We start from the raw sequence: 72,089 nt of genomic DNA on the forward strand, positions 1-72,089 counted from the left end.
CCTTTACAGGGGACTCTGTGCCTCTACTAGACCTCATTTAACTCTGTATCCTTGCGTCGAATCCAAAGGGGTTGCAGGGGAGCTCCATTTGACTCCCTGTACCCCAAACTTGCCACTAGACCTCAATTAAACCTAATTTCATTTAGTTACCCCAATTCTAAACCTCATCATTAACACTGAGAAGAGGGTGTCTCTTCACAGAGGGCAGGGGTCCTGGTAGGCAGCTGTGCTACTTGGGAGCTCTGCAAAGAAATGAGTTTAAAATTGCCCTTTTAATAGGAAATCTGAGACTGAAGTTTCAACTCCCAGGTTCCATTTCATATGCTTTAGATTGCCAAAACTGACAAAAAGGAAAAAAAACAAATATTAGAAAGGCTTTGAGAAAACAGGCACATTGTTATGTTTGTTGGTGGAATAGTCATTTGTAAAGTCATTCTGAAAAGGAATTTGGGAGTCTGTCCCCAAAACTACTGAAGTGTGAATATCCTTGTATCCAGAAATACTACTACTAATCCCATACATCAAGTAGCTGAAAGAAAGAGAAAAAAAATGCTGTCACTGCCCCCAGGCCTAGATGAGACCACTTGTTGGGAGTGGTTTTGAGCCAACAATAGGGGTTAATAGAAATCTAAATGTCCAGCTAAATGACATTATTTCAACTAGTCCCATCAAGAAAAACCACTGTATCTTGATTCCCTGCTGGGGTCTCTCACAGGGGCAGGGTTCAAAGGAGAATCTCCTTTAAGGGGCTTCTTAAGTGCTTTACCTCATGGCTCATCCCCAAAGTCAGAGAGAGAAAAAGAGAGTTTCTGGGCTCCCGTCATCAGATAGGCTGCTGGCCATAGAGTTAGGAAGACCTGGTGTCAACTGGCCTAAGACAAGGCAAATCACTTACTTTACTTTCTCACTTTCTTCAACTATAAAATGATATTATAATCACACCTACCTATATTTGTAAAGTGTTTACCAATGCCTGGCATAGTCAATGCTTAATAATTGATTGTTCCTTTCGGGCCTCCCCCTTAATTGGAAAATGGGAAGGGATTGAATCTCCCAAATATGTTGAGGTTATGGGCAGTACTGGAAGGAGTCTCAAAAAAACTTGTAGGCTTAGACCATCTCCAAATCAAGAGACATTTTATTATGCTTCTAGTAATTTCTAAAAAGGAGTTAGTGATTAATAATGGAAAGACTTGGGCTAATTAAGAAGTTGGGGGGGAATTGACAGATGGGCTAAATCTCCACTATTGTGACACTTAGTAAGGGGGCTATCCTTAAAAGGGGTTGGTGAAGAAGTGGGGTGCTACTTGGTTCTTTTACAGGAGAAAAATAACCCGGGGATTAACATCATAAATTTGGCCTTCTGATGGAATACAGCAACACTGGGGTCATGATAATTTTGTCAATGCAGAGAATTCAACAAAGGCCCATTACAGCAAAGGGTTCCATTTAATCCTGTTAATACCTCTCCCTGCTTGCATCAGGGAGTAGCTTGGCACTCAATTGTATATAGCAATTCAGGCCCTCTCCAGTTAATGCCCCTCTTTATGATCTACATAGCTATCAAAGACCAAGGACCCCATTATGACCCACTAGTCTAGGGCATACTCTCATTGAAATCACAGAAGACCTAGGATATACTATATATTTAATATGTATGGGAATGCCTACCATCTAGGGGAGGGGGTGGAGGGAAGGAGGGGAAAAACTTGGAACAGAAGGGAGTACAAAGGATAATGTTGTAAAAAAAAAATTACCTATGCATATGTACTGTCAAAGAAAATGTTATAATTATAAAAATTAATTTAAAAAATGACAATTAAAAAAAAAAAAGATCACAGAAGTAATCAAAGGAAGTAATGGCATTTGCAGCATTTTTTTTTTGACTGTTAAACTTCATATTGTTTGTCCATGACCAATTAATTCCATTTTTTAGAATATGATGGTGATGAATTTTGAGGTCTTAGTTTTCTTTCCACATAAGTCAATTGGTTTTAGAGGGGAAAAAAAAATTATTTCAGAGCCATGTACTGCACCCAAAATCTTGGCTTACCATTTTACAAATGCATGGTTTTGTTTATAACCTAATCAGTGCAAATTCACTGGCATCACAACAAAATAACTCAAAACATATGTCCCCCGATAATGTATTAGAGACATTATCTTGTAAATAATGAATAACATTTTTATATCCATTGATTTTGGTACCTATATAATCAGGTTCTTTGTTCTAAGATTGTTATTGTTAAATTTCTTTATGTTATTTTAGTGAAGAGGGTTTATTTATTTTTCTTTTGCTCTGTCTCTGTCCTAATGTGCTTGCTTCACCATTGGAAACTGGAATAGACTTTCCTCTTCACTTTGGTTTATGGCATGAAAAAACTTTGTGGGTACTCGCTAATCTCATTTTAAGTACTCTGAATTCAAACAGCTTCTCATTATACTTCTCTGAGTGCTCAAATATAGTTCTTACCCTTACTTTGGCAACTTCTGGTCCTCACTGTCTTAGAAACCTTATCTACTAAACTTCAAGTTCTTTTGTAAGGCTGTTTTTCTGGTTTTGATTTTTTTCTTCATTTTGCCCTAAATTCCTTTACTTTTCTTCCTTCTTTTTTATGGTTTGTGGTTTCTTTTCTTTTCTTTTTCTTTTAGCTCTTGGATTAAATATGCTTGGATTGGCCTGTGCTAATTATATTTTGTACGTTTGCCCAGAGGCCTTCAGCTAATAGATACCTTCTTTACAAGCCAATAAACAGATGAATAAAATCACTGTGGAGAATAAAACTCTCCCCTTTCATTTCTTCCTTCTCCCCCTATTCTTTTCACCCCAGTCTCCCTCTCAGGGTTTGAAAGTCCCTTTGAAAAAAAGCATCAGCACTTCTCTGGGTGAGCCAAAGGTCCTTCATTTGTAAAAAGTTATTTTGACCACACAATGCAAATTAGTTCTATGAGGAATTGCCACCCCCATAGTACTTGGCAACCTTTACCTATATCTGTAAGAAAATCGAAGCTATTTGGAATGGAGATATGAATGGATAATTGCACTTCAGGTCTCTCCCTAATGCCAGAGAAAAGCCTTTTAACTCCAGGAATTTTGGAAACAGTGTTTCTTCATCACAATATTCACTTGGTTTGTCATTTAAATAGCATTTATTATGGGTCTACTATGTGCCAGCCACTGAAGAAAGGTGAATATCTTCCTGTTCTGAAGGAGCTCCCAGACTAATTGGGTAGACATATGTAAATATTACAAACAAGATATATCCAGAATAAATTGAAGATAACCAATAGAGGAAAGGCACTACTAGAATTATGGGGAGGATTGTGTCTGATTATTTTAAAGCTTTTGTGTTGAGTAGGACTTGGTAAAATTGTGAAGGTCATAGATTGGGGATGAAGGTGGACCAAAAAAATACAGGAATATCCAAAAAGGAATGAGCCTGAGTACTCCTAGGTATTTCTGAGAGCAAACAGAGAAATCTCCAAGGAGAATGGGTCCCTGTAGGGTTTTCATGAGGAAAAGATCAGATGAGAACGTGATAGGGGTTGAGGTCCCTTTTAAGATTCCTTTCTAATTGCCCAACCCATGGCTGACCTTGATTCACAAATCCTGGTCAAAGGCTCCCTTTGAATATCCAGGCCCAGCCCCACTATTAGCTCAGCTTCCCCCAGTCCTCACCTGATCTGGGCTAACTGAAAAGCCCGCCAAGAACTTGGGGGGTACCGCCCATCATCTTCTAGGTATAAAAGAAACGAGCTGGAGCGCTCTCTTGGCAGGAGCACTCCCAGCCAACACATGGTATCCTTCCAGCCATGTAAGGGTTCCTGCCCTCCCAGCGGCCACCTCTGGCTCTGGCGTCTTTCTAACAGCTTTACTTCCAAATTTCTACAATAAACGTTTTATTTATCAATCTAGGTTTTCGGGCCTGTAAATTCATTTACAGGGGACACTGCGCCTCATGGGATCTTAGCACCGAGAAATAGTGTTCCCCCTTTCCTTTCCCTCATTAAAAGGATCTTTGAAACACATTATTCTTTTTTTTTTTTTAAATAGTATTTTATTTTTCCAAATACATGCAAAGACAGTCTAAACACATTATTCTTTTTTTTTTTTTTAAATAGTATTTTATTTTTCCAAATACATGCAAAGGCAATCTTTAATAATCACCTTTGTAAAACCTTGTGTTCCAAAATTTTCTCCCTCTCTCCCCTCTCCCCACCAAGACAGTAAGCAATCCTATATAGGTTAAACATGGAAACCCACTATTCTTATAAGTGTGACAAAAATCCCACTGCCCAGCATTATTGTGGATTATATCCTTATGCCAGCCAGATTTCCTACTTCTTCCTTGCTTCTGAGGCGTTGCTTCCTTTCCTCCCTTTCTGCTTCCCCTGAACATTCTGTTCCTATTCTCTCTCTCCACCCTCTCCCCACCCCCACATTCTCTTCCCCAGAGAGAGTCCCACTCCCTCTGCCTGGGGAGGCCCTAAATTTCTGTAGCCTCTGGCTAGGGCATCATGGTTGAGGTCACTGTTCTCACAGCCAGCTGATTGGTAGGTAGCCAGTCTTTCCATCTGTCTGAGCTTCATGGAAAATACAAGTGCTCACTGGAGTCTCCCCACACTTTCTCTTATCTAAAGTTTCTTTCTTTCTTTCACATTTTCTCTTGCCCGCCCCGTCACTACTTCCTCATTTCCCCAGACCTATTCCTAGAATCACATCTGTTTTCCAGGCTCTAAGCTCTCACTGTGGAATGGATAGAAAATGAGAGAGGTCTGGGAAGAAGTGACCAGGTACTAATAAGATATATATTCAGATTTGCCTTGAGGGCTGACCAAAATCTGCAAATCAGTCAGTGAAATGGGAAAAAGAAAGTGTACATATTTAATTTTCAGGTTTTTTTCTATCTTTTTTTCTCTTTCCTAATTTACTGTTACCCTTTTCTACATCATTTTTTCTAATCCATATTTTATTAGTCACCAGTTTGCTATTTCTCTGTTAAAAAAAAAAAAAGGGAGGGGGACTAAAAGAAATGGTTTCTCCTCAGAATTTTACAATATGAATCTATGATTCCATTTAGCAACTTGGACTTTCTCCCTTTAGAAAGGAATGACTGCAAATTCCATTGCAACTTGGTTATTAAACTCATTGTCTTTCTGTTTAGTGTCTATACTTTTTCCAAAATAAGAATATGCAGCCATCAGACTCCTAAGTACAGAGTACAGAACATCCAGGGTAATGATTTGTAGCTCCTTTTACCAATAAACTACCAAATCCTTAGCACATAAAATCACTTGACATTTATCCATGGCATCTATGATACTTTCCTCTTGTACCTGATATATACTCAAAATGGTAACTTATGAACCTGCAGATGTGTTGACTTTTTCTCTAGTCAGCCAGAGGACACAGTTAATAGAAAGCAATAAAATTGATGAAATTACAAGGAAGATTTGTAATATAACATTCCCTTCATAAATATAGGGTACATGCTCCCACAAATAGGGATCATCTATCAGGAGGACATTTGATGAATACAATATATATGGTGGGACAACTCTCCTTGCTAGGTGCAGCATCATTGCTGGACATCTATTATTCTACTGGTCGTGGTGGGCCTGCTCCTTAGTGGGCACAGAATCTTTACTGGGCTCATTGCTTTGCTGGTCTTATTGGATGTGGTTCTGGTTAGGGTACTCATTTCTTTAAGGAAGATCAACAGTCTTAGCTTCAGTCTGCTAAAGAAAAGTGGCTAAAACCTATCCCTGACAAGGTCCAACTGGCAGTTCTTTAGTTATTGCACAGCCTTTCCTCACTTAAATCCAACTTCCTTGCATGTCATGGTACCACCTCCCCATGGGATTCCTCTTGGAGAACCAAGGACAAACAATTACAACAGCCACATCTAGGTAACAAAAGTCACGCAGAGTGCTTTTAGGCTATTACTTCTACTTATCCCAGGATGCTAATCAAAGCCTTGTTTTACAGGTAATAGTTTAACCTGGAGTTCAACTAAGGTGATACATGACAAAAACCTCTCTGGCTTAATAGATTTAATGTAATGTGATTTTGGGGCCCCCTGACCTTGATCTTCTGGCTTTGGCATCTGCCTCAGGAAATTGAACACATCCAATCTATCTGAAGACCACCCTTAATACATCTGCTTCCTATCTAGTAAGCCTTACCCTTGATTTATAGAATTAGCATAGCTGTATAAATATCTCCTTGGTTCTCTCTCTTTACTGGATTCTCTTAGAATTCAGTCCACTCAGTAATGACATCACATTGCTTTTAATCAACTATATCCTTAACTAGGAGATGGGTTCAAGCCTGCAAATTATTTTGAGACACCTTGGGATACCAGTCTGGGACTTTTGGGGTCCCCCTTCTCAACCTCAACAGATTCAAATAAATTTAAGTCCAAACAAAAGGTAAAACCAAGAGAGAAAGTCAAGGTTTTCCCTCTTTCTTGTGCATGCTAAATTTCAGGCTTTGTGACGGATGCCTTTCTATTAGTAGCAAAGCCTGAATGCACTTGTGTTGAATTTTGGCCATTGAAAACCTCAGAATTCCTATATATGGACCACTAATTTTTTATATATCTGGCCATTCAACTCTATGAAAGAGATATTTTGGATATTTTCATTACCACCATTTTACAGATGTGGAAATTAAGGTTTAGAGAAATCATGGCTTACTTAAATGGCAGAGCTCAGAAATGCCAGGCCAATATTGGAACCTGGGCTTTCTTGACTTCAAGTCCAACACGCATTTGAAAAAGTTTTTGATAAAAAACATGAGAATGCCCATGATCTCCAGATTGTCTCTGACAATGTCCCTGCAGGGTTCCACAATCCAAGATGCTCAATGTAAGGTGGGACAGAGATCAGATCGGTGTGTCGTGTCCTCCCACAGAGCCCTATCATGGTGCTGGGCTGTAATTTTGCAACTGCCTGTCTATCAACTTTTAGTCTAATCCTGAGTCAGACAATCGTTTCCCAGAAAAGTAAGGTAAAATTAGGAACAGTCTAGAAACTTGAAAGCTTGAAATAAGGAAGCAAGAGACTGAGGAAAATAGAAATAAAAGGGATGAGGGAAGTGGGGTGGGGGTGGCACGTTGGAGGTATAACAGAAAGGACAAAGAGAACAGAAAGATGTAGGATTTTTTTTTTTTTTTTAGCAACACAGAGATACAGATTTTATTAAGTGAATGTGAGCAAATAATTAAAAGAGTGAGGGAGAACTAACTAGATAAGAAGGACCTGTGAACAAAAGGAGGAATTGGGCCCAGAGTTGTGAATGACACACATGTGCTCTGGATTCATTTACTAGGTTGGGCCCATACATACCCCAGAGAGAAGGATCATTAGGGTCCTAACCTTTGCATTGAGAGTGTATTCTTCCCTCTTCCCTCCCTCCCCTTTTCTCATTCCATACTCATTATGACACTCCATCCTGCTTCTTCTCTCTCTCTTTTTTTTCTCTCCTTCCTCTCTCCTCCCTCTCTTTACTTCATTCTTTCAGACACAGCCAAACTTGGAATGCTTCCTGGGGAGTGGCCCTGCTCGTCTTATTCCCCAGCCAAAGGGGGGACTGACTGAAAAAGTGTAAAGACACATACTCAACTGCTAAAGGAGACGGTAGGAAAAGACAGATCACTGAGCTTAGTGAGTTGTCCCGCTGTCTGGGGCCCTGAAAAGGGAGAGAGAATAGGAGGGTGGTGATCACTAAGTTTTAAGTGGTGTGGGATGGCAAATTTCGTTCCATTATCCAAGGTTCAGGAGACAAAGATTCACTAAAGGAAGCAAAGGAAGGGAGAAAGGCACAAGAAATCAAGGAGAACTGGGAGTCAAGGAGTGGAGGAAACAGAGCAAGAGCAAGTGACTATAGGTGGGATGGAACAAGGATGGACTGATGGGTGTAGGGAAAAAGAAAAAGGAAAAAGAGGAGAGAGTGAAAAGAACAAAGACTAGAGAAACAAGAATAAAAAATCAGAAGAGGGAGATACAATATGGTGCCAATGAAAGAGTGGGAGTTTAAGGACAGAGTGGGAAACGGTATATGAGAAGAGATCAGCCAGTGAAAGAGACAGGGATCCCTGAATATCCTGTTGCAGAATTAGATGCTGTTATCTCTTTCCCTTCTCAACCTTTTTTCCTCCTCTATTACCTTTTTCTACATCACCACTTTCTCTCCTTCCTCCCACAGACATGCTGCCCTTGGGATCCAAGCTTCTGCTGTGTCTCATTGCACTCTTCATTTCTTCTGGTAAGTCATTCTCCTTTTCATATTCTCTGTAAGGTGTCTCCTTCCAAAGCATATATGTGTGGTGTGTGTGTGTGTGTGTGTGTGTGTGTGTGTGTGTGTGTGAATATTATCAGGGCCTAGTACAAAAATCTGTATCTCTCCTAGCTAGGGGAACAATGAAAGTCTGGAAGGGAAAGTCAGTAATGTGAATATGGCCCTAGCCAGGCAAAAAGGTCCACTGAAGTCTGTACATAGCGTTATTAGAACAAGTAAACAAATATATATGCATAAACCAAGGAAAAACACCCACTCAGATTTATGTATCCCGAAGGAAATAAAGCTAGAAGATTGACATAAATAGATACACAGAGATACATATACACAGACACGCAAACATTTAAGAGCAAGGACCACACACATGAAACATATCTATCTATCTATATACACCAGACACATATTATAAAATCCATCTCTTTCTGAATGAAACATGCATACTCATAAGTTCATACACATATAATATGCATGAACATATATGCACATTATGTATGCAGAAGGAAAAAACTTTTCATAGGAGATTATTAGTATAGATATTAATAACTGGGAGTGGACTTCAGATTTATAAACAAGGGTTAGTCCTTGCTTCTCTGCCAGATAAAGTTTATTAAAGAAGAATTTCTTTGTCTGTAAATTCTTCAGAATAGTAAGTTGGGAAACAATCTTGATTGGTTATCACTTGCTTTATCAATAAGAGAGAAGGAATTTAATTGTTGGTTGCAATTATCCAAATCCTTTCTTTCTCTTATAGATTGGATTCTGCTAGGAATTAATGGTCAGCGAGGAGGTAAGTGTCTCATATTGTTCTGGTTCCTATTTGGAAATGATAGAGTGGGTTGGTAAGGTTTCAGCAGATGTACCACTGGTGATCAGAGATATTGGTCAATAGTGGGAGAGAGAATTGTGTAGACACTAAAATATTCCTTAGCTCTTGTAATCTCATGTCTGCAACATGACTTTTTTTGCTCTTTCACATATTTGAAGACCCCTTTCTCAGAAACATTTCTGACTCTTCCTTTGTCTTTATCCATTTCTCTTCCATCTTCAATGCATGCAAACTTCTTTTAAGTAAGCATTATGTCATTCTTTGGTCTTGTATCCCCAGTGCCTAGCACAGTGCTTGACATATAAAAATGCTTTATAAAAGCTTTTTGATTCATTGATTTTCCAAGGAAAACTGACCAACTATTTCACACAAAAACCATTGGATTATTACATGAATTTAGCAAATGGAGAAACTGAACCACAGAGGTAGAGTAGAAAGTTTTTTCAGAGGCATCTTCTCTTTTTGAGAGAAGTGAGGGATTGTAAATGTGGAACACTGCAGAGAATGTCTACTTTTTCAATGTGTTGATTACTTTTGTTGAACTTTTTTCTTTTTAAAAAAATCTTTATTATAAGAGATAACTTTCTGAGAGGGAAAAATACATTTAGAATACTCTAGGATATGTTGAGAAATGTAGGCTACATAAAATAAACTATATCAGTAGAACTTTATTTTTTCAAAAAGAAAAATTTTCTTGTACAACAGTGACATAAGTGGTGGCGCATCTGGAAACAACACCAAGAGGTATAGTTCTCTTCTTTAAAGTTGGTAAAACATATACTGTTCAACTTTTCTTCCTTTTCCTCTCTTCCCTTCTCACCTCCTTAGGACACTCAATATAATTATGAAGTAAGATCATTGATTTATTGCTGGAAGAACTTAGAAATCATTTAGTTCAATAGGTGAGGAAACCAAAGAACACAAAGGTCAGGTGATTTTTGTCCAGTGTCCCAAAGTACTTAGGGAATTTTACAATTTATTAAACTTTCCTCATTTTTGGTTTAGCCAGTAGGCCAGAGATTCAGAGAAAAAAAGGAGAAAGAATCCTTTTATTACTGTTAATGAAGATATTTGACTCCCTTGATTTACTAAATACAAATCAGTCAATCAGTAACAATCAGGGCTCAGTAAAAAGAAAAAAAAAATAGAAAGAAAATGAGAAGTTTTCATTTGTGGTACCCAAGTGTCAGTTCTTCATAGAAGAAGAAAAATGCTTATTTCCAGTGTGACAAAATTTTAAAAGTGAGAAAACGATTGGACAGTGAAAATGGATCTTTGGTAGAGAAGATTTGAAAATTTATATTGAGAACCAATAAAAAAAAATAGATTAATTCAAGTATTGAGATATGGAGACATGTCAAAGAACATACTGTGTCTGTTGCTAAGTTTGAATTAGGACTTTCACAATTTCTCTGAGCTCCAACTGATCCATGCCTCTGTTTTTGTGACAGAACTGTGTCTTTGTGGAAAAAGTTTACATCTCAGTGGTCTAGAACTTTGATTATATCCTAAACAGCCTTAGGATTCATTGAACCATTAATGAATCTCATAGAATGATCTTTAGTCATTTTGCCTTGCATTTATGTCCCCAATACCTTGGTGCTACTTCTAAAATTTGTATTTTCTTTTTTTGTATTAAGCATTTAATTTCTTTGGTGTAGTGAACTTCTTGTGTGGAAATACTCTCTGCTCAGTTCAGATAAACAACTCAATCATAATTTATAGTCTTTAAAAGTTTCCAGTTGGTTTTTTGTCTAAGGCAAGGTTTGAATCACTAACTCTTTGACCAATCTTTTATCTGTGCTACTTTATCTCTTGACTTCTACATAGTAAAGGTTTAATAAATTAAAAAAATAAAAATAAAAAATTTGTTGGATTGAATTGTATATTTCCTTCTGCAGTATTAGCAATAATAAGAGAAAAAGAAATGATTCCCTTTATTTTATTTTTGTTTCCCACTTTTTTCCCACAACTGTAGTTTATCTTATTTAGCTATGATGAATTGAACTGGGAGCAAACACATGAAGTTGAAGGGCTTGCAAAAGGCAATTAAATGGTATGAATTTGCTGACACCTAGTGGGCAGCATTGGTTATGTTATGAACTCGAGTTAAATTAGTTCTATCAGTTTTAAACACTTATTATGTTAGGTACTAGTGCTTCAAAGATAAAACATAACCGTTGCTCACCTCAAAGTACTTACAGGCAAGTGAGAAGGGTGAAACATGTATACAAATAACTGTAGTACAACTTAAAATATGTGGTGGGAATAGATCACTTCTAGATAGCGATATCTAGATAGAAATATATTGATGGAAAAATTCTTTTGATTTTAGCAAGTTTATCAGAATGCCAAAATTGCTTCAGTTTTAAATTAGGAGAAATTTTTAATGGGAACAAACATTGTTTACAATTTCAGTTAGGTTTTTGTTTGTTTGCTCCTTCTAATAGAAACTATCTTAGGACTTTATTTTTATATTCATTTTTAAAATATTTTTTTACTTTATATTTCCTTTTTTAATTATGACTCCATAATCTGTGACAGAGAAGTGCTTTTGAGTAATACCAGGATTTCTCCAGCATTACCACCACTAACACTCTTACAACAGTTGCCAAGAAATAGTTAAAGGAACCTTTAGCAACTTTAAAGTCAAACTTTAAACCTATAGGAAACTTTAAAGGTTTAGGTGATGATATAGTTGTACTCCCTTAGTTTATAAGTGACTAAACTGAGGCTCAGAGATCATGTAAGTGACTCATCCAATATTATATAATAGTCATTAATAGAGCCTGCATTTGAACACATATCTTTATATAACATTCAAATTCACATTCAATCCAATGTTAAACATCAAAAGAACAAAGATCTTAGCATAAAAATTCTTCATTTAATAGAATCTGATGTCAGATATGCAAAACATTTTTATTAGCAGCTTTCTACTATATATATTTTGTACATGGAATTCTCAAAATTTGTCTAGTTCACGCTTTTGTCTTTAGGAATGGTTGTATTTTATCTTTCTCAGACAAGTGGAATCTTGCCTATTTTAAAAAGATTTAAAGCAAATGACAATCTTTTTAATCATTTAGCATCAGCAAAGTCAAAACTTCTCTTCATCTTTTTTGCTGATCTCTATCTTTCTCAAGGATTTTTGTAGTTCATAATATCAAAGAATTGTAGCTCTAGAAACTAAAAGGATTATGGAGGGAAGCTGTCTAGTCAATTCCTTTCATATTAACAGGTGAGGGAACTGAGGCCCAGGGAGGTTATAAATGTAGTATGTGTCAGAAGTGGGATTTAAAAATCCAGGTTTGTCAATGCAAATCAAGTATGTTTTCCATTTGCCATTATCCTTGGGGACTTATCGACTTTTAAAAATTATAGCTTTTTATATACAAAACATATGCACAGGTGATTTTTCAACACTGACCCTAGCAAAAACTTCTGTTTCAACTTTTCCCCTCCTTCCCTCTATTCCCTCCCCTAGATGGCAGGTAGGGGGGACGTATCTATTCTTAATAACAGCCTTTATGACAATCTGATCACACAACTGGTCACCTCCACTTCAGTCACCTATTATGGAACCAGACAACCATAATAGGCAAGCCTTTCACATCATTATACTTAACTACACCATTTCCAAGAACTGATTTTAAATTCTGCTCTCTTGCCATATCACTTATCTTTCTACATCTCTCATTTTCTAACTTGAATTAAAACTACTGTTCATTTATCTCCTGACTTAGCCTTATTTTGTTATCCATTCCCCATGTGCTCTGTACTACTTTGCCTGCATAGCTAATCTTGACTCTATAGTTTGTCACTTTAATATTTTATAGCTGTTCTCTTGGAAGCTTAGAGTTCCTATCCTTGGTTAACTCCCAACATCTTATTTTTGTTCCTATTCTGAGGCTACTGAATATCACTGATTTGATTTTTTTTTAAAACTACTTTCTCTCTCTCTCTCTCTCTCTCTCTCTCTCTCTCTCTCTCTCTCTCTCTCTCTCTCTCTCTCTCTCTCTCTCTCTCCCAATTGCTGAGGCTGGGGTTAAGTGACTTGCCCAGGGTCACACAGCTAGGAAGTGTTAAGTGTCTGAGACCACATTTGAACTCAGGTCCTCCTGACTTCAGGGCAGGTGCTCTATCCACTGCACTAATTACCTGCCCCCCTTAGTGTCTTTAAAACTCAAGTACTTCTTCCTACAGGAAACTTTCCCAGATCCCCTCAGCTGCTAGTTCTTATCCCTCTAGATTATCTTGTATTCATGTTGTTTCATGTTTACATGTTTCCCCAAATAAAATGTATGTTTCTCAAAGATAGTGATTGTTGAGGCAAATGAGGCTTAATGACTTGCTCAGATTCACATAGCTAATAAGTATCTGAGGTTGGATTTGAATTCACATCCTCCTTACTCCAGGGCTGCTCTATCTACTATGTTACCTATTCCAAGGACAGTGACTTTTATTTCTACCTCTGCAAATCTGGTGCCTGAGTAAACAGTAGATACTTAATAAATAAATGAATGGTAAATAAATTTATTGGTTTCTTTTCTCTCATTTCTCCTGTTACCCTCAATCCACACTTAGAACAAAGGAAGTAGACTTCTACCTCACTGAGAAGACTGAAGTTATTTAACAAGCTATTTTAATGCCTTTCTCTAGCCTTCAAAACTTCTCAGCATTATTATTGTCTATTCTTTTGATCACAGAAGACAAAGTTGTCCTATTCTTGAGAAAAGCTAGATCCTTCTACTTGTGTGCTTGTTCTATTCCATTCAGCCTCCACCAGGACTCTTCTTTAGCTGTCATCCTATCTCCTAAACATTAGCGTAAAACCATTCTTTGGTCTTCTTAAGCCTCCCTTCTCTCCCTTTTCTACTTCACTGCCAAACTTCTCAAAGGAGTCATCTAAATCTTCTTCATTTATCCTTCCCTCTAAGCTTTTTGGATATCGCTCTCTCCTGTTCTGCTTTTACCTATCTGCTCCTTCTCAATCTCTTTTGCTGGATCTTGATTCTGTTTTGTGCCCTTTTATTGTAGGTGTCTCACAGGCCTCTGTCCTGGGTCCTCTTCTCTTCTCCCTCTATACTACTTCACTTTAGTCTCATTAGCTCTCATGGATTTATGGCGACAATTCTCAAATCTACCTATCCTTCCTGAAACTTTGCCTACCTCCAATCTCATTTCTATATCTGTCTTTTATTCATCTCTAATTGGTGGTCCAGGAGACATCTTTAATTCAATATGTCCAAAACAGAATTCATTCTCTTTTCCCAAAGTCCTTCCCTCCTTCTATTTTCCTTATTACTGTGGAGGGAACATCATCTTTTTAGACCTGCAACTTAGTTATTGTATTCATTCCTCACTATCTCTCACTCCCCATATCTGAGCTGTTGCCAAATCCTCTCAATTTTACCTTTACAGCATCTCTGGAATAATGCCCTTCTCTCCTTAGACACTGCCACCACTTTGGTGCAAGCCCTCATCAGTTCTCAGGGGACTATTGTAATAGCCTGCTGGTGGGTCTGCCATGTCACCATCTACTCACCCCAACTCAATAAACTCCATTGGCTTCCCATCACCTCATGTATCAAATACAAAATCCTGTCATTCAAAGAGCTTCATAACCTACCCCCCTTCATTTTTTGCAATCTTCATACACCTTACTGTCCACCAGGTACTCTTTGATCCAGTGATACTGGTCTCCTTGATGTTCCATGAACAAGACATCCCATTCCTTAGCTTCAGGCATTTTTTGTGACTGTTACTTATTCTTGGAAAGCTCTCCTTCCTCTTTTCTACTTACTGACTTTCCTAGTTTCCTTTAAGTCTCAACTAAAATCCTTCTTTTACATGCAGCCTTTCCCAATTCTTCTTAATTCCAATTTCTTCCATGTCTTAATTGTTGCCTATTTATCCTTTATATTTTTATATCTCTTTACTAGTCTCCTCCATTAAATAGTAAGCTTCTTGAAGGCACAGACTGTCTTTTGCCTTTTTTTTTTTTTTTTTTTTTTGGGTCTCTAGTGCTTGGCACATAAGTAGTTTAATAAATATTTATTGACTGTTAATTGATCAGATGTTTCTTTTTTTTCCTTTCAACCTACTTTTTTCTACTCTAAGACCTCCTTATCATCAAGTCCAATGATTATTTTTCAGCCTTATTCTACTTGACTCTTTTGTAGCTTTTTTTGCCCTGTTTACCATGGTAGTGTTTTTTATTTTGGTGAAGCTTACCTCCTTCTACATTCTATTAAATTTATTTGAATTCTCTTTTTCTCCCTCATGAACTTCCTTCCAGTTGGCAAACAATTTGTTGAATGTCTTGTTGAAGTGAGAACAACTCCATTTGGACTTTTCCTAAGCTTATTTTCCCCCATGAATGCTCTGAACATTATCTTGGTGATTCTCACCATTCCATAAGGGAAATGAGATGAGTTCTCATGATCTCCTGTCTTCTGAAGTCCCGAGAGAGGAAATGGTAATAACAACATGTAGGGTTCAAAGTTTAGGTCATTGGGAAAAGGACACAGGGTGGGATCAGGGGCAGAGGTGGGGAATGGAGAATATTGGAACTATTTGAAAAAAATTCATCCTTTTATTTATTTATTTTTTAAATTCCAGATGAGACAACTCAAGAGACATTTACAGATGATCCTAGTAAGTTTCCTTCTTTTAATGTTCTATTAAAGGTAGAATTGGAACTGACTTTTGCAAAAGGAAAAGTGAAAGTGAAGAGTATTAGACGTTTTAAATACATGTAAAGCCTCTTTGTCAGATGATGAAGTTAAGTTTTATTCTGATTATTCTTCCTATCCTATTCAGGTCCTTTCATGATTTTAAAAATCATTGTCCTTAAGATCTTATTACTTTCTCCCTAGTCCTTTAAGCTTCCTTTTAGACATTTTTTATTTCTCTTGCTTATTTTCTTTCTCAGAATTTTCCCTCTCCTGTCTCTGTATATTAATCTGAGTTGGAATATTTCAGATTTGGTGGTGAATGATCCCCCAACAGATGATACTGGTGAGTTCTAATCTGGTCCTTTAGCAATCTGTATCCTGAGAATAATCATATATTCTTATTACTTACTACCTGGACTTCTTGGGACCTTGGGATTTCTAGTTTTTCATCTGGAAAATTAAAGGGCTCAGATATATAATTTCTAACATCCTTTCTAGTCATAAACTATGATCTTTCTGCATGAGAGAAGGAAGGGTAATGAAGTACCATAAATTCAAAATGAGAGATAAGGAGAGAATGGCTTTACCTTTAGCTCATGAGGAAGAGAAAACTTAAAAGAAGTTTTGATAATTAATTTGGAAAACAAATATTACTTGGAACCGTATCAGTCAGTGAGATTTCACTTTAGTGAGTATTCATAGCCAGTTTAACATCTATTTGAATTACCTAACCCCTAGATCTAGTTTTATTTTCTCAGAAAGCTTCCTTAACCCTTAGATCTCTATTTTTCCTCTGCTATTACTACAAATCACTCCATGCTATTCTTTCCCTCTACTCATCTCTCACACATACTCTTGTTTTTTTTAGTTCTTGTTGATGTTGTACCTTCCATGGACGATCAGGGTAAGTTTGGCTTTGGAAACCCAGGTACTTCCCCAGAAGTGTGAGAGGAGAGGGACTGAAATAGATAATGTTTATTATTCAAGTAGATACTCTCTTTAACTACACCTACTCTGGATTCAATCTATCAGAAAAGAATTTGCCCCCTTGACCAGCATCTCATTCTAGATTGCTTGATGAAAACATTAAATACAGAAAACCAAGGCCCAAATGGAGAATTAGAGATCTCTGCTTCCCTTTCTTATATTCTGGTTTACTCTCAGAACTAGGATGCTCCTGGAAATTCTTCACTCCTAAGCATACTACCTGGAAATCCTTCCAATGATGCCCTTTAGAGATATCTCCTGTTGGTACTCTGATCTCTAATCAATCATGGACCTTTTTGTTCTATCCTTCCTGTGACGCCAAACTCATAACTTTTCTTTTCTCTAGTCTAATTCAAATGGTGGCAGGAAAATGGCCATATCTTTTCTTAAGCCATATCCCACAAAGCCTAGCTCTATAAGTTCAATAGGAAAAAAAAAATTGTATTCCTATGAATTCCTGTGAAGACACATAGTTCCACTCAGGATTCCATCTTTTTCTTTGCATACTCAAATCCCTAGATAAAAGATTTCCAGTTTCAGGACAGGAAGAAGGATAGATTTAGATTTTTTTCCACCTCATCTTGCTGGGATTCATTCTGTCCCATAGCTCATGAACAGTTTTTCTTTGTTTGTTTTTGTTTTTTCCTGAAGTGATTGGGGCTATAAGGTCACATAGCCAAGAAGTGTTAAATGTCTGAGGTCAGAACTGAACTCAGGTCCTCCTGACTCAGGGCTGGGGTCTGTCCACTGAGCCAACTAGCTGCCCCTAGCAATCTTTAAAGTAGTTTTTTTTATAAGCTATGTAAAGAAAACTAAAAAACAGAATGACATCAAATCTCCCACCTTTCGAATCACTCCCACCCACATAGCTGTAGCAGAGTGGAAGATAGCAGAAACTAATAGTAACCAACTAAAACTTTCTGTTTTTTAGCCACCGCCAGTGACAAAAATGCCAGTGCAGGTATGAGTGCATCCTTCCTACCTCTTTCTGTTACTCTTCTTCTCTCCCTTTGCTGCTCTTGTTTCATGTCTCCTTACTCTTGGGTATACATTCTAGCTCATTGTTTTCAGTTCTTTCCTTGACTTCCTCTAGGATATGTGAAATAAAACCAAGTCCTCTGGCATCTATATACAAATGCATTGAGTATGGGATAAGGAGCTAGAGAGCCCATAGCTGTCAAGGAGGCAACTATGATTTTAGAAGTATGGCTGAGACTGGATGGCATGAAATCTGATTGGAATATGTCTCTGGAAGGGCATACCTAATTTAATAGGAAAAGAATAAGGAAAAAGGGTGCGGACAGAATAGTATTGTATATTAAGAGGATAGATTCATATAAAGAAATCCTTGGGTTAGGGACAGTATAAACAGAAAGAAGATTTAGATGAAGGTCTAAAGAAGCAGAAATAATAGGGATTTTGTCCTTAGGTCATATTATTGACAATCTGGACAGAAAAAGGAAGTAGGTGAAGAATTCAGGAAAAGAAACAGAAATCTGAATTGGCAGCCAACAGAGTAGAACTTGGGAAATTTTATTATGTATGTTAAACATGGTAAAAATATATGTAAATCCAAAATAGGCTTATGTCTTTATACAACTATCTTGCTGCACAAGAAGAATCAGATCAAAAAGGAAAAAAAATGAAAAAGAAAATAAAATTCAGGCAAACAGCAAAGAAGTGAAAATGCTATGTTGTGATCCTCACTCAGTTCCCACAGTTCTCTCACTAGGTGTAGATAGTTCTCATCATCACAAGATTATTGGAACTGGTCTGAATCATCTCATTTTTGAGAAGAGCCACATCCATCAGAATTGATCATCATATAATCTTGCTGTGGCCCTGTACGATGAAATCCAGGTTCTACTCATTTCACTTAGCATCAGTTCATGTAACTCTCTCCACACCTCTCTAAAATCATCCTGAGATCAATCAGTTTTTTAAGAGCTCTAGTAAGTAAAATTCATTTGTCTCTAAGGATGATCTTTCTGACTTTGGAGAGTTTTTTACTTTGTTGGGGAGTTTTTCTTTTATCTCTTTTTAACTTCCACCTATTGCTACTTTTCCTACTTTTCTCTATATGTAAGTCTGACCAGGGCAGAATATGGTGATAATATCACTTTCCTAGACCTGGAAACTATTCAGAATTCACATTTGTTTTCATAGTTGCCATATCATTCACAATGTTAGTTCACAATGAATTTGTAGTTCATGAAAATCACTTGGTCTTGTCAGGTCAATGATTATCTGTTCATGCTGCTCACATGTGAACCCAAGTGTAAAACTTCCCATTCATTTCATTAATTTCATTCTTTTGATTCTTCTTAAATGTCTAGCTTGCTCAAGTCCTTTTGGATCCAAAATTTGTCATATGGTGTATTAGTTATCCTGAGTTTTGTGCCATCAATATAGATTTGATAGGTATGACATATATGTCTCTGTCTCGGGCAATGATAGCAATATTCAACAGCATAGGGAAAGTATAAATTCCTAGAGGAATCCACAGGAAATGCAATCCTTTCCACAATGAGACTGAATTCTTAATGGATTTTCTTTGGATTTGGCCATTTAATCAGTTTCAACTCTACTTAACTGTGGGATACAACATCACTCAATATTATCTATGAGTATAACATGAGAGACTAAAATATTTTGCTAAAATATAGGTAAATAATATCTTGTATACATATGCTATCTTAGAATTTGTGGTAAGAAAGGAGAGGAGAACTAGATATAGTCTAAAATGCCTCTTAGATTTTGGGACAGGATATTTCTAAGGCCAAAAAAAAAAAAAAAAAAATGCCATGGATTACAATTTAGCCCAGAGTGCATAAGAAGCTTTTAAGAATACAATTCTTAAACCAGACTAAAGTAATTTTGATGAGGGACAAAAGTGAAAGTTATCTAAAGGATTAATATTCATTCATAAGGAGATCATTGATCAACTTGGATGCTAAAAAATATACAGAAGATGGAAGCAAGGGAAAGTAATGGAGAATTAATTAATACAAAAATGGTCTAAGAATATTGTCAGGTATTTTTAAAAATCAGAAAGAACTAAAGCTGTCAAGAAAAATAAAGGTAGAAACAAAGTTTTTTTTTTAAATCAGAGGAAAGAAAAGGATTAAAGAAGGGGTAAGATTGCTATTTTGTGATGGAAAGGAGGATGATGCTTAATTATTATTTTGCTTTTATTTTCTCCAACAAGGAGAATAATATTTGGAGTGGAAAGGATATAGAGGGAAAAAAAACAACAACTAGTTATAGAGAGTAGATAACTAAGATAATTAATGAGAGATTAAGAATTAATTAAGATTAATTTTCTCAAATTAAGTTACTAGTCAGAGATTAACTTTATCTGAGAATATTATTAAATAATTGGTAGGTGTCATTGCTGGATTGTTTGTCAGTGTTTTTTGAAAATATTGGAGAGAAAAATAGATACCATTTCATTGGTTTGAGAAATAGCAAGAGTTGTTTAAATTTAAAAAAAAAATGTAAATTATAAGCCAATGATCTTATCTTGATTCTTGGAAAAATTCCAGAATGAATTATTAAACAGATAGGGAGCATCCAGAAAGGAAATAGTGATCTCAAAAGCTAGCATGGTTTCATCAAGATTAAATCATGGTATTAATTTCATTTCTCTTTCTTTTTTCCTTCCTTCCCTCCTTCCTTCCCTCCTTCCTTTCTTCCTTCCCTCCCTCCCTCCCTTCCTTTCCTCCCTCCCTCCTCTCTCTCTCTCTCTCTCTCTCTCTCTCTCTCTCTCTCTCTCTCTCTCTCTCTCTCTCTCTCTCTCTCTCTCTCTCTCTCTCTCTCCCTCCCTCCCTCCCTCTCTCCCTCTCTCTCTCTTCCTTCCTTCCTTTTTTTCTTCCATTTTTTTTTTTTTAACAGGAATACTTCACTGGTATAGGCAGCATGACATAGTGGATACAATGAAAGGCTTAGGATCAGGAAAATCTGGATTCAAAATTTACTTCTAAAATGTAATGCCAAGTCTTCAGCACCTGTGGGTCTTTGGTAACTTCTTGGGATTATGAAAGACAAAAAGAATTCCCACATGAGAACTTTCCTCAATTAATTGAAAATCTTTTCAGTATTTTCAGGCTAGTATGAGAGATCACAATAATACTATAGCAAAGTGGCAAAATCACTCATACTATTCTCATTGACAAGATGCAGAGATGTTGGATTGATGGTAAGATAAGTAAATTTGGAAATAATTCAATGGCCAGACCCAAAGAATAGCCATTAATCATTCAATTTTATTGTGGAAGGAATTCTGTCATGGTCAACGAGGGAGGAAGGAAGAGAGAGAGAGAGAGAGCAAGAGAGAGTGAGTGAGAGAGACACAGAGAGAGAGACAGAGAGAGAGACAGAGAGACAGAGAGAGAGAGAGAGACAGAGAGACAGAGAGACAGACCCAGACCCAGAGAGACACACAGAGAGAAAGAGAGAGAGAGAGACAGACAGACAGACACAGATAGACCCAGACCCAGAGAGACACACAGAGAAAAAGAGAGAGAAAGAGAGAGAGAGAGAGAGAGAGAGAGAGAGAGAGAGAGAGAGAGAGAGAGAGAGAGAGAGAAAGAGAGACAGATAGACAGACAGACACAGAGACAGACACAGACCCAGAGAGACAGAGACAGAGAGAGAGAGAGAGAGAGAGAGAGAGAGAGAGAGAGAGAGAGAGAGAGAGAGAGAGAGAGAAACAGAGACAGAGGCAGACAGAGGGAGAAATTGAGAATGAGATTAGCTTCTTTCTGTTATTTGTTTTTTCATGTTTCAGAGGAAAAGGCAGGAAGTGCTATAATATGAATATTGAGACATCCATAGGAAAAGGAATAGCTTAGGGACTGTGATCTCTTTAATTTGAGACAGGAAGATAGGTTACCAAACACTGAGTCTTTCCCTGCATCCCCAAAGAAAATACTGTGCAGACTACATCATCTGAGTTGTCTTTGTCCAACTCTTTACTTAATTTCTTGGCTATGTTTCTTTTCTGAAGTCATCCTTTTATATTGGGCTCTCCTGCAGAGTGCCGGGAGGAGCAGTTTCCCTGCACACGCCTGTACTCAGTACATCGGCCAGTGAAACAGTGTATCCATCAACTATGCATCGTCAAGTAAGAGAGCCCAGAACCCTCAGGATCAATTTTCTGGGATGGCATAAGTATCTCCTGGGCACTGGGAATCCTAGAGATTTTTTTTTTTTTTTGAAAGTTTAAGGAAACAGAAAGAATCATGGAGCACTTAACTGGAGGAAGTAGACACAAGGCGCTTTGGTTAAGGAGGAGATTCCTGGTAGTGAAAATTGGGTATCTGATGGGATAAAATTGAAGTCAGATACAATATCAGGTAAAGGACAGCACAGTGAAAAGCTCAAAAGCAATTTGCAAGTTTGACTACTTATTGAAGGAGGGCTTTAAAATTTTTTTTTATTTTTAGTACATCTCCTAAACAGAAGCTGGATAACTCTGGGGAATCCAAGGCTTACATGTTTGTGTGTGGGGAATGGGGTTGAACACGAGTAGAACAACATGGGTAGAAATGGAAGCTGGGGCTTGGAAAGAACCACATATTCTGAGGTAAACCTGGTCCTTTTTTCCTTTTTAATGAGTCTTTGTCTTTTTCCTTTCCATCTTTTGGCTTCTCTGGATGTTGACAGTGTCCGCCGGATGTATATCATCAATAAGGAAATCTGTACCAGGCTCATCTGTAAAGAACATGAAGTCATGAAAGGTAATATAAGGACCAAAGGTTGGAAAAAAGGAATAAAAGTGTTTTGGGCTCTTATTACAGGAAATACAGGTTCTTTGCCAAAACTCAGTAAGATAGATTTCCTTCCACAGAATACTGCCAAAGGTTAGTGCTATTAATAGTCCTAACTCATATTTCTGTTACCTTTCTTTCAGAAACTCATATGATCTAAGGGGTCCAAGTATCCTTAGGCTATTTTTTTCACTCATGACTAAATGCCCATTAAGGAAGCTTGGGACCATGTATGCAAGACTCCTTACTTGTAAATATTTAATTTACAGTGTCACTGAGGAAAGTCCTTTATTTTTAAAAAGGGAAACAAAATTGAAATGATAGAATCATTAGTAGGAGTAATGAGGTATTTACAGAAGATAGAGTTCTGGGTCTGGAATCAGGAAGACCTAGTTCAAATTTAGCCTTAGATACTTAATAGTTGTATGACTCTAGACAAATCACTTAAACTCTGTCTACTTCTGTTTCTTCATTTGTAAAATGGAGATAATAACAGCACCTACCTCGTAGGGTTATTGTGAGGATCAAATCGGATAATAAGTACAAAGTTCACCTGGAATATAGTTAAGTGCTATCTAAATATGTTAAGTGCTATGTAAATATGAGCTATCATTGTTATTATTATTAGTCCTAAATATTTATGCTAGTCCCTATTTCCTGAGCATGAAGACTTCTCTGACAGAGGCACAACTAGCCTGAAGCCCATTGTTCGTTAGATGGGAAAGAGGAGGTTCAGATGATAGTCTTCTCTCTTTTCCCCCTTCCTCCAAAGATCATGCCTCTGAAGAGCTGGAAAAATTTAAATTTTGGTACTATCTTTATGGGGACAGATGATGGCCAAAATATCCCCTGAATCTGGATTCAGTCTCAGATTGCTACTGCTCTTTTCTCTATCTTCAGTCTCTTTAGAGCTAGAAACTTCATTTATCACCAGGCCCAAACATTTTATTTTCTCCATTTCCTAAAATGGTAAAGAGAGAGAAAGAGCAAAGATCCTAATCCTCCCCAAATTTATAGTGTTTTCTTTAGTTTAGAACTGTGATATGCAAGTAGACAACTTATCAGTCACTTAAAGACTTAGAGATTCCTTTGGCATTAGAAGTTAAATGATTTGTTCAGATTATATAACCAGTATGGGTCAGTTCTTCCTGACCTAATCACTATCCACATCACTTCCCCTAAAAGGTGTTAAAATTTTCAAAGTGCTCAGAATGACTATGAGTTACATAGTTTAAATTTTACTCTCTTTATTTTACTGATGAGGAAAGTAAGGTTCAGAGAAATTAACTGACTTGCTCCATAAATGACAGAGCAAGGATTACCACCTCAGGTCTTATCAATACAAATCCAGTGTCTTTCTTTTGTAGCGTACTGCTTCTCTACTCTAATAATTAGTAAAAAAAAAAACAAAAACAAAACAACAAACCCCCCCCCCCACAAATATCCACCAATAAATGCTTTATTCATGTCTCCTTGATCCTTTTCCATTTTGAAGGAGAGATAGTGAGATTCAAGAAACCAATGGGGGCATAGGAGAAGAAAAGATTTTAGCACAGTCTAGATTTATCCAGTCAGAGTCACTGAATTGGAAAAAAGGAGGTGCTATTTTGGACTACAATTTCCTATCTTAAAACTTCCATACAAAGATTTCAGGACTTTTTAGGTGGAGTTGAGCTACCTAATCCTTGATTGAGGCAATGTGTATGGATTTAATATTTTTTCCTTGTTTTTAATTATAGCTTTTTATTTACAAGATATATGCAAGGGTAATTTTTCAGCATGACAATTGCAAAATCTTTTGTTCCAACTTTTCCCCTCCTTCCCCCCACCCCTTCCCCCAGATGGCAGGTTAACCAATACATGTTAAATATGTTAAAGTATAAGTCAAATACAATATATCTATACATGTTCATACAGTTACTTTGCTGTACAAAAAGAATTGGGCTTTGAAATAGTGTACAATTAGCCTGTGAAGGAAATCAAAAATGCAGGTGGACAAAAATAAAGGGATTGGTATTCATAGTCACCTTCAGGGTTCTTTGGCTGGGTGTAGCTGGTTCAGTTCATTACTGCTCTATTGGAACTGATTTGGTTGATCTCATTGTTGAAGAGCCACTTCCGTCAGAATTGATCATCATATAGTATTGTTGTTGAAGTACATAATGATCTCCTGGTTCTGCTCATTTCACTCAGCATCAGTTCATGTAGGTCTCTCCAGGCCTTTCTGAAATCATCCTCATGGTCATTTCTTACAGAACAATAATATTCCATAACATTCATATACCACAATTTACCCAACCATTCTCCAATTGGTGGGCATCCACGTAGTTTCCAGTTTCTGGCCACTACAAAGAGGGCTTCCACAAACATTCTTGCATATACAGGTCCCTTTCCCTTCTTTAAAATCTCTTTTGGATATAAGCCCAGTAGCAACACTGCTGGGTTTGATAACTTTTTGAGCATAATTCCAAATCACTTTCCAGAATGGCTGGATGTATTCCACCAACAATGTATCAGTGTTATGGATTTAATATTCATCCATTCATCAAATATTTATTAAGTGCTCTTTGCACTATGCTGCCTGTGATTCACTAGTCTTTCAAGGGGACATTTACTTAGAGAACAAGGTGAAGATGGCAGATTTGTTATTATGATAGGGAGATCTCACTGAAGAACAACATGGTCAAAGACCTAAAATAAAAATGATTATTTTAAAAAATTGGGAAATTGAGACAAGGCAGCTGCTGTAATTCATTGCATAGTAAGTCAGATACAGAATTAAGAATAGCACTTAAGGGAGTCTTGGGCTCCCACTTTGGCAATTAAGTTACTAGACTTTCTGTTTTGTTTGTCTATAGAATGTCATGGATGAAGGTTTTAGAGAGGTTTTAGAAAGACTAGAAGATTGGAATTTTATGATTTTCAGTTTGAGCATTTACACTTTGTAAAAAAGCAAAGGCTACAAATCAGCCTCAAATTGTTATTTTGTTGATGCTCTAAACTTAAAGTGGTGGAGAAAATGTTAATAGAGCAGATTAAATTGAAAAGTGTGTTGGGCATTTTTGGAGAGCTGATAGTTAAACATTTCCCAGCACAGTCTTGCCTAAAACCATTCACTGTGTGAACAAAGATTGCCTTTCATCCCCCTCTGTGGGATTTTAGCTCTGCACAGTGATTGTGGGTAGGGTTAGCACCACAGACCCAGCCTCACCCGACTCAGCAGCTGCTTAGTCTCTGCACCACATAGTGAACTTTACAGAAGAAAACTTGATATATGCTCCCATTAGCTCTGTGCAAATTACCTGCAAGAACAGCACCTTAAAACTGAAGATAGATATGGGGATTCTTGGCTTCCTTATCCCACTGTTTCCAAGGAGGCATTTCTCTTGATCTTTACACACAGCCAGTACTTTAATCAATAATTGTTGGTTGCTTGACAATCACTCAGTTGCTAGAATAGAAAGGCCAAATATTAGGACCATGATTGGGAGCCAGAAGGTAAAGGTAGAGTTTTTGTTATTGTTGTTGTTTTCTTTGGACTCAAGCCTTGTTCCTTTCCTTGATTTTATTAATCTTCCATTCTTTCCTTCCTCTCCAGATGAACTTTGCCGTCAGATAGCTGGTCTTCCTCCAAGACGTCTCCAACGTTCCAACTACTTCCGTCTCCCCGTTTGTGACGATGTGGAGGTGCAGAGGCCCAATGGCCTGTGATCATGAAGAAAGAAGAATGGAAAGGGGGAGGGAGAAGAGGGGAGAAAAAAGAGCCATTTATTTCCTAGGTCAGCTCACCACAGATGTCCTGATGTCTTGATCTGGTTCTCCTGCTCTTTCCCATGGCCTCTATGCTAAACTGCAAGTGTTGGGCTCTTTCCTCAACACTTCAAGTGGTACTGACAATTTGTGACATCACTGTATAATAGGGATACCTAAGGACTACATAGGTGACCTAGATTTGACCTAGATTCCAGGAAGGTGGGGGGTCAAGTAGATGCCATATAGGGAGAGAGTTTATTCTTGGCAATCTAGAGAATTTCGCATAACATCTTGCTTTCAAAGAATCCTAGAAACATTGCTTCCTCTCCTAACTCCCCGTTATCTAGATATCTCTCCCTACTCTTCTTTTGACTTGGCTATAGTACTAGCTAAAATTTTAGCATTGCCTACTAAAATCTTTCTGTGGGGAAAATGATGGTGATTTTAATAATGTGTTGTCCTCAGAAAACCATAGATCCTCTGAGAATATTTAAAGGACATTAAAAAAACAAAACAAAACAAAAAACTTGTATAAGGATCTGAGGAGCAAACCAAATAAGGGACTAAGATCTTTTTCCTAGAATCTTATCTGGCAATGCAGCTGGAAGCTGAGTATCATTTATTAACTAATTCATTTACTCATTACTCATTCAGTCAGTCAAACATTTAATGATTATTTTATTGACTTTTCATATAATAAGGAATCCCATTAATCTAAAGAGCTTTAATTGGAATAGTCATTCCTAATTATCAGGAAAGCTCTTTGTCTTTGTTGACCCATTTTCATGACCTTCACTAAATCTGTGAGGAAGCATGTAAGGAATGTAGATTTTTAGCCCATGGAGAAGATTTGGGATGTTTAGTCTACAAATACTGTGATTAGTTCGGAGAAAACAAAACATTAATATTGAAACAGAAAGGAGCAGAAGTTAGGACGATCAGGTAAAATAGAATAGGAATGAGATCCTGAAGTGATCCATTCCAGTAACGTGTCTTGGTAAAAAATAGTTTCCCAAAGAAAATCCTGGAGGAATGCTTTGGAGGCTTTGTATAATCTAAGAAGAAAAAGGGTTATCAATGGAGAGTCACTGATAAATTCCATAGAGAATATACCAGATAAAATAGCTCAGAAGAATTTTTTTGTTATGTTAAAATATTCTATAATTAAAAGGGTTGGGAAATGGGTCATTGTATTGGGTATAGAGTAGGATATAGGCAAACTGGAACATCATCTACAAAATAAATTCATAATACTGGGTTAAAAGTATGAATTTCTATCAGTGCAGCTCATGCTGCTTCCTCCCTCTTGCTCCAATTCTTAAAAATATAGAAATTATGAACTGTTCCATAGACTAGCATTTGTATTTGGGCTTGGAAAAGAGCTGAATTATACTGGATAGATATTGGATTTCTTGGAATGATCAGTTTAATATAGTGAACTAATATTTTAAAATTTTTAAAATTTTAAGAGACCTTGTATCTCCAACGAGTTGGCTGATCATAGAAAAATCATCGCTAAACCTAATGTTTGTCCTCTGAAAAGTGAAAGAATTGGAAATTCTTCCCCCCCCCCCCCCCCGCCAATTCTATGATTCTATGGGTTATATTTTTAGTATTAATCTCTATTAGGGCCTAGATACCAGAACCTTTTCTGGCTCCCCCCCCAAAAAAAAAAAATTGGCTGTCTTCTGTTATTTGGAGACAAATTCACTCTATATTAGGACAAATAGTCTATTATGTAAAAGGGCAGATTCTGGCCACATAAGGACCAAGTTGTTTTTTCAAAGAATCTTTCTGGCTAAGGAGATGATTTCATTTATTTCTAGACAACAGAGCTATGTTCTGTCAACTAATCAGCTATTGGAAACCATCATTTAAAGATTAAAATACTTTGCTATTGTGACATATTACATGCCTCAATGTTAAGCAGTCTTATTCACTTAAAAAAAAAAAAAGCAGCAGAATGGAAATTGATATGGCTCTGAAGAACAGTTTGACAGGATTTTGCAAAATTAATTTAGCTGGTGAGATGATTTCAAGAACTTGAAATTCTTCTTTTCCTTTGCTCTGTTCAATGCATCCTGTAGGGTTGAATGTAGGCACACATATAGACAAACATTAATTATATTTTTAAAACACTATATAGCAACTTCAGGGGTACAAAGTTTCTGAGAATCCTTTCTATCACTTGAATCTCTTATTATATGCAGGACTAAAAGTTTTATTTCTTTAGTGAAGGAGCCTTAATCCTGGTATTATGTATAATAGATAAGAAAATCATCAAAAGAAATATCATTTCCCCCATATTGGAAAGTAATCTATTGTCTCCTTATTTCCTGCCTTATTTTCTCTTTATGCTGATATATATAAAATTTAGCTGTGCTCTGCTTCCATAATTTCCGCTGTATCTCTGATTCTATTTTTTTGTTTTAAATGGTTTTCTTTAGTTTGGCCCATATAATTTCCTAACAGACACGTATTTCCACCTCCAAATCTTTGCCATTTCTCCTCTAATTACTTCCTTCCTCTTTATGCCTTTGCCATCTTTTCTGGATCACATCACACCATCCCTTTTTGTTGTTGTCCTACTCAGCAATCTCCAATAAACTTCACAGGGTGAAGATTTCCATCTGTTTGTTGCTAAATGTTCATTAAGTGCCTTACCATGAACCAGGCACCGTGCTAAGTGCTGGAGGAACAAAGAAAGTCAAAGAAGCTCATTTTCTAACAGAGACAACAAACAAAAATTATGTACAAACAAACTAGGTAAACAGGACAAATAGGAAATGATCGACAGAGGGAAGGCACTAAGAGGGATTAGGAAAAATTTCCGGTAGAAGTTAGGATTTTTGCTAGGATTTGGAATAAGCTAGGGAAGCCAGGAGGTAGAGGAGGGAGAACATTGCAGGCATGGAGGAAATTTCAGTGAAAATTTCTGGAGCCAAGAGATGGAGGATCTTGTATGAGGAACAGTAAAGTGGCCAGTGTCATTGGATCCAAGTAGAAGTTGAGGGAAGGGGTTAAAATTATAAGGTGTAAGATTGGAAAGATTGGATGGTGGAGGAAGTTAAATTGTGAAGGGTTTTGCATACCAAACAGAAGATTTTATTTTAGATCTTGGTGGTAATAGATTAATTGGATAGGGACGATGACATGTTTGCATTTTTAGGAAAATGACCAGCGACTAAATGGTGGATGGACTGGAATGGGGAAAGATATGTCAGATAGACCAAATAGCAGATTATTGTTGTAGTCCAAGCACAGATTGATGAGGGTTTGCCCCAGCATGATGGCAGTGTCAGAGGAGAAAAGCAGGTATTTCACTCTTCTCTTAACTTTGCAACCTCTGTTTTTGGTACCTCCCCCTCTGCAACATTCTCTCCCTCTTCCTGTTTTCCATGGGAGAAAATCAGAATATGTCAACAGTTTTGCTCATGCTATAAAGCTTTCTAATTCCTTTATTTCTAAAACCTTTCTAATCCCTTCTCCTCTAGATCTGATTCCAGGCAAAATTTTGAAATAGGCAAAATATTCCTCTTTCTTCCTACCTCATTTCTCCTTTACGAGTTCTTACAATCAGTTACTGAAACTGCCTTTCCCCTTAGATTTCTGTATACCTTAAGAGCTAAAGATTTTCATCCCCTTCCCCTCTTACCACTCAGAGAGAAAGGATCTGATAAACTCATTGGCATTAATGTGAAATGCTGAAACTATACCCTTTTAGGGATCTTTAATAAAAAGATGATTTGTAGGTCAAATGGTTGAAATTTTAGTTGGGGGACTATTAGATATCAGCATGGTGGGGGGAGATATTTTTTTTTTTTTTGTTGGGGGGAAGGAAATGATACTTTTCTGCAATGATGCTTTCTGAGTATCCTTGATAGCAAACTCCAAAGTCACCTATTCTGCCTAAACAAGTTCTGTCATCTTGTTTTGTTCTAAACCTAACCCCCTCCTTATGCATTGCAATTCAAACCTGAAGTCTCCTATCTTGACTGAAAGCAGTGGAGCTTTATTTTAATGAAATGTCTTTGAAAATCACTCCTTCCATAGCTTCTAAAACCCCTACTGTCCTGCACAGAGCTCTGGTTGTGGTCCTTTTGATCTGAGGAAGATAAACAAGTTCCAGCTGCCTTCACCACTGAGCCTGTCTTTTGATGCCTTCAAGCCACAGAAAATACTGACCACAAGCTCCTCCTCCCCACTCCCTTGCCTCCTAGGTACTGAAGGTTACAACTAGTTTTCTAATCATATTCTCTATACCTAGACAGAGCAGACAACTGCTCCCTACTTCTGTGATCTTTCTCCCCTCCATTGAAATAGTTGTGGCCCAATGAAAAGAGAGAGTTTAAGAAAAATAAGAAGAAAGGAAGAAAACAGTCCTGGTTTTGTAGTATAAGAAGTGAAGAAGGCAGGAAAGTGATAAAGGGAAGGGTGATAGTATTACAGTGAAACTGTAAGAGCTAAAAGGGTGTGATCAATACAAACAATTAAAACTATAAATGAAAGCTAGAAGGTATAGTTAAAAAAAAAATGCAATGGTATTGTTGGGAGTTTCCAGAGGGAGGTGTGAAGACCCAGGGACATCAGTAACATTGTAAAACAGCCTCATTGCCTGGGAAAACAATCTTGGGATGACAAGTCCAAAGTTTCAATGACAACCATTCTCCCTGCAGCTCCCAAAAGCATCTTGTTTTCAAATGCCTGTCAATGGGGGAAAGTGACTGAGGTTTCATTGTGGTAAAAGTGGGCAGAGAGAGCAGGTGGCCCTCGGCTTCTCCAAAACCAGTCAAGCAAAGCTAGCAGCAGTATAGTCAGATGATAACTTCTGAATAGACCCCAAGATGGAAAAAGCAGACGTTGTTTATATAAATAGAGATGTAGAGCCCACAGCTTCCTGTTGACAAACTAAGCTTCATTGCCTCTCCTCCAGTTATTAATTTTTTTTTTACTTGATTATAAACTTTAGATCACATTTGCAGTTTTTATAGTTCCCTCTATGTATCCATAGTCATATACAATATTCTTTAACACTAAGTTTAACAAAAAAAAAATTATTACACACTTACCATATGCTGGGTCTTGTGCTAGCTGACTGGGATAAAGACAAAAATGAATCAGTCCCTGATTTCAAGAAGCTAACATTTGACTGAGGGGATAAAATGTGATTATAGATAAAAACAATACAGGGCTATGAGAAAAGGGGCAAAGAAAAGATCAGATACATAGTCCTGGAAATATTTGAGAAGCTAGTATTAATGGTGGGATAGAAGAAAATAGGGCTAGGTGGAGGAGGGGGCACCTAAGCTGAATCATGAAAGAAGGATTCTGTAATGTAAAGATAAAGAGGAAATATATTCCAGAATGGGGGCTGGTTTGCACAAATGCATGGAAGTGGGACATATCCTGCAGAGTTTGGGGAATAGTGAGTAGTTCATTTAGATTGCAAAATAGACTTTATGAAATTGGGAGGAGGTGTTGCTGGTGACTTAAGGAAAGAAGAGAAACCGTGAACAGGTGTTTTGGGTTGTACAATAGGGAATTAAGCAGAGAGGAATGAAGGGGTTTTCCTAAACAGCGTCCACCCGTTAGGATTAGATAACACTAATTTGTAGGGACTTCACTCAATACAGTTGGATGATTTCTTTTATCCTCTAATTCTTTGGGACTAAATTAGTTGGGATTAAAATGGAGAGGGCAGATGGTGAGAACTTTTCCCTCAGGATTTTCACAAATTAGCATCCCTATTCTGGTTACACTTTTCCTGTCTGTTTTAGCACTTTAGTGAAGTGGTCAACAAATTTTTGTTCTGATTGTGAAGCTCTTCATTAAAAAAACACAAACAAACTGTTGAGCACTTCCTATATGTGTATATTTACTTATTTAAAATAATATATTGTGCTACTGTATTAAAATTATAAAATTTAAAATATTTATAAAATATGACAAATCAAAATCATATTTGATCCTTGAATCAGTAGGGAACTACCAGAATTAAATGATTAGAAAAGAGAAATGGTCTTGGGGAAAATTACTTTTACAACTATGTGGAGGATAGAATGGAGAAGGGAGAGTCTTAAGGCAAGAATACCAATTAGGAAGCTATTTAGGAGTCCAGGGAAAAGTGAAGAGAGGATGAACTAGGGTGTGGCTGCTTAAATAGAAAGAAGGGGATGGATGTGGGAGATGGTGTGGAAACAGATGATAAAAGCTACATATTTGCCTATGAGATTTTTGTTACTGTAAATATTTTATTTCAGCAATGTGTAGTCATCAGGATAAAAAAGGGGTGGGCCCACCTGGGAGCATAAATTCCAAATCAGAGTATTTGCAAGTTCTAGAAAAAGCAGCCATTAAAAGAGGCTGTTGTTAGGGAAAACTGGAATGGGCTTGTCCCCTTGTTGAAGTTCTATAATCAAGGATTGGAAGACCCATTTTTTGGGTAGATTGTAGTAGGGATGTTTTGTCAGGTATGGATTTGAGTGAATGGTAATTCAAGTGCTTTCCAATTTAAAAATTCCATGATTCTGCTTCATAGCTATCTTCTACTTTCCTCAAGTCAGAATGGTGAATCTGAGAGAAAAACTTATCAATAGAGGACTGAAGAAACTAAGTAAAAAATACAGCTTGTATACCCTATTCAGAAGTCCACCCAGAATAGAAAGACAAAGTAGTACAAGTTTTTTTTTTCTTGAAATAAACATTGATTTCTAAAAAGTTATTTGATATAGTTTCATATTTAAAATAAATTTGAGTAGTTCTAATATAATTCCAAAATCTTTATATTTGTCATGAATCTGATTTCTTATCCTGTTTATTTTCTAAGTTGAAGAATTATTGAACTCCTTATATAAAATCAACTTTATTATAATACATATATTTATAAAAAACCCAACAAAATCTAGTAGTTAGAGTACTGACTTCAAGCTAAGAAGATCTAAGTTCAATTCCCCTTTCTTATTTATCCTGGGTGTTTCGAAAAGATTCTTTGGATGAGAAGATTTCTCACTACAAACATACTACTAATATTAATATCAGTAATAGCTATCATTGTGTGTTGTGAAGAAGACATCAGTTTCTAAAGGATATCTCTGGTAAATGTTTTTTTTTTTTTTTTTTTTTTTTTTTTTTTTTTTTGAGGCTGGGATAAAGTGACTTGCCCAGGGTCACAAAGCTAGGAAGTGTTAAGTGTCTGAGACCAGATTTGAACTCTGGTCCTCCTAAATTCAAGGCTGGTGCTCTATCCACTACGCCACCTAGCTGCCCCTCTAAAGGGATATCTAAAGGATCAGGTTCTTGATCCGATTTTTCTTGTGCAGCAAGATAATCATATATATATACACATATATTGGATTTAACCTATTTTAAAATATTTAACATGTATTGGATTACCTGCCATCTAGGGGAAGTGGGGGAATGAGGAGAAAATTTGGATCAGAAGGTTTTGCAGGGGTCAATGTTGAAAAATTATCCATGCATATGTTTTGTAAATAAAAAGCTTTAATAATAATAAAAAAGAATAAACAGGATGAGAAAAATCCAAGAAGAAAGGCTTCTGTGGAGCCCAGATTAAAAGGAGTTCTTTTTGACTTGGAGCCTAAGAACAAGAATTAACCATTCCCTTGGTCAATAACTGAGGGTAACATCTGAAGACAATTAAGTTTTTTGCACAGGAGGAAAATCCTTGCCCAGTCACCAGATTCATACCATAATGACAGATATAGAAATTAGATTTTAAATTGCTGAAAATGGCAGCTTTGGCCACTAACCAGTTTCATAGTAGTGTGTGTACCCCAAACTTAGTTAATAACAAGATTCAGATAGAGAAAACAAAAATTAGCAGGAGGGAAAGCAAGACAGTAGAGAGAAGTCCTAAGCGCATTTATAAAAATGTAAACTAAACTTTTCCTCTTTTACCACACTTTCTGTGTATTTTAGGAAATAGAAAGGTTTAGTGGAAAGGATTCTATTCTTGGAATTAGTAAATATTTAAGTTTGAATTTTAACTCTGGGATTTATGAGTTGGGTTACCACCATGGATTGGTTAATCACTTAAATTCTATGATGCCCTTTTTTTTTTTTTTTTTTTTTTTTTTTTTTTTGGACCAGGCAGTTGTGGTTAAATGGCTTGCATAGGGCCACACAGCTAATAAGTATTAAGTATATGAGGCTGGATTTGAACTCAGGTCCTCCTGACTTCAGGACTAGTGCATATCTGTTGCACCATCTAATTGCCCCCTTTGAGCTTCAATTTTTGCATCTGTAAAATGAGACTAATAATAGATGTAGTATTCCTTTCCCAGGATTGTTGTGAGGATCAAAAGAAATAATGTATGTAAAGCATTTTTCAAGGCCTAAAATAATGAAACAAGGTTTCCAAAAGGTTCAGTATGATTTTAAGCTTTATTAAATAAAAATTGCAATGTCTCTTCGGACACCTTGTACCAATATCAGCTAATCTGTTATGGTATCATTCTCACAAATCCCCTAGTTTGCAATGATTCATAGTTAATCTATCTTTAAATCCCTAAAAAGTTGGTTAAGGAAAAGAAATAAGGATAGATGCTAGGAAAACAAAGACTTTTTTCTCATAGGACTTAGTGTTTGGGGAATCAAGTTAAGGAAAAGCAAGAGCTTCATATATAAGTTTTAAAACTAGGGCTGGTGTTCAGTCATGTCTGACTCTTTGTGACCCTGTATGGAGTTTTCTTGGCAAAGATACTGGAGCAGTTTGCCATTTCCTTCCCCAGCTCATTTATAGATGAGGAAACTGAGGCAGGGGGATAAAGTGATTTATTTGGTTACCGAGCTAGTAAGTATCTGAGGCCAGATTTGAAGTCATGAAGAGGAATCTTCCTGATTCCAGGCCCAGTCCTCTATCTATTGAGCCATTTAATGATTGATCATACTACCAAGGATTTTCTGAAATCTTTTACCATTTTTTAAAATTGGAGCTACTTATTGATTGATCATACTACCCAGGATTTTCTGAAATCTTTTACTATTTTCTTTTTTTACTGGAGTCACTTATTGATTGATCATACTACCCAGGATTCTCTGAAATCTTCTACCATATTCCATTTCATTTATTTATCATATTTATAGCCATCTCTCAATTGTCTAAGAGCCCAACTAAGATAGGAAATTCTTTTCTTCTATTGTCCTTGTATGTCCTTCTAAATCTTTTCTATTCCTCTTTTCAGAATCAGGAAGTTTATTTTGTTTGTGACTGTTCCCTTCCTATCCCTGCTTATTATATTGTTGTTTGATATTTACATCAAATTGTATGATCATTATATGTATGTTCAACCTTTCTTGACAATATTCATATCAAATAAAAACAAAGATCATCCAGTGCTTACTTTTATACCCACTCCTGTGTGTATGTACATATATATGCTTCTTTTTGTGCACTTCATTTATGAGAAATTGCAAATTTCATCCCCTTTTTGTTCCTTTCTATACTAATATATTGCTTTTAACTTCACTTCTCGCCTCTCTTTAAACTCTTGGAACAAAACCAATCTATTCCTCCTCCTAGGACCTCTGCTTTTTAAATCTGATTCTTTCAGTCCTCTTTAAAGACATTAAATTAGGAAGGAACACTTGTTTCATTTTTTTCTATCGTAATGTTAGTACTACCTTATTATATACCTCACTCCAATTTCTCCCTAAGTTTCCATTTCTAGGTTTTTTCTGGACTGCCGTGATTATATTTTAGAGTTTCTACTCAGCTCTGATCTTTTCATCAGAAATGCTTGAAAATCTTCTACTCCATTGAAGATTGATTAGGAACATATTAAGCTTTTCAGAATAATTTATTCTGGTTAGAAACTTCTCTTTATCTTTTGAAATATATTTCAAGATTTCCTTTCATTTATAACAGATACTTTTAGGTCTTATGTGATCCTGACTGCAGTGTCTTAGTATTTGAACTTTTTTTTTTTCTGAATGGCTTTAGTATTTTTTCTTGGAAATGGAAGTTCTGGTTTTGACTGACAATCTTGAAACTTTTCCTTTTGGAATTAATAACAAGAGATGACATGTAGATTCTGTCTGTCTTTATAGGACACTCTGGTTCTAAATAGATCTGTTATGGATAATTTCTTGAAATAGAATGAAGAGGCCTTTTAAAAATTATTGTTTTGGGGATGACCAATGATTTTTAAAAATTAATTTTTAATGATTTTTTGCATTATTAAAAATTCTCCCACTTTTTATTTTTCTTCTTCTATTTTTAAAAATTTTCTTTTAAAAAATATGAAATGCTTCACAAATTTGCATGTCATCCTTGCAAAAGTGCCATGCTAATCTTCTCTGTATTGTTCTAATTTTAGTATATATGCTGCTGAAACAACCATTCTCCTCTTCTAAAGAACCATCTCATGTAATAATGCTTCAAGGACCACAAGGAAGAGAGAAAAATGATTAAAACTGATGAATACATTGAAAAAAACTGAATGTGTGCAATGTACCACAAATGTGGTACATTTTCAAGCAAAAGGGATAGAGTGGAAATATCTTCTCATATCTCTTTCTCAGAAGTATGTTCTTTGTAATTTTTGTAAGACTCACTTTTGATTAGTTTATGGTTTTCCTTTCATTTCCAGTGTTGTTTTCATCATATGTTTTGCTTTCTTGGCTCTGATTATATGATTATCAGGTCATAGAAATCCTTCCATTCCTCTTTGTACTAACCCATCACAATTATAATTTCCTTCACCTTAATAATATATCATTATATTTATATATAACACAGTTATAGGCCAGAACTCTGAACTGGAAACAAAGATTCGACAAGATGCTAAGTCAGTGGAATTAATAAATACAATCGTTGTCTAGTTTAACATAGTGATTACTAGTTCTTCAAGTTCAGTATGATTAATTTAATATTACAACAAATACTGGTTTCCTAGTGATATAATGATTGGTTAATGCTTAGAATAGAGCATATAAATCAGGGGGATACACAGAGACAGATTCATTCCATCTCACATCACTGTGGTGGTAGGCCTGTCCTCCTTCATTTCTCCACTGAGACCAAGGCCTGAGGGAGACAAAGAAGACAAAGGACTGGAGGCAGGAGCTCAAGCTCTTGTAGCCAAGGAGAGAGATTCATTCCATCTTTGGTCAGGCTCTTGGTGACTCTCTTGGGGGACTGAGAGACTCAGAGTCAGATTCATTCACTTCATCTCACACCACCATGGTGGCTGGCCTCCTGCACTTCCCCCCCTGAGACCAAGGTTGGTCTGAAAGGCTCTCAAGAAAGCTAACTGGGCCCCAGGCAAGGAAACTAGATTGTGAAGATAATAAAGGATTTGGATTTTTACACCTGGCTATTCTTGTGGTGATTACTCTGCTGAAAAGAAGGCTGCTCTCAAGACCTTCAGAAAACCAAATGAGAACATTACATTTTGGCGTCTGAACGTGGGACTAAGAACCTACATCTGTGACCCAGAAATTAGGTTAAGTATAAAAGAGACAAGAAGGAAACTTTGTAAAGGGCTAAACTAGTATTTCAGCTGAAATGGGACAAATGTTTAGAAAGGAGATGCCTCCACCATAAGGAAAATGTATTGAAATTTAGTTAAACTCATAAAAAAACCCAAGATTTTATTGTAACTTGGATGCAGATCATTGAACTCTTCGAAATATTAAAATACACATGCCCTTAGTTCTTTAAGGAAAAAGAATTAGATCCAGATGAGTGGAAATTTATAGGAGGACAACTACGTGAATATTACAATGATAATGGCCCTGATTCAATTCCTAAGGAAACATTTTATACATATAATTTAATACAATTGGCTTTAAGGAATTATATAAGTTATAGAATAAGAAAAAAGAAGAAAGTTCAGGAAGGCGAGAATACTGACAAACTAGGTGAAAAGAATGAAGAATTAGACAAAAATGGAATTAAGTACAATTCTGATGAAATTAAGGAGTGTGGTGCTTCACAGCAGGAGTCATTAGGGCATTCCCCAACCCCTGACCTACCCCCCTCAATTAACCCTTCATGGGTGGAAGGAGAAGGAGGAGGGGCAGGGGCAGTAACACAATCAGCACCGCCTATGAAGCAGCCTATGACAAGATTACAAAAGGCACCAGTTAAAGCTAAAATAGAAGGACATGATATATCTGATTTGGTAAATGCATACCCTGTTATTGAAGATTTTGACTCTTCAGGTCAACAAAGGAGAAGATACACTCCTTTTGATCTGGAAAAAATCAAGGATTTTAAAAAGGGTTGCACTCTTTATGGGGCTACATCATCTTATGTTAAGAGGGTATTAGAGAATTTGGTTTATGAAATTTTAATCCCTAGTGATTGGAAATCTATAGCAAGGACATGTTAGAACCTGGGCAAAACTTGTTGTGGCTTTCAGAATATAGTGAATTCTATAGGATACAAGCCCAACAAAACAGGTAAACTGGAGTTAATATAAAAATCACCTTTGACCAACTAGCAGGTAAAGGTCAGTATGCAGATACTTCAGCACAGATTAATTACCCCATAGCAGCATATGAGCAAATTGCTGCTGCTGCTATCAAAGCATGGGGCTCCCTCCCAGGAAAAGATAGAGGGGAAGCCATCATGAAAGCCTTCATGAAAATAAAGCAAGGTCCAAACGAATCCTTTGCTGATTTTGTGGGATGTCTGCAGACAGCTGTCACAAGAACTATTGGAGAAAATGCAGCTACAGCAATCATTAAAAAAATGCTAATGAGGTTTGTAGAAGAATTATATGGGGACAATAGAAAGATGCTCCTTTAGAGGAGATCATAAAACTCTGTGCCATAATGGGCACAAATGCCTTTTATATCCAGGTTATGATGCAAAACATGGGAAGACAGGGTCCCTCTTGGCAAGGGACTTCTAGAGATACTCATCAATGCTTTCAGTATGGTAAAGTAGGCATCTGAAAGCTCAATATTGGCATAGAGATAGAGTGAGAAAACAGGGTGGGAGAACAAGACTCAAAACCCTATGTTCAAAATGCAACAAGAGCTTATACTGGGCTTCAGAATGTAGAATGACTCAGGGAAATGAGAGGAAGGTCCCACCTCCAAGACCTCAAACAAAAACAGGTGGGGCATGATGGCAACTGAGGTTATACCCAGAGAGACTTTAGAATTCAGGACTCTGATATGATCAATCAGCAGAAAAGCAACCAAATGGGAAAAAGGGATTACATGATCAGTTAGCAGAGAAGCAATCAGATGGGAGAAAGGGATTACAATTGGAGAGAATACAAGCTTTTTAACCCAATAGAAGAATAGTGTCCAGTGTGAGCAGCTCCAATATAATTTCCAGGTAATGTGGAGAGATCCAGAAAGTGGCAAATAGAAGTGACTAGATGGGTTAACTGCTTGGGGGGATGGGTTTGCTTGCATTTATAGATGGAGAAGGAATCAGATAGGTGCTAACAAGCCATATTCGTCAGAGAGAGACAGAAGAAAGGAAAAACCTCGAAATAAAGGAGAAGACCTAAGAAATATCTGACACTGAAAGATCATGGCTGATAAGACTGTTGCAGAACTTCAAAACCAGCAGGAATTATTGGATTCTTTGAGATATGATAAGACTGATATAGGACTTCAAAATCTGCAGGAATCATTGGATTCCCTAAGATGAAAAATTGTTAATAAGACTGATGCAGGACTTCAAAACTTGCAGGAATTATTGTATTCCCTACACATGTGAAGAAATGGACAATAGATTGGTTTTGGACTATTTCTAGGACTTATGGACATATATAATTCTTCATGTTAATTCATGTTGTTTGTTACATCACTACTAGTCTGCGCTATATTGCTATGTGTTTATGTTGATGGATTTATGTATACCTGTTTCAAGTGAGACCCTTCAGAAACCCACTAATCTCGTTTGATTCCCCATTTCCTTTGGTATTTTCATCTCCCTTCCTGAGATGTCAGGGAGGGCACGATCACCTCATGGTTTTGGTGTTTTCACCTCTTTTTTGAGGAGTCAGGGAAGGCATGATCACCTCCTTTTTGAGATTCTCACCTCCTTGAGAAGTCAGGGAGGGCATGACCACCTATGTTCCAAAACAAAAGAAAGTGGGAGATTTATGGGCCAGAAGCCTGAACTTGAAACAAGGATTCTTACAAGGTGCTAAGTCAGGGGAATTAATAAATACAATGGTTGTCTAGTTTAGCATGATGCTTAATAGTTCTCTAAGTTCAGTATGACTGATTTAATCTTACAACAAATAATGGTTTCCTAGTGATATAATGATTGGTTTATATTCAGTATAGAGCATATAAGCTGAGACAAACTCAGCCAAGGGACTCAGATTCAGAGACAGGGAAGAAAACTGGACTGGAGGCAGGAGCTCAAGCTCTCAGAGCCAAGGAGAGCTTTGATTTTAATTTCTCTTATTATTAATGGTTTTGGAGCATTCTTTCATGTGGTTATGCCTATTTAGCAACTCTTTTGGTAACTATTCATATATTTTAACCACTTATCTCTTAATCTCTGATAACAAACCTTATCTGAAATATTTAATATAAAGATTTCTTTTTCAACTGACCTCTTCCTTTCTTAGGGAAAAAGCATGAGAAAAAAAAGCAAACAATAACAAAAACATGAAAATACAATACTTTGGTTCACATTCAGTGTCCATAGTTCTTTCTCTGTATGCAGATGGCATTTTTCATCCCAAATTTTTGGAATTGCCCTGACTTGCCTCATTGTTGAAAAAGTGCCAAACCCATCACAATTGATCATAACATAATCCTGTTGCCACTGTGCACAATATTATCTTGGTTCTGCTCAGTTCATTCAACATCAGTTCATGTAAAGCTTTCCAGGCTTTTCTGAAATCAGTCTCTTCATCTTTCTTTTTTTAAATAATATTTTATTTTCCCAAATATATGTAAAGATAATTTTCAACATTCACCTTTGCAAAATCTTATGTTCCAAATTTTTTGTCCCTCTAGATGTTTAATTTTGTATAATCAAAATCATCTATTTTATACTTTGAAATTGCTTTTATTCCTTGTTTGGTTAAGGATATATTTTCCATCCAAAACTAAAAGAGAAATATATATGGTTTGCTTCTCCTATAATTTTTTATGGTATCATTTAATATTAGAAACATTTCCCTTTAGAATTTATTGTGGAATATGGTGTAACATGTTGGTCTAAGCCTAACAATTTCTACCAAACTGATTTCCAGTTTTCTCAGTAGTTTTTTCCATATAACATATTCTTTCCTAAATAATTAATTTTATTATATATAGATTTACCATATCTATTAGTTTTTTGTCTATGGTTTCTTTCAACATAATGTAATTTCCTTGTTTATCTCCTTTTTCTGCTGTGAATTTTTGTTTTTGTTTGTCTGATGGCATGATTACAACTCTTGCTTTTTTTGATTCACTGATGAATAGTGAATTTTGTTCTAGTCATTTTGTTCTGTATATTTCTTTTTCTTTTCTTTTTAGGTACATTTGTTGTAAGCAATACATTGTACAACAGTATGAAAAGTCTATGTACTTTGTTTCTTCATGTCATAGTTTTAATTCTTTGTTGTTGATGTTTCTGGCATTGTTTTCTTATCCAATTTGTCACTTTAAAAAAAGTGTATGGGGTTTTTAATCCATTTAAATTTAAAGTTATGAAGTATGTTTACTTTTTTTCTCCAATTGTCTCTATTTCTTTTCTGAATTATGAGTTTTAAAAATTTCCTTTTCATCTGTGAAAAAAAGTTTTTTTTAAAAAAATCTTTTTGGCTGTTTTTACTTAATCTACTTTAAGGAATGCAATTCTCTCTGTTTTTTTTTTCACTCATCAGTAATACTACCCACTTTGTCACCCCTTTTCCTAGTTTTGGAATTTCACTTAACTAATTCATTTTTATCTAGTTATTTAATTATTCTTCTCTTTTATTTCTCCTAGTTAACTAGTCAAATGAAATACTTCATTTTCTTCTCTCCTTTAACTAGTTTGTGATTTTTTTTTCATTTTCTGTGCCTTTTCCTAAAAAATAATTTTTTTCTTTCACTCTTTTAATTCTTTTTATGTCAACTCTAAACTTTTATTCTCTGTTTTATGGCCTTTATACTTATTCATTCCTTTCTTATTCTCCATATTCTTCATGCAATTTAAGTTTCTAAAATATCTATTTGAGTCCTTTCTTCTATGCAGTTTCTATGTTATTACTTTGTAGGTCTTCTAGCTTTTTTTTTTTTTTTTTTTCTGTTGTGCCTCTCTCTTAGGGATTACACATCCTGGACAAGGTAGAAAAGATAGGATAGAAGTATTGGTATTCAGTGATTCTTCTATTATATTAATATTTTAAGTTAAATTATATTTTTCGTAGAAGACCCACTTTAATTGAGGGAAAAAACAAAAACCAACAAAATTCCCATTACATATATGTATAGTTTAGCAAAAGAAAAAAAAAATTCCTGTTTTGATTATTAAAAAAAAAATCATGTCACCATTTATACCATCAGTTTTCTATAAGAATATGATAGAACATGTTTTGTTATAAATTATTGTATTGATCAAATTTTCTAAGTTTTTCCAAGTTTTTTGTTTTTAAAATATTATTACAATTGTATAGACTGTTCTCCTGGTTCTGCTTTCTCCACTCTGCATAAATTTATACAAGATTTCCTAAGTTTCTTTGAAAATATCCTCATTTTTGGTTTCTTACAGCATAATCATATTCCATTACATTTGAACACTCCTAATTTTCCATTTTTTACCACCTCATATAGATGTTATATTTTTGTTTGTCCTTTGTTTTGATTTATAATAATCTGACCTTTAAGCTAATTTTCTTCTTACCTCCCAGCTCCCTTCCTTTCTCTCATTGTTTCTTTGTTGAGTGAAATGCATTACTGTAATCAATTCAGATAAAAATGAGGTTCACGTTTCATTCACTTCTCTCATTTCTTCTTTGTTTATATACTTGTATCTGAAGCTTTCCAATAGTGTGACATCATTTCTCTGGTCTTTTATTTTTCCTCTCCTCCCAGTCCCTTAGAAGATATTCATCTTCCCCTCTTCCCATTCTTCTTTAAAGATGACTAAAGCATGACATTACTTCTAAATACTTTGTCCAATTAGAATTCATCTGTGAACTCTGATGATGATAGGTTTCTGACAGGACATGTGTAACATCTCACATTATTAGAATGTAAGCAATTTAATCCCTTATGATTGCTTACATTTGCTTTTTGCTATTTTTTCTTGGATGCCTGATAATTGATCTTAAATTATTCTGACTTGGTTTTCAAGTCAATTGCTTTTTATATCTGATAGCTTCCAGAACTACATTAATCAAATAACTCATAGTAATAGCAATATGCAAAGTCTTGGTATTTTGTTTCTTCATGTCATAATTTTAATCCTTTGTCATTGTTCTTTCTGGCATTGTGGGCTATGTGGAATCTTTGTCTCTTGAAAGAGATATATTAGGACATTCTCTATTCTTTCAAAACAATTTCAAATAATAACCCCTAAACTTGGGATAACCTATGAGTTTTTTGTGCTTTTTTGGATTTTCTGTGGGTTGAAATAAAAGCCAACTTGTATTTGATATGTGGATACTTTTATGGAATCTGGGAGACATCCCACCTTTTACCTACACCTATAAAAGAAAATATTTTCAAAGTAAACTCTAGGGAGGGGCATACTAAGACAAAGACTTACAGTTATTCCCAAAGGTATGCCCCAGGATTGGTTCTGGTACATGTGGGTCCAGAGCTTGGGGTTCTAGGTAGTGAGGTATAGATATAATTATGGAAATAACTTTGCAAAATTAACCTTTGATTATTATTACATTTGTTCTATCTTTCAGTCATGTCTGATTCTTTGTGATTCCATTTGGAGTTCAACATTAAAATGTGAGCTCCTTGAGAGGAGAGACTGTTTGATTTCTCTATTTTTCTTCATAGGGCATAGTATCATTAAGTAAGCACTTAATAAATACTTCATTCATTCGGTGATTCCTGCTTAGATTTCAAATAAATGATGAATTCCATAAAGATAATGAGATTGTCCAAAAAACCTATTTGCAGATGACATTGTGATAATTATATAATGACCCAGAATATTATGGGGCTTCTTCAATTATCCTCGGTCTTTCAAAAAGATTCATTATAACAGTTCACATTTAGAGACCCAATGTATCAAAGATGTGTTTTCCAGATTATTACATACATTTAGAGGGTCAGTCAACTGAAATAGTTAATTAATCAATATATAGCACTTGCATAAGTCCTACAGATTGTCAAGGATTCTGATCTAGAATTGAATAATGGAAGAAAACTGGTCGTTGCAAATATCATAGAGTAATGAGACTGTTAGATCACTTATTTCAACTATTAAACTACAATTATTAAGCTAAGATTATTGTTTAAGAATTATTGTAGTAGATAAATAATTTATATGAGATTTCATACCATAATCAGGGAGGGGCAGGAGAAAGAGGGAAGGATAGAATTTTAGAAGTCAAACTTAAAAAAAAAATATTAAAAATTGTTTTCACATATGATTGGGCAAATACTAAAAAAGGAAATTGTAAGATAACTATAAATATGTATACATATGTTGGATTTAACACATGTTTTTAACATATTTAACATGTATTAGACTACCTGTCATCTAGGGGTGGGGGTGGGGGGAAGGAGGGGAAATTTTGGAACAGAAGATTTTGCAAGGGTCAGTGTTGAAAAATTACCCATGCATATATTTTGTAAATAAAAGCTTTAATAAAATTAAAAAGAAAAGGAAACTATAATACAAGACTTCTTGTTGATAAGCTAGTTTACATATATTTTAATTATCATGGAACTTTGGCATTTAGTAGTGGAAAGGACTTAAAAGTTCATCTAGTTTAATCTCCTTATTTTACCAATGAGGAAAATGAGGCTCAATATGAGAACTGCCCCCCATTCCTCACCTTGTTCTAGTCATAGAGGCAAAAATAGAAGAACTGGGATTAATGTAAGTTGCAAATTATTTATTTGCTTTTTTTTTTCTGGGAACTCCATCAACCAAATGTTATTCAAAGATTTATTTTGAACTATCAGTTAAAATAATGTAATATAACTATAGTTCCTAAGTGTCTAGAAAAGAAGGAAAGATTGAAGGAGGCAGGTAAACTGGTGGAATGGTCATTATATCCAGAGTTCAGAAGATTAGGTCAGATCCTTGTTCTACCTCTTACTACCTATTTGACCTAGGAAAAGTTTCTTAATTTATCTTCTTCAATGAAATTACTCATTGATTCTTAGAGTTCTAAACTTTATGATCCTATTACTTGAAATTCTTCCTGAAAACAAAGCCATGAATTGCTAAATTTTAATGGAGCAATAGTCAGTTAGTAAACATTTATTAAGTGCTTACTATGTATCAGTACTACTGTACTAAGATAGGAGGATACAAGTACAAAATAGAATGATTGTTCTTGCCTTCAAATTGCTTATAAGTAAACAGAATGGGGCAGAGGGGGAAACAAAACATAAAAGGAAGCTGAAAAGGGAATTGACATGGGTGGCTAGGATAAAGTACCTCGAACAAAGGCATGATGGAAGGACCCAAAGGAGTGAAGCTGGATGGGAAATGAAGTAATAACTGCTATGGATACCCTCCTTAAATGGAGGCTTTGGGAAGGTCTCTTTGGTCCATTCTCTCCAATTAGAGGATACTGATGAGACATTGAGTATGAGACATGATGCAATCTTGCAGAATGATGTGGTTCTTGGGAACATGATAGAGAAATCTAAGGGAGTGCTAGTCCTTAATACAGTAGACTATAATTTTAGATCTATAAAGAAGTCTCAGGATCACTTTGTTAAGAACTTCTTCATTTCATAAGGAAACCGAGGCTCAAGTCATTCTAGAGGTTAAATGACTTGCCCTATGTTGCACTAATAGTAAAAAATAGAACCAGAAATAGTGTAAAATACAGTAATTAAATTATCCTTAGAGGAGGAACTTGGACACAGAACTAGAATCTAGAACATGATGGAGGCAGCATAGATAGAGAGTAGTCCTTGAATCTAGAAGACCTCAATCATGTGTTGCCCTTGACACATGGCTTTATGACCCAGGCTGCCCCAGACAGCTCTCTAAGACTAAAGCCACAGAGCAGGTGCAGACTTCCTTCCCCACAGGAATGTACAGGCATGATAAAATACTTTATACTTTACTCTGAGCATAGAAAAATAGAAGCAATGAAACATTACATTAAGAAAAAAACTTATTATATAACTGAACAACTGGGTAGTCTGTCCAGAACTAGGCTACTTCAGTCAACAAATAGATCACTCAAAACCCACTTCTTCTAGGAAAGACATGACTTGGTTGATTAATCCTGTCCTGGCCACAATATCTTCAAGGTAGCAAAATAATAGCTAAGCACTAACATTTATATAACAATTACTATGTATCAGGCACTGTGGTAAGCCCTTTACAATTACTGTTTCATTTGATCCTCACAAACTTGGGAGCTGGGTGACATTGTTATTCCCATTTAACAGATGAGAAAACTGAAGGAAAAAGTGATTAAGTAACTTGTCTAAGGTCACATAATGTTTGAAGTTTGTATTTAGCTCTTTGTACATTATGGAGTCACCTCTATGCTAAAGAATGCAAAAAACACAACCCAGTCCCCAAATAGTATTCCACTTGCATTAGTAGGGCTGGTCATTAGGGGAAATTCAGAAATTCTGAATCTGGTATTTGATTCAAAGCTAATTCTTATGTGTTTGGTATCTTGTTGCTGGCAAGCATCTCTGATCTTCTCTTGCCATAGCTAGTTCAATATTTGTAGAATAAGAGATGGACTTAAGCTGGCAGTGACAAGGAGAAGGCTGTGAATATTTTACTTTGGTCTCTTTCATATTGTTCTTGTCCTTGTCTGCTTCACCTTTGTCACCATGTATTTTATTGCTTCCTTCTACTCCCCATATTATACATCTTCACTGGGGTAGAAAGTAAGGGTTTAGGGAAGAGATTACATAGGAAAAAAAAAAAAGAAATATTTGTTTTGATACCTTTTATCTTTTGAGTATATCAATTTATTGAAGATATTAGATAACTATTATTTTTAATATTAATCATTATATTAATTATATTAATATTAAGTCAATAACTATTAAGTTATTTTTATTTTCCATAATCACTCTTTTCTAGTTCTTAGCACAATGCTGGATACATAGTAAACACTCAATAGATGTTTTTAAATTGATTCTCTTGCCCACAATGAACTCGAGGTAGTGCTCAGCAGAAGATGGGTGACTGATTCCTGTAAATGTTTGTATTCTTCACTTAACCTCTCCACACTCTAGAGAAATCCAGTAATACAGGAGACAGCATTGTAACAAACAAAAGTCAGGAAATACAGAAGCTAAATCCTCCAAAGACCACACTTTCACCCACACTGTCCACACTTCCTTATATAGAGAAAGAAAAGGTATCATATTGAGCAATCTTACTGAGGTCCAAAAATACTGCCAGTGTCTGTGAACACCTTGCTTCTAACACATAGGTATAATACCAATGAGGTCGCTTAGGGGAATATCTCTGCTTCACTACCTTGCTGAAATGAAACCTTTTTTTTGTTGTTCCCATGAAATGTGATTTCCAGATTGTAGCATCCAGATGTTCAAAGAGGGTCCTCGACAGAAATTTTGCTAAAAATAAGATCACTGGGTTTTCCTGAAGTTGTTTTTTTTTTTTGTGTGTGTTTTTTTTTTTTTTTTTTTTTTTTAGTTGGTAATGTGGAGGATGGTACAAAGAGAGAACTATCAGTATGAAAACTACTATAGCTCTCCCCTCTCCCCATTCTTATACCCATAAGGTATATAGAACAACTCCAGAGTTTTAGAAATGGCTACAGAATAGTAAATTCTTTGAAAATGCTGACTGCTTCTTTCACTGTTGTTTTTCCCTCTTCTAAATCAAGGTGATAGCTTTCTGAGAAGCCTTTTGCATATGCAGGATAAAAATGGATAACGACTTATTTTCCAGCAAATTCAATTCAATAAACATGTTAACTGTAAATAGGAGCATTTAGAATTTATCATTAGCTATAAAAATTCTTATATTTGGGCTCTGAAGATAGAATTAAATATTTTTGGTGAGCCTTTATGTCTTTTTGTTTATTTCTGCTCTCTAATCCAAAATTTCTAATTCTCTAATTGGGCACTTGAATTCATGATTGACTCCTCAGAAGACAATGGCTATCTTTCCTCAGTGTAACCCTCAGGGGTTGGGATTTCTACTATGTCTCTCAAGGTCCTATCTGCTGTGCTCCTTATTATCAATCAACTAGTTGAATCCTATTAGCTTTTAGGAAATTTATTTACTCAAAATGTATAGTGTTAGGATTGTAGGTGAGAACTCAGGTTGTCTGGACAGTGACAAGGTGAGAATTCAGGTTGTCTGGACAATTACAAGGTGAGAACTCAGGTTGACTTGACAGTTCTCTGGCTCAGACCTTTGGTTTGGGCCTTTAAAGGGAGTTTACAACTTTTCTTCAAAAATCTATCGCCAATTATGTAGTAACCGGGTTATCTTTAATGGAGATCCATGTGCAAAATTTGGAGCTCCAAATTCTCACCTAGTAATCCTAATAGTATAGCAAGAGCAATTGTATAAAACATTCTCTTCAATCTGAGGATGTTTTCTTCCTGTGTACACAGAAAATCTCTGGGGAGAATAGGCTCAAACTAATATACAGAAGTAGTGAACTACACATATAGTTAATACATTTGGCTAAGGGATACCTCTGAAACCTAGAAGTCCTTTTTCCATTTATAGAGTCCTCATAAAGTTCCTCTTAAACTATATCTCTAATAGCTAAAAGGCAAGTTTTCTTGCCTTTTAAAAAGTTAATATTGAACTTTTCTCTACTGTGAAAGGTCTGAATCCCTGAAGCTGCTGATGTCTAAATGTCTTTTTCCCCTCATTCATATGTAGGCTCTTTTATTGTTGACAATAGTACCATCTCTGGTAGAATCTGCTATTGATTTCAATAGCCAATACAGTTTCTGATGGGTCAGAAGAGCCACCGAAACTCGTAAGATTATAATATGGTCAGTTCTTTCTTTGGTTTCTTGCTTGCTTAAGATGAGGAAAAAATAATTATGAAAGAAAGAAAAGCACCATGTGCTCACAAATACAAGGATATGGGTGAGAGAACCCAGCTTGCTGACACTTTCCCAATTGACAAATTGTAATAGTTATTAACCATAAGGGAGAAGGAGATTGAGAGATCATTATTATCCCTTCTGTATATGAACTCAGACCTGATTCAGTACCTCTTGAGTCATTAATTTTTTCATCTCCAGAGCTAATTAGAATAATTTTTACACTATATTCCATCTATCCTCTCAACCACTCATATCTAGAAAATGGATTATTGGTCTAGAACTAGGCAAGGAATATTTTCCACATGCTTTATTCACCAGGAAAGACAAATCTAAGCATATTCTAAGGACTGCCCCTTTATTGGCCAGTCCCCTCATTACACATGCTTTACTTGATATTAATAACCAGAGGAGGTTAATCTGTTATTTCTGTTGTTTCATTCATCAGTTACTTTTTAAATGATCTTAACATATATGTTGTACATACTCTTTTGGAAGAGAACTTTTAAAGCTATAGCTTGATCTAAATTAATCTTATATAATAATCACAACATAATGAGATTTCATATTCTCTTCCTCTTTTAAGTTTAGTTGGCTGTAAGACTAGCCTTTTCTTTCTTGTCAAAGATATTCCTCACACATGGGTAAATTATTCACATAAAGATCTGGGAGAGATGAAGTAGATCAACAAATTAATAGTCATTATTTTCTTGAACGCCTTTTTTTAGGAGCAGAAATGTCTTTGATAAATGTTTGTGGCAGCCCTTTTGATAGTGGCAAGAAACTGGAAACTGAGTGGATGGCTATCAATTGGAGAATTGCTGAATAAGTTATGGCATATGAATGTCATGGAACATTATTGTTCTATAAGAAATGATCAGTAGAATGATTTCAGAGAGGCCTTGGAGAGACTTACATGAACTGATGCTGAGTGAAATGAGCAGAACCAGGAGATCATGGGAACAACAAGACTATATGAGGATCAATTCTGGATGTGGCTCTTTTCAACAATGAGATAATTGAGGCTAGTTCCAATTATCTTGTGATGAATAGAGTTATCTACACTCAGAGAGAGAGAGAACTGTGGGAACTGAATGTGGCTCACACCATAGCATTTTCATTCTTTTTATTGTTATTTACTTGCATTTTGTTTTCTTTCTCATTTTTTTCTCTTTTTGATCTGATTTTTCTTGTGGAGCATGATGATTGTATACATATGTACACATATATTGGATTTAACATAGTTTTAACATGCTTAACATATGTCAGATTGCTTCCCATCTACAGGAAGGGGTGGGGGAAAGAGGATAAATTTGAAACACAAGGTTTTGCAAGGATCAGTGTTGAAAAATTACCCATGCATATCTTTTGAAAATATAAACCTTTAATAAAAAAAAAATGTCTTTGATTTTTCCAATTGTTTGGTATCATCTCCTCTTCCAGATTTCTTGTGTTGTTATCAAACTTTGGACATTGCAGAGCTCTACATGATTATACAAAAAAGTCCAATTAAGTTAACAATATAGGTTTGAGATTGCTTAAATTATTCAGACTATGACATGTAGTTATAAAATATGTATGTCTTGGACAAACATCACAAATAGAATTTGAATAATCTCCAGGGAAACAGAATTGTAGGGTGTCCAATGGACAGTTGAGATATGCATGGTAATAGGGATAGCTACTTGGTGTAGTAGAGTATGAGCTGTGAAGTCAGGAGGACCTGAGTTCAAATTTGACCTCAGACGATCAACACTTTCTGGCTGTGTGACCCTGGGAAAGTTACTTAACCCCAAATGCAAAAAAAAAAAAAAAAAGAGAGAGAGAGAGAGATAAATAGATATGCATAGTAGGCATAATATTATGGTCATTATGAAGAAAGGAAATAAGCATTTATATAGTGCCCACTATGTGTTAGGTATTTTACTAAGTGTTTTATAAATATTGTCTCATTTGATCCTAACAACATCCCTAAGAAATAGGTACTGTAATTATCCCCATTTACAGTTTAAGAAACAGAGACAAACTGAGGCTAAATGATTTGTCCTAGATCACATGGCTAGTAAAGATCAAAAATCAAATTTGAACCCTGGTTTTCTTGACTCTAGATCAAGAGCTCTATCCATTGTGTCACCTAGTTATCTCTTTATAATACAAAATAAGTTTGTCTTTGTTCAATGGAATTTAAAAAAAATGGTAATGGGACAAGCTGCTATTCTGTTGTTATTCTTTAATGTCTAACGCTCTATAGATGGTTGTGCAAGTGGATAGAATGACTTTTTTGTAGTTGAATCAAAGTATTCGTATAAAAGTTTATCTTTTGTAGGGTCATTGAAAGCATCTTTGATACAAACAGAATGATGGAGATTATATGTATTTCATCTGTTCACTCATGATTTTGACTTCTACTTGGTCTCTATGTTTTGAAAGCTTTTTGTTTCATTCATCTTATAGATTTTGGGAATTTGATATGGCAACATCTATTAAAACTGTTGTTCTTCAGTTTTTTATAAATCAATATTATATAGATCAATTTTTGGATCAATATTAAAATTATGTCTATTACAATTGATGGCAATGGCTCAATCTATAGTAATTATCTAGTTTCAATATAGTTGACTACTTGAGTTCTTTAGGATATTTTCACTTCTGAATTTAAACTATGGGGATTTGTTTTCTTTTCATTAAAAAAAGAAAGTGAGCTTTTGATATTACCGCATATTATAATGTGAGATACTCAATAGCTGTTAAATTTTTGCAACTTTCTGTGATATATTTCAGTTTCTACCATCTCCTTATATAATTAATCTTCATCGATTACTAAGTTTATGTTCCTTAAGAATAGCTCTCATTTCTGGTAGTGATGACCTAGTCTTAAATTGCAATCATAAACATTTTTTAGTTACATTCTATAGTGATTCTAATAGTGTGTATTTATAATTAGCTTTTATTATTCCTTAATGAAGTATTCTACTTGTTTCAAAATATTTCTTGATTTTTTAATTATTTTTTTCTGAGGCAATTGGTTTTAAGTGACTTGCCCAGGATCACACAGCTAGGAAGTGTTAAGTGTTTTAGGCCAGATTTGAACTTAGGTTCTCCTGACTTCAGGGCTGGTCTCTATCCACTGCACTAACTAGCTGCCCCTAATTTCTTTAATTTTATGAAACTGTTTATTTAATTTGGAAAGCAAGTAATCAAAGCAGTTTTATTTCAGAGAAATGTTAATGGATTTAAAGCTGAGAAGGGCCTTAAAAGACTTAAACTATTTATTGAAAAATACCATGTTTGTATTAATATTATGTTAGTGGTAAGCCTTAATTAGAAAATAGTTTTCCATGTGGATTTTAAATATCATAAGTTTTCACTATATTTAGGTCTATTTTACATTTTTTTTTTTTTGCAGTGCACATTTTAATCATTAATAGGGAATTGAATCAAAGTTTTGCAAGAATTAATAAAGACAGTTATATTGCTTTCAGCTGTCTTATTCAATAATTACTGAATAAAAAATAAGTTTTTTTATATCCTTGGGAATTTCTATAACACCTTTTTTGCTCTACAGTCAATATATTATTTTCTTTTATATAGTTTTTTTGGGGGGGTGATAAAAGTTGCAGATGCTTCTAGTGCTATAGATACAAAAACAAAGACAGTATCTAACCTCAAAGTATTTATACTCTACTGGGGGAGACATCATGCATAGGGAATGGGAGCTAGAGATGGAGAAAGGTGCAAAGGTATGGGTGGGACTGTGTGGGAAGGAGATGATCAGGGAGTAGATTATAAAGTGAAGCATGGCTGGAGTTTTTCTGAAATAGTGGTCTAATGAGATAGTTATCAATCAAGATAGTATAAACATTTAGTTGGTCTATATTTATAGGGGTCATTGGGGTTCATATTTTTGGTAGCTGATATGTGATAACATATATGATGGAAGGTAGGATCAGTTTTGTGTAGGAGAAGAAACTGGTAAAATATTTTGCTAGTAATTCATGATCCACTATGTAATGTTTGAGCCAAGAATTATGCATCTTACTTGGCTTTGCTGCTTTTTGTAGGGGAAAAAAAGACTCTCTTAAAATGTCCTTTGATGTTGACTGAAAAATGATAGAAGGCTGTAATTGCAACACTGATCATGGTTCATTTGAAATATTGGAATTGGAGTACACGATGACCATACTATTTTATGTAACTGTCTTCTCTATTTTTGATTGTACCTTGCCTCTCTCCTGCTAACTTGATAGCTCCCTTGATAACTCCCTGCCTCTTATGTTTCACCTCCAAATGGCTAGCATTCTGCTTTTTAAGCTTTTCATCTTTCAGAATCTCCTTATGATGACTATAGGCTCACTGATTCCTAGAAATATAAGAAATTAAATACTATGGAAATACCCTTTCTATTTTCCAACCAAGTAAAAACTTTGCTGTCATTGTAAATATCACCAATTATACAGATATATCTGTAAACACACATTATAAACATTCATAAATTGGTGACTACAACATAGATATAGTACCCAAATACATGATGATTTTTCTCTGAATTCTCTTGAACTAAGACCACAGGTAGATAGCATAGTTCTTTCAACTGACCTTTTATTTGAGAGATGTATTTTTGTGTATTTTCCTATTCTCTCTATCTTTTGAAATGCCTTTAAGTCAAATAGACAAATATGGTTTGTTTGTTTTTTTTCCCCCCCAAATGTTAGCAGATACAGAGTTTCCTTCCTTCCTTCCTTCCTTCCTTCCTTCCTTCCTTCCTTCCTTTCTTCCTTCCTTCCTTTCTTCCTTCCTTCCTTTCTTTCTTTCTTTCTTTTTCTTTCTTTCTTTCTTTCTTTCTTTCTTTCTTTCTTTCTTTCTTTCTTTCTTTCTTTCTTTCTTTCTTTCTTTCTTTCTTTCTTTCTTTCTTTCTTTCTTTCTTTCTTTCTTTCTTTCTTTCTTTCTTTCTTTCTTTCTTTCTTTCTTTCTTTCTTTCTTTCTTTCTTTCTTTCTTTCTTTCTTTCTTTCTTTCTTTCTTTCTTTCTTTCTTTCTTTCTTTCTTTCTTTCTTTCTTTCTTTCTTTCTTTCTTTCTTTCTTTCTTTCTTTCTTTCTTTCTTTCTTCCTTCCTTTCTTTCTTTCTTTTTCTTTCTCCCTCCCTCCCTCCCTCTTTCCCTTCCTTCCTTCCTTCCTTCCTTCCTTCCTTCCTTCCTTCCTTCCTTCCTTCCTTCCTTCCTTCCTTCCTTCCTTCCTTCCTTCCTTCCTCCTTTTATCTGTAATGTGGATCTCCCTATCTCATTCAGGCTGGAAGTATAGAGGCTGGAAAAGAAAATGGTAAACCACCCTAGTATCTTTGCCAAGAAAATCTATAAAGTCATGAAGAATTGGACTCAACTGAATGACTGAACAATGGGCCAGATGTTGTTCTAAGCACTGGTGATACAAAGGCAAAAACACTCTCCTTGCCCTTAAGGAACTCATATACTAAAGGTGGAGATGAGATGCAAACAACTATGGACATCCAAAATATATACACTATAAATGGGAGATTGTCTTAGAAGGAAGGCACCAGAAATATGCTTTTGCTCAGAATAATTTTAAAAGATCTCTTGAAGAAGGGATTTCAGGTGAGTCTTAAAGGAACCAGAAGTGTCAGAGAAGTGAAGTTAAGAATATTCCAGGCAAAGGAGAGAGCCAATGAAAGCACTGATTCAATAGATGGAACATTGTTTCAATAATAAAAGCTAAGCATTTTTAGCACACAGGTTTGCAAGGTGCCTTACAATTATGATTTCTTAATGAAATTTAGAAATTTAGTCCTTGAAACAATAGCTCTTGACTGAGAGGTAGATGCTATTATTACTCCCATTTTACAGACTAGAAAAAGTGTTTAAGTTAAGAAGCTAAGTGATTGGTCCAGAGTTGCTTTTTTTGTCCCAAGATTTAACCTTGGTCTTTTTGACTCCAGCCAGGTTCAGTATTCCATCCATTGTGCTATCTAGCTATCTTTGAAGGACAACAAGAAGGTTAGTGTCCCTGAATTGTAGAGTACACTGAGGGAAATAAAAGATAAGTATACTGGAAAAGTAGGAAGTCTAACAAAGTATTCAAAGCCAAACAGAGAATTTTACATTTGAGTGGATTTCATCATCCCATGTCCATACCATACAACACAACCAGGGAACTAAGAATATACTATAATTCTTGCTCTTTCTTCCTTAGGTCATCTTTCCATTCTTCAAGCGACTTCAGCACCTCTGAAAGACCTCTGAAAGACCTTTTTCAGAATTATCTTTTCTTTTTCTAGAAATTCATGTAGAACAGAGCTCTGGTCCCTTACTTAGTTCATCTTCTATAAACAAGATCTACTTGAACCAAAGTAATTTCTTTCTTAGTTGCAACAATTCATACTTTCAGAGTTGATTTGGATTTTTGTCTTCTTTTTTTCTATCATCTTCATCTTTTTATTGATCAAGGGTATCAAGCAACCTCTAAGCTATCAAGAGACTATCCTAACTGCTTAATTATTGATCAGTGAAACTATAAACTTTTGTCATATGCCAATCCCTATTCACTTGGGAAAGTTTAATATCCATTTTTTTATAGGCATTAGTCCTTTGATAATCATCCTCTAAACCATCCTTTCCTGTAGTATCAGAAAGTCATAGGTCATATTTCTCTTTATTAAAATCACCAAAGAACTGGAAATATATGATCTACATATCCTCTAAACCAGCAAATTCTCCATCCAGCCTATTCAAGAACTCAAGCACTGTGATCTCTGACCACTGACTTTTCAGAGAGCATTGAGGAAGCATTCAATAACCACTATAGTTGGGAGGAGAGGTTCTGAAATAGGGATGTGCAATATTTCCTCCCTTTTTCATTGGTGTGAGAGAGAGATCAGGAAGAGTCCTGATAGATTGGACAGATGAGAAGAGGCAGTAATAGTAGAAAATGCTTTTCCTTTTAAAACTATTAAGTGGCTGGTTGTTTTTCTCTCCCTCTCTTCCTTTTCTACTTCTTCCCCTCAAACACAGGGAACAAAAAATAATTAATAACTTTTGACCATATATGAAAGTATATTAGTAAGAAATCAGAGTTTATGTGTCAACAGAAGTAGTGTCCTATCATGATCTAATCATATACCTTCCAGAGTTATTCAAGGTGCATGCTTAAGTCCATGGAAAATGTCCCAGCTAAAAGGTATGTGTAGCTAGAAATGGCCAGGATCCATATTTAACTCCCTGTGAAACATCCCAGTCAGAATAAGATGGGGAAGGAGGCTCCCCTGATTATCTGCATTTTATGTACATGGTCTTTCCTATATCTATTTGCATAAGTGAGGCTGGTGCTTCACTACCTTCATAACCAATCCAGGTCTTTGATTGATGACATTTTTACTTTAAAGGTTTACAAAAGATAGTCTCTTGGTCCCAAGGACAAAGATATAAAGTTAACAAAGGTTGAATTTTAGTTTTGATTAATAAAATGAATATGATGTAGGTTTCATTTTAACATGGGATAGGGTCAGAGTATTTGGAGTGGAGAAATCTTCCAAGGTTTAACTTGTTAAGCTTAGGAAAGGAAATGAAATTTTCTGTATTGGAAAATAGGCACAACCTTTCCCCAAATACATAGAAATCATTTGGGTTTCAATTCTGACCAAAAAATGAAGGTTTTGTCTATTTAGGATCACTTACATTTTGAAAATAATTAGTGAAAGTAGTGAAAGGAAAAGTTATTTTTGACCACAGTTGAGAGCTACTGTGTAATTTAGCAATGATAAATATATATACATATATATTTATATATTTTAAAAAGCACGGTACTGGGAAATAGAAGTCTGGAATCTAGTTGACCCCATGCTATGTTAGATTTCAGCAAATTGAAGATATCTGTACCTTACTCTTATTTCATAGGGATATTAAGATACTACTAAAGGTATTTTTAACTCATGGAATAGAATGTCATTTAAATGCAAAGTTCAATTATTTATTATTATTAATAGTAATTAAGCAGTGATCAATATGGGATCATTGAAATATTGAAATTTTTAATATTATTCAATAATTAAAATATTGAAAATTTTAGAATACCTTGTATATGGACCCTAAATTTTGAGTGTGGATTTAGACTTTTGCATCCTTAAGTGATGGAGGCAGGATATTCAGAGATATAGTCCCAGAAAAAATTAAGCCTAGTTGTACCCAGTTATTTAACCCTTGCTACTGTGCTTGTGGACAACTCCTCCCCCCTTTTAGATACCCAAATCAGGAAGAACATGCTGATGCAAGGTACAGGTTATGGGGGCAAGGGGAGGAGCACTGAAGGATAAACTTAAATTTGAATGTGTGGATTTGAAAGGTACACAGATACGCCTGTGGAGCAGCAGTGGTTGAAGCAACAATTTCCTCTCGCCCCAAGACTTCCAGGGAGCCAAGAAAGAGCCCCCCAATTCCCCATCACAGTCATGGACAGGTAAAGAGGCAGCCTCCTTACAGATTAGACCAGGGCAATTCATAGCAAAAGTAAGTGAAAATGTTCACTTGCTTTCTCTTGCTTTTTACTCAGAATAACTCTGAGTCATTAAGCATCTACGTTTGGTCCTTCTTTCTTTTTCTCTCTTTTCTTTTTGGTCATCTCCATCTTACTCATTCCTCTTTGATACTTTCTTTTTTCTCTTAAGTTCAGTTTGTTTGTGCTAAACCTTTTTAAAATCTCTCCATTCATATTCTTTAGCTCTTTCCTTATTTATTTATTCATATGTATATATACATAATTTATACTAGTACATGGAATTTTAAACCTATGGCCTCAAAGGTCACCTAATCCAAGCATCTCATTATAAAGATGAGAAAACTAGGGAACTTCTTTCTAAATCTCAGTGCAAAAAAACTCTGAATTTTATGTACAGATTTCTTTCCTGTAATCCCAATTTCTATCATCATCCCCAATGCTTTTGAATCTTCTATCAAAATTTCTGTTTTACAATTTTATATTGCTCTGAACAATAATGGTAATAATACATTTTATACAACAAATAATTCTGACTTGTTGGATGTATATTCTGAACATTCATTTTGTATTATAATATTATCTACCTTATCCATATGCTTTGTTTGTATTGTACTTATGCTAGACAGTCACCAATTAAGGTGAACTATTTAAGACTTTTTTTTGTGACTTAAAATAACTGAACTCCAGACTATATATCCCTTCTTGTCTTTAACCCTTGTGGTTACCCACTTATTAAAGTCAGATATTGGTCAATAGTGGTTGGGCTAGAACTACTTCTAGGTGACAGAGTCCAGTACTTGTTTCTAATGAAATGCAAATTAGATGACAGGAGAAGTGACTTTTGATAAAATTGGGCATAGTGAGAAAAATAAGGAAATATAGAGAGTGAATTTCATAGGAAAAAAATAAAATAGGAAGAGAAAAAAGTGAAATTTGTGAAGCAAATATGACTGATAGATGAAAAAGGACTGTCAGAAGTATGAAGAGACAGAAATAGAAATAAAGAAAAAATTTGGCAGATGACTAACATTTAATGTAATTATTTTCAATATGTGGGTTATAAACCCTCTGGGAGGGCCTTGGAGTTATTTCAGGGATCTACATATTCATATTTTATAAAGTATTGTCATTTTGACTCATATTTAGCTCTAATAAAATGTTCTATGTGACTCAGTTTCTTGAGCTATTACACCTGTGTAGGCAGAAAGAAAGAAATTATATGTTTCTCACTTATATGTATTACTACTATTTTTCTAGAAATACACAGAAACTATTATAAGTAATAAAATGAAAATTTAGTCAATGAATTCACAGTAACCTCTTGTCATTAAGTATTTTTTATTCAATAATACTTATAGCACAACTACTATCATATGAGATTTTTTTTTTTTTTATATATTAGGAAGAAATCCTTTTACTCAAGAAGGTTGGGGACCTCTGATCTAATGCAAGTCTCTCAAGGGAAAAATAAAATCTCTGCAATATTCACTATATTAAGGCTATTTTAAACCTATTTGATTCTGGTTTGCATTGTTAAGGAAGCAGCTAGTGTTCTACCTCAGGGAGCACAGCTGTTCAGAGTAGCTGACAATTTGAACATCTAAAAACTGTTTTCAAAAAATCTTCCTTATGTTGATGAAATATATGGAGGGAATTTTTCTTTGTATAAAATTTGTGAGAAATAGAGGGTTCCAGTGTTTAGTTGGTAACATAGAGGCTAAGAGATAGAGCAAGGGGGAGGTAAAAGATCATGAAAGATGAAAGGTTATGCAATTGTGACAGGAAGAGCTACTACAAAAATACTAATCTATTTGTAGGATGAAGAAAAAGTCTGTGAAGGGATTTTGTTATATTTTTTTAATTTATTTTTAATATTTCCCAATTAATTTTAGTCTGGTTTGAGCAGCTCTGAAGGCCTTGAGTTTGATATCTGTGAATATGATACTCTTATTTTAAAGATGAGGAAACAAAGGCCTAAATGGGTTTATCCAAGTCACACAGCTAGTTAATGAGAAGTAGTTAGTGTAAGAGTACAGATAAGAACCTCCATTTCCTCCTAGTTCATTATTCTTTCTAATACAACAAGCTGCCTCATTTAATTTTTTTTTTTTAAATAGATTCTTCTTCTCTCTCCCAGGTTGGAAATGCAGTGGCTATGCATGGAAGTTTTTTTTTATCAGTATGGAAGTTTTAAGTTGCTCCCTTTTCCTCGTTTGAATTCATTCACTTCTCCTTTGGAGGTCTGAAAGCCCTCTGCTTCAGAAGTGTCACTGCACTGGCGTCAGACAGTGCAAACTCTTAATTAGCTTTAGTCCTACTGCAGCTCAGAACTCCTGAACTCAAGTGATCCACCAGCCTCAGCCTCCCCAGCAGTAGGGACCACAGGCACGGGACACTCTACCCTGATTACCTCATTTAATTTACAGAGAACAAAGAAGAAGATGACACTGAAAGACGATTGGTCAGGGTTAATAAAACTCAATAGCTTTATTAAAAAGATCCCCTAGTGAGGGAAGGATGGGGGAGAGGAAAAGGAATACTTAAGCTTCTTTCCTAATTTCAAATGAAGTCCCTTATCTCCATCGATACCTCTCCTTCAACACACATATGCACACACACACATAAATACACATGTACTGCAAAAAATTTAAGACTTTTTCTTTCTAGGTTTACTAGAATACATTTAAACAATGTTCTGTATTTATTATTATTATTATTATAGCGTTTTATTTACAAGACATATGCAAAGGTAATTTTTTAGCATTGACCCTTGCAAAACCTTCTGTTCCAACTTTTCCCCTCCTTCCCCCCACCTGCTCCCCTAGATGGCAGGTAGACCAATACATGTTAAATATGTTAAAGTATATGTTAAACACAATATATGTATACATATTTATAGTTATTTTGCTGCACAAGAAAAATCAGACTTAGAAATAAGGTAAAAATAATCTGAGAAGGAAATAAAAAATGCAAGCAGACAAAAACAGGAGTAGAAATGCTATGTTATGGTCCACACTCGTTTCCCATAGTTCTTTCACTGGGTGTAGTTGGTTCAATTCATTACTGCTCTATTGGAGCTTATTTGGTTCATCTCATTATTGAAGAGAGCCATGTCCATCAGAATTGATCATCATACAGTATTGTTGTTGAAGTACATAATGATCTCCTGGTCCTGCTCATTTCACTCAGCATCAGTTCATGTAAGTCTCTCCAGGCCTCTCTGAAATCATCCTGCTGGTCATTTCTAACAGAACAATAATATTCCATAACATTCATATACCATAATTTTTTCAGCCATTCTCCAATTGATGGGCATCCATTTAATTTGGACTTATTATTTTACATATTGAATAAGGATAATCTATGAAAACTTTAAAATAGGAATTATTTATTTTGATATAATGTTATCCTTCCCATCTCAACATTTATTACCATAATCATTGCTTATCATCCTGATATTCTTACAAATCTTAATTATGTATAACAGGTACTTGGTAGAGGGGCTGGTTGATTTATAGGTTCAAGAGAAATAAAATAATTCTCTTTGAGGCCCAGCACATCATGTTTAATTATATCAGATGTGACATTTTGAGAAAAAGATTGCTAAAGTTCTGTTGGTTTTGAAGGGGAAAAGTGAGACCAGAAAATTCACTACTGTGATTCATGAGAAAAGCAAGTATTTTAGGAGATATAAATGAAGAGAGGAAGATGTGAGATAAATGAATATAATTCAACAATTTGAGAAATATATTTATTATGTGCTTACTGGAGAAGATACTAAGTTATAAAGCTTCTGTGATGCTATCTCCTAATAAAACAGGACTAGACAGGGTCTGAAGGAATCAGACAATTACTGAAGAAAGAAATTACTTTCCAAGTGAACTAAATAATAGTTGTTTCACAATCTTGATAAGCCAGTCTCAAGGAAATAGATCTGAATATTTCTCAGGCCTACAGCAAAGGGGCAATAGCATTATTCCTGTAATGTATATACCCAGTAGTGAGTGACTCTAAATTGAATTGTTGCCTTCAATAACTGTAGGGAAAGACAAACTCTTTCAAACTTTTTTTCTTTCTTTCTCCTCTTTTTCCATAGCCTCTTAATGAATCAAAGGAAATTCCTCTACCACTTCAAAAATGTAAGATGGGCTAAAGGTCGTCATGAAACCTACCTGTGCTTTGTTGTGAAACGGCGAGATAGTGCTACCTCCTTTTCACTGGACTTTGGTTACCTTCGCAACAAGGTATTGATCAGAGTATAACTTTCTGAACAATCTAGAGCTAAACCAGCTAATGAAGGCCCATTCATTTGATCATTGTGATTTGTCCACTTTCTTCTTCATCTCCAGTTACAATTATCCTAAATAACTGCTTATCCTACTGCTTATCCTACTACTTATCAGACACACACAATCAACCAAGTCTCTCCCACATCTCTACCCACACTCCCACATCTTTCTCCATCATATAAATTATGCTTTCACTCTCTCTCTTTCCACAGAGAAAAAAATTCCCCTACAATTTATCTATCAGTAAATATTGGACAACCAGGTGGATTGAGTTCCAGACCTAGAAATAGTTAAGAATGGCTGAGCTTAGATACTTCCTAGCTGTGTGACCCTGGGCAAGTCACTTAATCCCAGCCTCAGGGAAAAAAAAACAAAACAAAAAACATTAAAGTGTTATATAAATGCTACCTTTTATTATTTGTTTAATACCTACTATGTCTCAGATAGTACTCTGGAAAAAGAAAGGAACTTAGACAATGAGGGAAATACGTACACAGAAAAGCATTAAAAACATGGACTGCATGTGTATTTGTATTGGCAGAGGGGCATCCTGATTTTTAATCCTTCTTTTTTCAATGCATATTGACATCTTCTGTGAAACTTATAGTCTTAGAGCCCTGTCTGATCAGTAACATTTAAATGATTTGCCCAGGTTCTCACAGGAAGAACATATCAATGGTAAGACTTGAACTTAGATCTTTCTAACTTCAAACTTAGCTCTCACTCCAATCTGACATATGGGTCAAGTTCTAGGAAAAATCCACCAATAACAGGGGATAGAATAAAGTTGCAGAGTGAAGAAGTTTATGGGTCATTGTAGAAAAAGTCTACATAGCCTATACAAATATAAATTGCAGTCTAGAGATTGGGCCTATGAACCTAGTCAATGATTAGGAGTTTTAGGAGTTTCTTGGAGTGGTGGGCCATTACTGCTCTCTTTTAATCTCAGGAAAGTTATTTTTTTTTTTTAAAGTACAGGTAAATATATCAGAAGTTCAAGTTTTACAGTAAGCTAACATTGTTTTTTTTTTTTTTTTTCTTTATCCTCTACTCCCTCTAACTTCAATATCAATATCGTGTAACAATTTTCTCTTTTCTTTTCAGAATGGCTGCCATGTAGAATTGCTCTTCCTTCAATACATCTCTGCCTGGGACCTTGATCCTAGTAGATGCTATAGGGTAACATGGTTCACTTCATGGAGTCCCTGCTATGATTGTGCCCGGCATGTAGCCAACTTCCTTCGCTGCTACCCTAATCTAAGTCTTCGAATCTTCACTGCCCGTCTCTACTTCTGTGAAGACAAGAAAGCTGAGCCAGAGGGTCTTCGACGTTTGCACCGGGCTGGAGTCCAAATTGCTATCATGACTTTCAAAGGTCAGAATGGTTGAAGATGTAGAAATATTAAGGGGAAATATTTTGCAAAAGTTAGATCAACTGAGAGGATGGAATGGATTCAGAATTCAAATTAAGAAAAGACATTGAGGTGAGGTTAGATTTAAGGGGAGGAGTTTCAGGTTTGGGTTATAATTTGACTTTAGGGGCAAAGATCAGAATTAGAATGTTATAGAAAGATAGAGAAGGACAGTAGATAATGCCCATGAAGGGTGACATCAATATTCCAGAATACATAGATGGATATTCTGTTAGAAATACTGTTGGATTTGCAGTTCAGAACCTGTATTCAAACCTTAACTTTGTTAGTTGTTACTTGTTTGACCTTGAGCAAATTATTTAATATTTGTTTCTACTTATATAAAATGAAGTGCTTACAGTATAGTTAGGGATTGGGATTGGGTATGAGTGTGGAAAACTAACAATGTAAGGTAACAATATACTTATCCTTTAGAGAATATGATTTCCTTTCTCCACTCTGCCTTGGGATCTGACTTTTTCCCTCTCTTTAACTAAGATTATTTTTACTGCTGGAACACCTTTGTGGAAAATAGAGAGAGGACCTTTAAAGCCTGGGAAGGATTACATGAAAATTCTGTTCGTTTGTCTCGACAACTCCGGCGTATCCTCTTGGTAAGGCATCCTTGCTTTCCACCTTCCTTTGAGCCTCTTTTTCCTATTCTATTTTTGACTTTTATTCCTTCTCTCTTTGAGATCATTAATTTTTTCCCCTTTGTTATTCTTCCTCTCTTCTTTATTTTTCTCCATTTCATTGTTCCTTAATTTATGTACTTCTTGATCATCTTTTAGTTCCTTTTTCCTCTTATCTTTTAAGATTTTTCTTTATTTAAATATTATCTTTATCTTTCAGCCTCATGCTTCTGTATATTTATCTTTAATTTCTCCTTATCTCAATTCTTTCCTGTCCTATATCTTTTAAAATTTCTTCTTCATTCTCATTCTTTTGACCTATTCACTCCTGTCAACTCCCTCCTCTGAGGACTGCATACTAGACCATTCAGCCCTTATTTTTCTTTTTCTCTTTTTACAGCCACTCTATGAGATTGATGACTTAAGAGATGCCTTCTGTACTCTGGGACTTTGATACCAGCTTTAATATGATCACAGAGAGTGATATAACTGTTCCTTATAATACCTTCTTCTAGAAGATGCTTGAACTGGTAAATGAATTCACCCACCAAGAATCTATTACCCTGGTAACAACAGCTTTGGGAAATGCTGAAGTGATGAAGAATGCGAACATTCTTACCATTCTCCACCCTGGATCTTCCTGCCAGGATAGTTTTTCATAATTCGTTCCAGTTGAATTTTCAGTGATCTCACTGATGTTCCTTCTAGCCTTTTGCCTTGATAACACGATTCAAACTTGAATTAAGGCAGAATGCTGTTGGGACACTCCTTTTCCAGACTGTGGTTTATGCAGCCTCTCTATGAGAAAGGTTGAGTAACTTTAACCTTAAACCTTATTTTCAAAGCATTAATATCTGTGCAGTGCTGTATTTTAGCTTTGTCTAATGCATATGTTTATGTTTGTAAATAAAGTACTTTTATGTATGGGATGCACTTAGTACTTTCCTGATTTATCGTTTTAAATTTCTGGTAAATGGCTTTAATACTTAAAAAATGTTGAATCAAATTATAATTTCTGAGGTATCTTAGGGAAATTAGGACTTGGAATCATCACAACTCAATGATTTTCTCAACTAACTAATTCCTAGGAAATAAAATTTCTCTTAGCACAGTGTTCAGTTTAAACCAATGGTGTCAAACTCAAATAGAAGCAAGTATCACTAAATTTATCTTATGAATCCCATCAAGCTGCATATTGACTTAGAAAATCACATATTAACATTATCTATGCTCTATTGAAATTTTATTTTGTTAAATATTTCCCAATTATATTTGTAGGAAAATGGAGCACTACACAAAAGGGATGTGAATAGAAAAAGCTCTATGTGTGTAGTGAGGCCCATCTATGGGGTGGAATTATTGCTATGTATGGCTAAAGGGAGGCAGAATAGACATTTCTAGTCGCTTTTTGTTCCATCCCTCTCCAAGTGAGACTTCCATTCTAGCCAGGAGGGACAGTAGGAAGTTGGAGCTGGAAACCAACATTCCCTGAGAGAGAGGGAATACTGGGATGGAAGTCTATCTATCTGCTCTCTTAAATATTGTTTGTCTTGGGGGATGATTGTGTTCCATCCAACTTCTAATCACTTTGTCATTTTGTGAAGAGGGGACCCCAAGCTTAATATCTAAGACCTGATGACTTTTCCATCCATTATCAATTCCACAAAGATATACATAGAGAATAGCAATAAATCCCATTTATCCAAATCATAGTAAAATAAAAATCAGAGAAGGTATATGTAGAAAAACATATGCCAGACAATACAGTATGAAAGTCTCTGTTTTTTAAGGAATTCACATTTCAAACAGAGAGGAAGTTTCCATTAATAAAATTATATAGCTTTCTGTAATAAACCATTCTGACAGCTAGGACTTTAGTGGTGATAACCTTCTTTTCCAGATCTTTGGTTTCTGTGGGTGCTGAAGAGATAGATGGATGGATGGATAGATAGATAGATAGATAGATAGATGCATAGATGATAGATAAGATAGACTGATGGATGGGTGGGTAGATGTATAGATTGGGTGGATAATTTTTCAGCTCTTCACTTACTCTATGTCAAACACTGAGCTAAACAAGAATAAAAATACAAGCAAGCAAATAGATGTTGACCATAAAGAACTTACATTTTGTTAGGAGAAATCAACACATAAAGTAGAGTTGGAAGGAAGGGGAGAATTATATCTGTTGAGATGGTGTGGATGACAGAGACGTGGTATAGAGGTATGATTTGGAGAAAGATAAGGTGAAAACTCCCCTTTCAGAGTTGCAGAGTTCAGAGTCTGAGTACAAGGTTATGGTCATGGTGGGGAATAAGGATGATGGCCTTAGTAGCAGAATAGGAGAGGGCCAAGAGGTTGCATGGAGGTCTAGTTCCTAGTAAAACAAGTTGAAAGCAGTTGCCAGTTCATATTTTCACAAGATTTGCTTCTTTGCAAAATGTCTAAAAGGGATAGATTGATAGAAAGGCTAACCTGGATTGGAGGTGAGATGGAATGTGCTGTTATTCTTGGGAATCTCAAATATTCTTGAGAGTAACAGGTTTTAGATGGTACTTTAAGTCCTGCCTCTGCTTATAAATGATAATTCAGTGATGGAATGAGAATAGTTATTGGGGAAAGCGGGGAATTGGATGTAGGCTTAATATAGTTACTTTTGGAGTAACTTTTGGCACCATAAAATGGTAATTATGTGACCAGCTCTGGTGACATTAAAAAAATTCCTAAGTCTTCCTATTGAACACAACCATAAGAGGGACTACCTGATCCTGACCCCATAGTCCAAGCAGATTCAAACCATTTGGAGCTAGTCTTGTGATTTCTTTGAAATCTCCCTATTGCTACACTTGGAACCCATATTTAGACCATTTGTCGTCATTCCCGGAGCCTTCCCAAACTTCTCTATGGATTTTCGGCTATTTTGCAAAACAACTTATATAACAGTTTTGAGAGGCATTTCCTTGTTGAAATGTATTTAAACCCTACCCTTTCTCCCCCAACCTGGCACTATATTACTTCAGTGCTACATGGTGGCTTCCTAATCTCAATTAAAGACTTCTTATTGCTATTTCAGTAGTTCTTTTTACTTCAGGTTAACAGCCTATAGTTGGGGCATAGAACATCTAAATAATTTAATTTTCAGAGTGAGGAATTGGTAGCCCATAGGATGGAAATGATCCTGTTAATTTTGGAACCCACTGCCCCCTTATTTATGGCGGCAGATGAGCTAATACTTGTTTGGATAGAATTCTGTACTGGTTTCCTCCTCATTATATAACTGTTTCTTAGAAACTGAATAATGGATGGTCAGCCATAAGACTGACTATGACTGGAAATGGGACTTCATATGCACACATGACCTGAACAAACACAGACAGGCTAGTGGTCATGTCCAATGGAGTTAATTCATTATAAATGGATGAGGTCAAAGTCTCTAAAAACTTGTCTATCAGAACAACAGTATATTTAGTAAAGTCCTAACTTGGGGTTTAGAGGGAGCTGGAATAATTGGTCATTATTTCTTTTTCTCTTTGAGGAGGCCCCTCTATTCCACTAGTCAGCAAACTAGGGATTTTAGTGGTATCGCAGAACTCCTATAGAAATAATTTCATATTATTCATTCATTTTGAGAATGAGGGTAGCCTTACTGAGCACCATGAAGGTCACAATTATTTGGACTATGAGGAGTCTCAGAGTTGGAAATATAGAAACAATTTATCCTGGGCCAGGAAACTTGGGAGGTCCTCTGCCTGCCCCAGTAATCAATAAGTTCTTATTAAGCATCTTTTAGATGTTAGGTACCCCACTAGAGGTTGGGGACACGGAGATGCAGGTGAAAAATCTTATTGCCTATCAAAGAAAAATATTTATAATGAAAAGTATAGATGAAATATGTGCAAAATAAATAAGGTCATTTTATGGATAGAGAGACATGATATTGAGAAGGCAGGAAACTTAGGCTGAGCTTTGAAGAGAACTATGGATTTTAAGATGCAGAAATGAAGTAGCACATTCTAGACAATGGGGAAAACCTATCCAAAAGTACAGATGGGAAATGGAAGCCAGTTTGGCTTTACTATAAAATGTATGAAGGGAAGTAATGTATAATACTCCTAGGAAGGCTGAAACAAAGTTCTGGAGGGCTTTAAATGCAATACCGGCTGGAAATTGGACTGGAGAAGGCAGAGAAATGGAAATAGGGAGATGAATTAGGTTATTGCACTAGCCCAGGAGAAAGTTAATGAAGGCCTGAACTAGGATGGTTGCTCTTAGAAGAAAGAAACAGAGGTAAGGAGTGTTTTGGAAATACAATTGATAAAGATGTTGACAATTGATTATTTATTATAGATGGGGGAGAGTAAGGATTAAAAGATTACTCTAAATCAATGAAAAATTCTAGGAGGAACTAGGTGTTATATGAGGCTAGAACCCCGCCTTTAAGAATTCTTTAACCAAGCATTTGTGGGCTTCAGAACCTCAAGCAGATCCCATTATGTAGTTATTGGTTTTGAGATCTGATATCTCTGTTATCACTACTCTGGAGTCCCCTGCTGGAAGATGATCAGTATGACAGGCACCCTGCCTTTGCATCTGTAAACTATGGAGGTCTGCATCATGGGCAAGAGAAGCATGCATATTAATTAGGGTTGGATGAATGCTATGGATTCTCCATGGTGAAGACTTTCTAATTCTCCTTTCTATTTCTAGAGGATTAGAGGGAGAAGTAAGAAAATCAAAATATAAGTATTTTCTATAAGTTTACTTGGAAAAAACATTTAAAAATCTATAGAAAATACTAGGGCAGCTAGTTGGTGCAGTGGATAGAACACCACTCCTAAAGTTAGGAGGACCTGAGTTCAAATTTGACTTCATACACTTAACAGTCGGCATGTTACCTGGGCAAGTCACTTAACCCCAATTGCTTCAAAAAAAAGAAAAAAAAAGAAAAAAATATTATCCATTTGGATACTTTTAATACAAAAAAAGAAAAAAAAAACATGATAGGAATCCTACTTTTAGAAATGCTAATGTAGTCCAGTTAAAGTCAATTCAGCAATTAAAAACACACAGGAGATCACACTGTTTTTTCCAAATTCTAGTAACTTGACATTGTATTGCTAGTTTTTCTTTCACATGCAATTAAAAAAAAAACAACCCCAAAACAAAAAACATAGTTGTTATCCCAGATCACTGGGCTGGATGAAATGACTGGCCATCCTAGGATTGGAGAAGAGGCAAAAATCAAATGTTAACTGTGAGAAAGGGGGCTGAATGAGAGGGAGACACAAGATTGAATATACTTTCAATTAATCATATTTTAATCTTTGGAAGTAAATTACAATTCTGTCTCTTATTTACCATCTCTGATTTTGTTAGTCTTTTGGTCTCTCTGTGCCTCAGTTTCCTTATCTGTACGACCACTAGGTGTCTGTGAAGCAAATTTATCAAATTACTTGGTTAAAAAGGATCTATATAAAGAAACAGTCAAATAAGTTATTCTCTAATTGATAAGTGGTTAAAGTCTATGAACAGGCATTTTTCAGGAGAAAAAATTAAAGCTATTAATAGTCACATTTAAAATGTTCTAAATCACATTTGATTAGAGAAATACAAGTTAAACAGCTCTGAGGTACCACTTTACACCTATCAGATTGGCTAAAATGATATAAATTTTATTGAAAAATTTAGACACTAGTACACTGTTGGTAGAGTTGTGAACTGATCCAACCATTTTGGAGAGCAATTTGGAGCAATGTCCAAAGGGCTAACAAACTGTGCTAGGATGCTTTGTCTTAGCAATACTACTACTAGCTCTGAATTCAAAGACATCAAAGAAAAAGGAAAAGGACCTATATGTAAATATATATATATATAGTCACCAGAGAGAGAGAGAGAGAGAAGGAGAGAGACAGAGATGGAGACAGAGAGAGAGAGATGGAGACAGAGAGAGAGAGACAGAGAGAGAGACAGAGAGAGACAGAGAGACAGAGAGACAGAGACAGAGAGAGAGACAGAGACGGGGAGAGAGAGAGAGAGAGAGAGAGAGAGAGAGAGAGAGAGAGAGAGAGAGAGGGAGGGAGGGAGGGAGGGAGGAGGGAGAGGGAGAAAGGGAAAGAGAGAGGGGGGCAGCTCTTTTTATGGTGGCAAAGAACTAGAAATTGATATATCTATGAGTTGGGAAATGACTGAACAAGGTATGATATATGATTGTGATGGAATATCATTATTCCATAAGAGATAATATGTAGGATAGTTTTAGAAAAACTTGGAAGACTTACACAAATATCTAAAAGTGAAGTGAACAGAACCAGCTGAACATTGTACACAGAAATAACAATATTGTTAGCGATGATTAACTATCAAAAACTTAACTACTCTGATCAAGACAAAAATCCAAGACAGTTCTGGAGAACTCATGATGAAAAATGCTATCTGCCTCCAGAGAGAGAGAACCGATGAGATTTGAGCACATTTTGAAGCATATTTTTTTCACTTTTTTTTTTTCTTCTTTTTTCAACATGACTAAATAAAGAAATGTTTTGCATGATTTCACATGTGTAATTGCATAGATTGCCTTTTCAGTGAGTGACGAATGGAGGGAAGGGAATATGGAACTCAAAATTTTAAAAAAGAATGTTAAAAATAATAATAAATTTATGTTTAAAAAGAAAGACTGCTTTTTTGTTTGTTTGTTTGTTCTGGGTGGCTCAAAGATGTAACTTTCTTTGTTACCTTTAATCCAGTCTCTCTCTGGGTGGAGGTTGGATTCTCTTAAGAGGTTACCAAGATCTAATCAGTCACAGCCAGCTATAACAATGAGAAATCAAAGCTCTGTTGTTCAGTCTTTTCGGTAACTCCATTGGGTTTTCTGGACAGAGATACAGAAATGGTTGGCCATTTCCTTCCATTTTACAGATGAGGAAACTGAGACAAACAGGGAAAGTTAAATAACTTGCCCAGCTGTCTGAGGCCACTTTTGAATTCTGATGAGTGTTCCTTACTCCAGGCCATGACTCTAAGTATGTTCCTTTCCTATCCTTCACCTCCCTCTTAACAACATCAGTCACATCTAGCTATTGCAAAGAGCTGTTGTAGCCCACAATCAGGATCTTAACCCGGAGTCTAAGAACTTTTATTTGAATTACATTTTGATAACTGTTTCAATATAATTGGTTCTCTTTGTATATATTCTATTTTATGCATTCGAAAACATTTTTCTATTGTTCTAAAAGAAATGATGAACAGGTAGATTCTAGAAAATTGTGGAAAGACTTAAATGAACTGATTCTGAGTGAAGTGAGCAGAATGACCACAACCACATTGTACCATTGTCAGCTATGATAAATTTAGCTCTTCTCAGCAATACCATGATCCAAGACAAAGAATAGGATTGATTGGATGAAGTATTCTCAGTTTATGAGACTAGGCCTATAGTCCCTATTCCCATAGCCAGAAGATCAGATCTTGGACCCTGGGTTGCAGGAAGTCACATAATCTCTAAAAGGTCAGACCCTAAATTATAGAAAATGATAGTGATGCAGTTACTGGCAGTGCAGAAAGTTGTGGGAATCCTCTCTGGTCCAACGTGAAAGAATTCATGAACCCGAAAAGTCTGAATGGCAAAAGGGAAGTTCATTGTTTTCTAGGAAGACAGACTCCTCAATGGCAAGGTCCTGTCAGAGAAATAACAAGAAGTTATCACTGAGAAGAGAGTCTCTTTGGGCAAGAGTCCTGGTAGGCAGCTATGGTAAGAAGAGAGAGGTCCCTTGGCAAAGCATAATTCTGCAGAGATTTGTAGTCC

The 72,089-nt window shown here is 35.6% G+C and overlaps 2 protein-coding genes and 1 non-coding gene across 7 annotated transcripts; 2 read left to right on the forward strand and 1 right to left on the reverse strand.

Moving 5' to 3' along the window:
* Positions 1-7,506: 7,506 nt before the first annotated feature.
* Positions 7,507-28,946, forward strand: MFAP5 (microfibril associated protein 5). 5 transcript variants are annotated; one of them, XM_074268992.1, is made up of 10 exons: positions 7,507-7,641; positions 8,210-8,269; positions 9,054-9,089; positions 15,753-15,788; positions 16,116-16,151; positions 16,677-16,712; positions 17,727-17,756; positions 21,833-21,920; positions 22,463-22,536; positions 26,165-28,946. In XM_074268992.1, the coding sequence occupies exons 2-10, from the start codon at positions 8,212-8,214 to the stop codon at positions 26,275-26,277; spliced, it is 507 nt and encodes a 168-aa protein (XP_074125093.1). In that variant the 5' UTR covers positions 7,507-7,641; positions 8,210-8,211; the 3' UTR covers positions 26,278-28,946. The 5 variants fall into 5 exon arrangements, with proteins under 5 accessions (XP_074125093.1, XP_074125096.1, XP_074125092.1 ...); XM_074268991.1 differs by having other exon boundaries at positions 7,530-7,668; XM_074268993.1 differs by lacking the exon at positions 7,507-7,641 and adding an exon at positions 7,675-7,891.
* Positions 28,947-36,573: 7,627 nt separating this feature from the next.
* LOC141545284 (U6 spliceosomal RNA) lies at positions 36,574-36,676 on the reverse strand. Its single transcript, XR_012482962.1, has one exon. It is a non-coding gene; the product is annotated as a U6 spliceosomal RNA (small nuclear RNA).
* A 21,154-nt stretch (positions 36,677-57,830) lies between these two features.
* AICDA (activation induced cytidine deaminase) lies at positions 57,831-65,146 on the forward strand. The gene is made up of 5 exons (XM_074267113.1): positions 57,831-57,916; positions 62,052-62,199; positions 63,349-63,619; positions 64,155-64,270; positions 64,689-65,146. The coding sequence occupies exons 1-5, from the start codon at positions 57,909-57,911 to the stop codon at positions 64,740-64,742; spliced, it is 597 nt and encodes a 198-aa protein (XP_074123214.1). The 5' UTR covers positions 57,831-57,908; the 3' UTR covers positions 64,743-65,146.
* The last annotated feature ends 6,943 nt before the right edge of the window (positions 65,147-72,089 follow it).

Source organism: Sminthopsis crassicaudata, chromosome 5 (genome assembly GCF_048593235.1).
Source record: "Sminthopsis crassicaudata isolate SCR6 chromosome 5, ASM4859323v1, whole genome shotgun sequence".
NCBI classification, from domain to species: Eukaryota; Metazoa; Chordata; class Mammalia; order Dasyuromorphia; family Dasyuridae; genus Sminthopsis; species Sminthopsis crassicaudata.

Bases quoted from the DNA above. Each gene is read 5' to 3' on its own strand.
- MFAP5 (XM_074268992.1), top strand. From the start codon at position 8,212: ATGCTGCCCTTGGGATCCAAGCTTCTGCTGTGTCTCATTGCACTCTTC. The intron at 16,713-17,726 runs GTAAGTTTGGCT...TCTGTTTTTTAG, and splicing joins ACCTTCCATGGACGATCAGG to CCACCGCCAGTGACAAAAAT. The intron at 21,921-22,462 runs GTAAGAGAGCCC...GGATGTTGACAG, and splicing joins CATCAACTATGCATCGTCAA to TGTCCGCCGGATGTATATCA.
- AICDA (XM_074267113.1), top strand. The intron at 62,200-63,348 runs GTATTGATCAGA...TTTTCTTTTCAG, and splicing joins TTGGTTACCTTCGCAACAAG to AATGGCTGCCATGTAGAATT. The intron at 63,620-64,154 runs GTCAGAATGGTT...TCTTTAACTAAG, and splicing joins TGCTATCATGACTTTCAAAG to ATTATTTTTACTGCTGGAAC.